Source organism: Poecilia mexicana, unplaced genomic scaffold (assembly GCF_051168715.1).
Source record: "Poecilia mexicana isolate PSO_F unplaced genomic scaffold, ASM5116871v1 scaffold_22, whole genome shotgun sequence".
Taxonomy (NCBI): domain Eukaryota; kingdom Metazoa; phylum Chordata; class Actinopteri; order Cyprinodontiformes; family Poeciliidae; genus Poecilia; species Poecilia mexicana.
In genome coordinates this window covers 18,582,668-18,650,757 of record NW_028263391.1, presented here as the reverse complement: position 1 = coordinate 18,650,757, position 68,090 = coordinate 18,582,668, and the positions used below count along the sequence as shown (strand labels likewise).

General features: G+C 40.6%; 2 protein-coding genes across 3 annotated transcripts in view; both read left to right on the top strand.

The window, feature by feature from the left end:
- The window catches only part of peli2 (pellino E3 ubiquitin protein ligase family member 2), a 19,187-nt gene extending 18,739 nt beyond the window's left edge, over window positions 1-448 (top strand). For both annotated transcript variants that reach the window (XM_088002370.1, XM_014987072.2), the window contains exon 6: window positions 1-448. This exon is cut by the window's left edge and continues 3,380 nt beyond it. The gene's annotated coding sequence lies outside the window, so the exon portion shown is untranslated.
- Window positions 449-7,531: 7,083 nt separating this feature from the next.
- Window positions 7,532-36,900, top strand: tmem260 (transmembrane protein 260). The gene is made up of 16 exons (XM_014987070.2): window positions 7,532-7,926; window positions 12,763-12,794; window positions 14,184-14,335; window positions 24,619-24,796; window positions 24,889-25,002; window positions 25,087-25,266; window positions 25,389-25,429; window positions 27,061-27,147; window positions 29,111-29,219; window positions 29,369-29,541; window positions 31,006-31,177; window positions 32,509-32,648; window positions 33,195-33,371; window positions 35,424-35,477; window positions 35,729-35,813; window positions 36,519-36,900. Exons 1-16 carry the CDS (start codon window positions 7,818-7,820, stop codon window positions 36,777-36,779), a joined length of 2,064 nt encoding a protein of 687 aa, XP_014842556.2. The 5' UTR covers window positions 7,532-7,817; the 3' UTR covers window positions 36,780-36,900.
- The last annotated feature ends 31,190 nt before the right edge of the window (window positions 36,901-68,090 follow it).

Sequence of the window (68,090 nt, the reverse complement as noted above, 5' to 3'; positions counted from 1 at the left end):
CAATGTTTTTTTTTTTTTTATCATTTGGGATTTTTCCACAGAGAAACCATGTAAACATTCTTGTAATTCTTCACAAATACCAGCAGCATTACTTCTACTTCATACCACTAAGAAACCTCTTGGTTTCGGCTTATTTCATGTAACTGCCACGCAGGGTGATGCACTAAGCCTGGAACTGTACAGTAGCATTCCCCTCTAACAGTTTTAAGCTCAAACACTGTGCCCATTGCTTGAGACCGTATTCTGTAACAGCTGCAGCGTAGCCGCCTCAAACATTCCTCCTCGGTAAACATGGGTGGGGCTTGCAGTTTCTCCCAAGGGCTCGTTCTATGAAATTTGTATTTTTTTTTTTTTTTCCCCTGCAGGAATTCTGTACACAAGCCATAGAACACACCGAAACTCCTGATGCCTCCTTTGCAAAGAATAAAAATATTTTTTAAATAACAAACAGGAGCTTCTTTCTCTGACTGTCAGTTTGTATTTTATACTTGTGGTTAATGGCGGGGGGCTGCAGGGCATTTGATCCTCTGATTTCAAGGGCCGTGTGCATTTGAAGAAGATTTGTTGGTTTTCTTATTCAGCCCTCGCCTTTGAACTCCAGATGTCTGTGCCGTGTTCACTCAGCCAACACAGCAGTAATGTTTAATCATACTTACACATGTGTTTCATCATGCGTCTGTGTGAGCATTGTACCTACTATCTTGCTTGCGAGTGCTGGCTCTACATGTTGATAACTCTATCAGGATATTTTTACTACAGATAAGCCAAAAAAAAAAAGAAAGTTCTTGAAGTTTGTTTTCTGCACATTTCTTCGTTTTATGAGAATCCGTTTTCCTTGCTGCGCATTTCCTACAGAGGCCTCAGGAGGGCACTGTTTCCTCAACAATAGAGCTGTTGGCACTGCGCCCTGAGGCATCCAACAGCCGCAGCAAAGAGATGAAAGTTTTTATGTGCGCATAAATTCATCACATAAATACATTAGAAACAAGAAAAAGAGAATTATCTGCACATGACTAAAAATCCTGCAAATATGCAACTAAAGGAGATGCATGTCAGCTGTATATTTAAAGGTATTACAGTTGAATCTTTTGCATTTTCAAGGCTTTTACAGCTAATTTAATTACGGAGAGCTTTTATTCCCCGTTTAACTGCTGTCATGTTCCCAAGAAATGCCAGATGTATACATATAGAGGTTTGCCACGTTTCGCCTTTTATGTTTACATTCCCTTAAAAAAGAAAAAGCAACACAAGATGCTGACAATGACATTTCCAATCATTCTTATTTGACTCCATCTCCCTCTATAATAAGGGGACATGAAAGCGATTTAAATACACTGCATGTCGGTTCGGCGCTGGGAGAGGACTGGAGCTGTGCGGTGGCATGCGTCCTGATTAACATTTCTCCAGCAGATGGGAAATGGGTTCACATGTCTGCACACTTGCCTGTTTTGCTGAATGACAGAAGAGACGGCGAAGGTGACAGCATGCTAATTTTGGGATCACTCAGTGACTCCTCTGCCTTAAGCAGGGCAGGGTTATGCAAATATAGTGGAATAGTGGTGGTTTTCTTTTTTTATTGAGAAAGTTTGCATGGAGGACTGATGCTGCTGTTTATAAATGCACACGAGCTAGAGCTGTTTAGTAATTTAGCATCATTATTTTTCTTACTTTTTCTACTTGGTTTGGTTATATTCTCACAGAAAACTGATATAAATCTTGATTAAGCATTCTTTCTTTTTGAAAACAGAAAAAAAAATATTATTTTAGATATTGCACTAAATCCAGTCACTAGGGGTGTACTGTCATTTCTTTCCAGCACATCTAATTCAAATGACAGGAACGTCTCCTCTGCAGGCCAATCAGTGCTGAAGAATCAAAACTTCCATTCACTGAATCCATAGCAGCTGGGAAACAGGTAAAACCAGAAAGACAGTAGGACCAGGACTGAGAGCTGCTGGTTTAGAGTATGACAAAAGATATGGAGTGGATTTAGAAAACAGATGAGACAAGGTCTTAACTTATAACTTGTAACAGAAAACCTGTTAGAAGCTGTAAAATAAAAATAAAAATTAAACTGGACAGCAAAGAAAGACATCAGTTCTAAACATCATGCATATTCATGCTAGATTGGTTCAGTCAAAGTCCAGTCCTAAATCTGATAGAAACGTAACATTTACAAGACACAATGGACCATGAAAGAAACAGAACATTATGTAATTCTATAAAAAAACAGACTAGTATGCAGTCTTAAAAACACTTATTTATCAATAATTCAGATAAAACACTCTGGATCTGAGAAGGAGCTCTGATCCTGCAGGAGGTAGGAACTATATCCAGGATAAAATGTTTAAGACTGTTTCAGCTCCCCTCACAATCCTCTGCAGGGCAGATACATACAACCCAAGCCTAGGTTGCTACTGATTTCTCACAGTTTCAGGCTTGCAACGTATTCGCTGTTTGTAAACGAACCGGGTTTCCTGTTGTTTTTGTCTTAATGTTGGACAAGGAAAGTGTTCATGTTTTGTTTCAGAATCCATATATTTCTTTCTAGCTATAGAATAAGACAATCAGAAGCTGTATGCGGTGCCGTTTGAAGAGGATTATGATTACATCACGCTTATTTACTATTTCATGTGGTTCTTGATGATGCTTTGTACTCTCGCCACTCAGCTTATTACATCTCAATGAATAACAAATGAGTTTCTGAATAAAAGACAAATAACCAGAAACGAGTACATCACCAGAACATATGGTGGGCAGCAGAGGTTTGGAAAATCAAGCATTAAATTCAAACATTAAAGCGGTTCCTCTTTGAGCACCTCATGTCATGTTTTTGGTCTTCTGCTCTTACAGAGGTGCATGTGGCGTCTTGCCTACTCATCCAAACAAGGGGCCAAATGACTTTAATTATGGAGTAATTGCAGAGTCTGGTGTTAATTAAATCTTTATCAGTTAATGTAAGTGGATTTCTCCCACATGGAAACCACGCAGCGACGTGCTGTCTTGCTCTGTCCCCCTCCCCTCCTCTTTTCTGCTCAGGCTAAATTTCCTGTTTGAGGCCGCCGTTGAGTCGCTGCGTACTCGGACTCTGACGTTTTTCCACCACCGGGTCTCCCAGAAATGATTGGGATTAGCAGGAAACGGCGAAAGGGGGTGATTTCACCAGCTCTGTGGCCAGCTGTGTCTTAAAAAACACCGTAACAAACATGATAGCGCCGATGTGAGGGAGTATCCCGCGCTGGAAAATGAGATACACGATTTATCTGAGGTTCCTGGTGTTTGACAAAATTGAATCCTCTCATTTTAATTGCTCTCGACGAGGTGTGCTGCCCTGGGCCATGGAAACGTGAGCTCTGTGTGTTGTCCCTTGTTCTCTACAGACTATTATACTCCATTGTGCAAAACACAGATTATGAATTGCCGTATCCCTGTCATCTATCTTATTTAGGATCATTTAGGTAGCCACATGTTACAAAGGAACAGCAGTCAGCCCTGTTATTATGTGTGTTTGAGTCCCCAGCTTCCTGTAATGAGAACAGGATCACAAAGGAGAATTAATCTGTCTGAAGTCTCATTCGCTGGTTCAAGGCCTCACTATGTGGACCTTTTTATCCACAATAATAGAATGATTGGGTGTGTGTGCGTGTGTGTGTGTGTGTGTTTTTTAACTCTTTCAAAAGCACACATTTGAAAAGTCCTCCGCAGATGACGGAGCCATTTTGTCCTTTGCACTGACACAAATCGAACCTTGCAAAAGTTTTCACGTTTAATCTTTATTACTAAGGAAACAGTAACACCCTTCACAAGTCAGTGAATGTAACCACTAAGCAGACACACATATAATAATGTTTGCCACCTGTTCTACGGAAAAGTATTCACACCCTTCAGGAACAACACGACTTAATGTATAATTGCTTTGGGCACCCGCGTATTTACAGTTTTGACAATTCTTTGTCAAAAATCAGATTGGATGAAAAGTGTTCACAATATTAAGTCTTGTCACATATCCTCAGATGGATTTATGTCTGTAATTTGACTAGGCCATTCTAACACAAGCTTATCCTTTGATCAGCACCATTAAATTGTAACTCTGACTGTATGTTTATGGTTATTATCTTGCTGGAAGATGTACTTTCTCTCCAGTCTAAAGAGTTTTGCAGCCTGTTCCAGATTTCGCTCCAGGGATCACCGTGTATTTATTTCTTACCCGGCCTGTAAGCTTAGGCGGATGACCATGTCTCGGTAGGTTTGCAGTTGTGGCAAATACTTTAAATTTTCAGATACCAGACTGAACACTGCTCTGTAAGACGTTCAAACATCTTCCAAACTCAGTTTTTCGAAAATGTATTACTACTTTGCTTTTTAATGAAGGCAGGCGCATCAATTAGCCCTCAAAAAGCTTACATGGTTGAAATTTAGAAATTGGAAACACAAATATTTGGGATTTACATAATTTCTTTGTACCCACCAATCATATCCATTATAGAATACCCTTCTATACTGTAGGTGATGAGTAATTGTTGTGCTTATTCACCGTCACCTTCTAATGAGACAAATCTCAGCTGCATGGTTTAAAGTGCTTGGTTGGCTTTTTGCACTCACAAATAGTGCAGCGTTTTAATCTTTTGGTGTCTCCAGTACGAACATTTTGGCTCGTGGACCCAGAGCATGTGTTTAGCTGAGAATGTTTGCGGGGTGATGAATGGGTGTAAAATGGCTCTGAAGCAGATTCAAAAGGGCTTAACTGGATTACACCTCATTTCAAGGATGCTTAAGGTAAGATTAAAACAGATATGGGATAAGTAGGGGAAAATACAGAACCAAATAGATGGAATTTCACTCGGTTGCCTCGTAAGCCACTTGCTCATGCATCCCTCTGCTGTTTCTGTTTGTTATGAAACATTAGCAAAAATAAATAAATAAATAAATAAATAAATCACAAAACGACATGTTGGTTGATAGTGCAGACAGGTCTCGACAAAGGCGGCATTTCCTCTCCGACAGTTTTGCTCCACTGGACCATCACGATTTACTATTAATGCCCTTTCTTATCTTATGCAATAAATCCCCAGAGCTGGAACATTACAACTCTCTAATCACACACACTGCCATGCAAACACACACATACATTATCATACACCTCGCACACAATCTGAGAAGATAATGAATTTAGCACAGTTGCTATTAATGGTTATAGTGTGGTGCCATATGGAATGAGAGTTTCAACTGTTTGGGTAATTCCTCTCTTTGGACAAGCTGTCAATAAAAAAGGCCTTGCATGTTGTGGATGCAAGGGGTGTGTGTGGATTTAATCCAGCAGACTCTAATGATTCCTCTGCGCCTTGAACTGGAGCTACAGGCCTCGATGAATGTGTTTTATCTCTGCTATCAGAACTCCACATTTGTGTCTATATTAGCCCTCTATTGAGCATTAATGCATATGATGTAGAAAATGAAAATAGAAGTCTTTATGACGTGCTTTATTAACCTCCCCACCCATCTCTGCCTGACGTGCCTCTGCCGCCGCCGCTGCAGCCCAGCGGATAACCGAGCGTGGATTAGCAGTGACATCACACTGAAGAGAGGGCTGAGCCACCACCGAACCCCCCGTCTGAGGAAGGGTGAGTGCTTTGGTTTCTGCGTGTCAGATGGATGTGAGCATTGCCTGTGTGTGTGTGTGTGTGTGTGTGTGTGTGTGTGTGTGTGTATGTGTGCGTGTCGGAGGCTGATTAGACAGTGAGGGTGGCGGCGAGAGGAAGAGGAGGATTAGAGAACCATCGGAGAGTTAGTTAGGTGCTGACACCACTCCACCTCATCGAGAGCTCAACGTACTGGGGGATCAGACTCATTTATGGTGAGCCGGGATTATTATCAGTTCAATAGGCCAATTTCTTACGTACAGTCACCTCTTGACCTCTGAAATATGGGCGCTTGTGAGACACTTATGAGACTGAGTATCTCATTTCAGGTGTAGCGTCAAAGCAAATGAGTAACTGTAATAAGATGCAGCTTTAATCAAGTAAAAAAAAAAAGTGAGATTTTAAAACGCTGCAATAAAAGTTTGGAGTTAAATTTAAATATATGTGATGTTTGTTTCTTAAGCAGTTTGTGGGTCAAGAAATGCTGTTGAATACGTAAAACTAACCAAAATGTTTCAGTGATACTGTGTTGGTCAGATGTTTGAATATATTCCTCATGTGCGCGCATATATTGCATTTATTTTGGTTTATTAATGAGAAATCTGAATTTTTGGTTTTTAGGCTGGATTTATATTTCAGAAACAACTTCAATGAATTTTTAAATACAAGAATTTTGTGAAAATGTTTGAATTTTTTTTAGAGAAATTCCCCAAAACCACACAGCATCTAAATTACCGGCGCAGGCTCAAATATATACACACATCAACTCTAATAAATGGGCAAATGATCCTTTGCAAGTTATAGAGAAACTTGGCAAGATGCTACCACTATCATACTTCACAGTTAATATGATGTTCTTTTGTTTTAAAGCCTCACAATAACTCCTTGAAAACATTCTTTTTGCTATTGTGGCCAATTACATCAAATCTTTGCTTCATCAAATTAATCCTCATTAAATATTTGACTTGCCCTGCAAATAGTTATGCTTAAAGTTGTTAATTTTGGAACAGCCATTCATCTCTAACTCTGTATGCAACTTCTCAGTCCATACTTTTGTTAAGCTCACTTTACAGCCCTGCTGAAGAAACCTTTTAGTTATAGGCCTGTTTTACTGTCAGAGATACAAGTGCATTGCTCAGACTTGACTGAACAATGACAATAGAGGACTACCTTCTAAAATTTGACCTAGAATCAACAGCTTGCTGGTTGAAAATTGGACACTTGGATAGTCTGACAAACATGCCCAAACAATATAAAAACTTGAAAAAGCACACTAACAATGCCAACAATCAACTTGCTATAGGACTTGGAGCTTAATGTATGTATGCATAACATAGGCTCTGCGTGCATCAGACATCGCACAATGAACACAAACATGGGTACCAAATTCTGGTAGTTGTGTGTTGCATGCATAATTACTCTAAGATACTGATGAGGAGTCCAAATGGAAACTGAATATACATAAATGCCCCTATGATAAACCTAAAGAGCACATGTGTGGAAATTAACCTTTTTTGAAAAATAAATAGGTAATTTTTGGCTCAGACTAAGCAACAATGTTTTGTAAAGATGCCTTTAAGTGTGGATTTAAAAATGCCAGATGTGTTTCTGAAACAAATAAAACGATAAATGTAACTTTAACATTGCAGATGAGGCATCTTTCAATTATCTATGCACTGCATTAAACACATGAAGAATTATTTTGCTTCTGGAGTCTCTAAAGACCGTCGAATAAGTAAACATAAATAAACACAGATCATTTTCTCCATGTGAGTGGAAGTAAAGTCAGTAACAGCAGCTATTTCTGTCTCTTGAGCCACACGAACACTGATAGGATTATATCTCCAGATTTTCTGATAACTTTTCCTTTCACTACTTCCCGTTCGGTAATATCGCGAGGTTTTCTAGACGGCGTGTGTAGCCCCCGGATGCTATATCCAAGGCAACTAAAACGCCTCAACTTAGCTAATTATCATGCATTTAAGACGAAAGCCATGTATGTAGACAAAATATAAACTTAGGTACACGTTGTCCGTGTGTGGTTGTGTAGTTAACAACAGGAAATAGCTCAGAGTTCAGTCTAAAATGCTTGGCTCTAAATGTGGAGGCATGCTAAGTGTTACTTGCTAGCTAAGCAACACACGGCTGACATCTTCCTGGATTTTACAGCGCATAAAAATGTTTGCGGAACAGAAGGGTGGCTGGATACTGACCGGGACTACGGTCGCCTTCGTAGTGGCAGTGTATGTACCCTGTGTGCAGAGGACTGTACCCGGAGGAGACTCAGGTTGGTGCTACCAGGCTAACTCGTGCTGCTGAGGTCACGTGGCTTTGTTGTTGTTCTCCAAGGGCAGCCAATAGAGCTGCGCCTTGTTGAGATGGTGCTGTCCATGGTGCTGCAGGTACATTCATTCAAATAATAGGTCTATCATAAAGCTCTCTAAACTAAACTTGTTAATCTACAGTTATACAGAAATGGCCAGTTTCCCAGTATGCTACTGATACAATTTTTTTTATAGATAAAAACTTAAATAAAGTGTTAAAATCGTTTTATTTATGTTTGATAACTACATTTGAAAAATTAAAGTGCTGTTAGGTTAAAATACAATAAAATTCTCTTTCAGATTTTACAGCATTATGTTATATTAAAAGGGTTTTATGTGAAATGTTTAAGAGTTGTATATCAAAACAAATAGTTTAATGGTTCAAAATATAAGGCAGCTGCACTGTTTAAATGTACTGTTTAGAAAAGTACATTTTGTTTACAGTGAAACAAAATTTACTTTTTCAAGTGACCTTTTGGTCATTTGAAAATTGTGACCAAAAGGTCAAAACAATTGCTGATTGTAAAACAATGTTAAGAAGTTATAAAATGTTCATTCAACAGAAAATATTTAGTCAATATGTTGATATTTAGTGGTAAACAAAATAAAAGCCAAGTAAACAAAGTAAGCCATGTAATAGTCCTTTTATTCATCCAATAGATCAGGTACATTATTATAGAATATATTTTTGAACTTAAAAAGAGATACAGAAATTTTTACTTATCTCTAGGTAAATTAAGCATTGTATTGTTGAACCTAATCTAGAACAGTAAGCATCTGCTGTATTACAAATACAATAAAAAAGTAGACCAGTGACATTCTTTTTTATATATACTTTACATTAGCTACATAAATTATTGAAGCTGCAACCCATAACAGCAAATTAAATTATTTTTTGTGGGTATGGCGATTCCCGGCCCGGGGTCTTTCTGCATGGAGTTTACATGTTCTCTCTGTGCATGGTAGGTTCTCTGGCTTCCCCCCACAGTCCAAGAACATGACTGTCTGGTTAATTGGCCTCTCCAAATTCTCCCTAGGTGTGAATGTGTGTATGCATGGTTGTTTGTCCTGTCTGTCTCTGTGTTGCCCTGTGACAGACTGGCGACCTGTCCAGGGTGAACCCCGCCTCTCACCCAGAACGTTAGCTGGAGAAGGCACCAGCCCAACCCTCCTGACCCCTCTAGGGACAAGGGTGTATAGAAAATGGATGGATGGATGGATGGATGGATGGAGTTTTGATCAGATGCAGACCAGACATCATGCTGCCATATTGTTTTTAGAGGGAAGTGGCTTCATCCCATGATCTTTAATAAAAATCTTTTTTTGTTTTTTTTGTTTTTTGTTTTTTGCATGAACTTCAGCATTTTACATGCTAACTGTGTAACACCAGTTACATGCTAACTGTGCAGCCTGACACAGAGTACTTGAGTTTTCTGTGATTTCTCTCTGGTTGGTGCAGAAATTTCTCTTGGGTCATTGCAAGTGTCATTCCTCATTTGCATTGTGTTGCTGCAGAAAATGACTAAGTGTCAAATCTCCTGCTTTCCTACAGGTGGTAAGTGAAATTAAGATGAGTGTAATTGAGTGTATCTGAATAATTGCTAGTTTATGGTTTCCAACAAAAGTAGCAAGGATGTAGTTAGTTTTTTTCATACACAGCTTGTCTTGTCTTGTTAATTGTTGTTTCATACAATTTAGAAATTGCTGTGTATTTTATACATTTGCGGTTAGATTTAAACCTTAAGGTGAGATCAGTTTTACTATGTCCTGATGTGTAAAATCCTAAAATTGAAAAATTATGTAGTTTCTATTTACCGTGACTATACCTAAATATTTCAGCTAAAACATGACACCTGTGATATCAACAGAGACATTCGGTAATGGTAATATATTTATTTAATTTGCAGCTCTGTTACATCTCACTCAGGATGTTGTAAAGGTAAAGTCCAGGTTTTTTTGTCTACCATTCCTAAAATGCATTTTATTAGAGGTAATGCCTCATACGATTAATTTATTTAGGAGTGATGGCAAGGTTACAAACTTATAAATGTGGACTTGGAGGCGTGAAGGCTCTACTTGTTAGGTGTGCACTGCTCAGCTGCAGAAGGGAAAGCGTTTCTCGAGAATGAAAGGATAAGGAAAGCTCGACCACATAAAAAAGAGCTGAGGAGAGGAGCGGGCAATTGGAGCGCTGAGTAGCCCTGCTGGTTGTGCTGCTGTCTAGCAGGGTCTTTGAAAAAACGGCCAGCCCCTTCTCCACAGTGTTTAGGGACGGTGCAGGATGCCCGCTCTGATAGTGCCAGCTGAACACCCTTCCGAATTCTCCAGGTCTCCGTCTCTGTGTCCTAATCTCTTTAGGTGTGATGTGCCCTGGAGAGGCTTGAGCGCAGCCCCGTGGGTACGCTGTTGTCTAGGAATGTGAAGTGTGGAAATGATGGGGATTATGGGAAGACTGATGTGGGTGCCCATGCTCCACAATCACAAAGACTTTTGGCACCCGTGCTGCATCCCTGTAGAGTCAATATTTTCCCTTTTTAGTACTGGGGCTGCAGAACCGCATCTCTGTGGCACTGAGATGAATGTTTTGGCTTAGTGCTAGTTTCTGTGCTGAATGGGGTAAAAGTGTGCCACTACTGCGGGAAAATGAGTGAAATTGAGAAACTGATGAAGGATGAGAAAGTGTGATGTGGAATGATGGCTGGTAGCTGGCGGCTGATGCCAGGTGAAACTGAGCTGTAAAAACATTTAAGCCGTGCAGGTGGAGGAGTTCTGACTTCATGGTCCATTAGACTGATAAGTGTTTGGGCTCCTCGTGTGGCAGAATTTTAGGCATCGTAATTCGCTGTATCGACAGGGTTGCAAAATATGTGAAGCAGCCAGTGCCATCTGAAATTCAGCCATTCTGCTCTAAAATGGAGGTCTGTTGTGGACGATGTTGTTGCTCTGCACATGTTTATTTGTGATATGTAAACACTCTTACAGCTGCTTGCATTTGAAATAACCATTTACGTTTTTATGGCGCCTTTCAAAAAGTATTTCTACCCCCTTGAACTTTTTCTCATTGTGTGACGTTACAACCACAAACTCCAATGTGGTTTGGTGTGATTTTAAATAATTGCAAAGTGAAAGGAAGATTCTGGATGGTTTGGAATATTTTTCATAAATAAAAATCAGAAGAGGTGTTGATGGACATCTAGACACTGACATTTTTGCACATTCTTCATGGCAAATAGCTGGAGACGAGTCTAAATCACCGATTTAGAGATTATACACAACTACTATCTTTCTTGTGAGGAAAATAACTGTTTTTGATTCTTGTAATTAAAAAGGAAGAACTCAAATTGATATTTTTTTCCAAATTTAAAAAACTGACTTTTTTTTTACTTTTTTCCCACTAATGTTTAATAAAAACAACAATAAATTCTGTGTTTACTTTTCAAAATATGAATGAATGCAAATATTTTACTGTTAAGCTGTAAAATTGTGCAGCTTGTTCTTAGAAAGCCTTCCCTGGTGATGCATAATTTTCCTTTCTTAGAGCAGTATTTATTTTATGAGGTTCAGTTTGCAATGTTAGTTCCCTTCAGTTCTTAACATCTTCCCTTTCTGCTAAAGAAAATCATTCCTACAGCATGACACTGCCACCACCATGTTTTGTTAGTGGGTGGTTGATTCATGATCTGCCAAAACAGCCTTTGTGCTAAACATTACTCACAGGCAGACTTTATTTTCTAACTAGGTGACTTCTGTCTGCTTATACATGCTGAACACATATGCACGCCACACTTTTCAAATTTTTATTTAACCCCTCCAAAAAAAAAACATGTATAATTGTCCTTCCACCTCACTTATGGACTACTTAGTGCTGGTCTGTCACATAAAATTCCAATAATAATACATTGACGTTTGTGGTTTTACATTTCTCTGTTCTGGTAAGTTTGAGAACTAGTTTGACTCCTAAATCTTGAGTAAACATCATCTGCATGCTTTCACTGGATAAATGTGATGAGAAGAGGACTTCCCCCGGAGCACCAGTAGAGGGAGCCATCTTGATCCCCCCAGCATTTATCAATGTCATTTAATCTGAACCAAATTTCAATTTCCATGAGTGGGAGATGCAAACATTGGGTGAAAAATCAGTATAATTTGAAACGCTCTGGGTGTATTCTGGCACAAATGGGTTTGCGCCCAGATACATTAAAGCTGCCTCAAATAGCTTTTAGGGGTTTTCTTTTCACTTTGTGCGGTGCCTCACACAGATCTTGTCAGAAAACTGCGCAGCTGGCTCTTATTTTTTTTTTTAAAGCTTACCTCATTCTGTGACTGTCACCGACGTAGCCTTTTCTGTTTGTGCCCAACGGACTAAAGGAGACACTAAGACACTGGGAGTGTGGGAGCGGCAGAGAGGCACATTGAACGGTGAAAGAAAGGAAGAAGGGAAGGGACCCTGATGCACGGGGAGGATGGAAGTGGAAGCATTATTCTCAGATATGCATATGTGTGTCTTTGTGTGACAGGGCATTGGAGAGGGAGTCTCATGGTTTGTGCGTGTGTTTATATCTGCGTGTGTGTGTGTGCAGAAGAAGGGAGGGTGGCATCAGGGGAGACGCGGAAGATGAAGAGAATGAGCGTGCCGCTTAGGAAATGTCACACTGGGAAGATTTGCAGGTTTTGATCCTGGCAAATTAATGCAAAACCCCAGTGCAAGTATTTGATTTGGGAAAACTTTGGGAGCAGACTTGTCTCTTAATAATAATTATTGGGTTTACATTAATTTCCTTCCCTTCTCCCTTCCACAGGAGAGCTGATCACCACCGCATGTGAGCTGGGGGTAAGTATTAGCCGTATTGTTTAATCAATTCACTCATTAACTCTTATAAGCATTAGGGAAGTTTAATTAAGCATGGGCAGAAAGCAGATTAATTTACTTTCAGTCCACAGGTTTTTCCCCCTGCTTTTCTATACACTTATTTTACTAAGTTGCAAGTAGAGAATGCTATAATTTGCAACCCGTTTTTCAAATCCAATTAAAGTCAATGGTAAGGCGATGGCTTTTGTAGGCTTTGCCTTATGTACGGTATAAGGCTTATTATATCCACCCCTCTTTTTTGTGTGTGTGTGTAAGCCGCAAAGAATGAACTAAATCGGGTTAACAGTTATAATAAGTTTTATTATTTAATAAAGTTTATTACGCCGCTGTGATCCTTTTAGGGAGGCTGTGTCGGTGTCACTATGCCAGTAATCCTGCGGTTAGTGCTGCAGTCCGTGTGGCCTGCCTGTCTGCCGTTCAGGCCTCCCCAGGGCCTCGCAGGCTGTCCCTTTGCCCCAAGCTGCCAGAGCCCCCCTCTCATGGTCCCCAGAGCTGCAGAGATCTGCTTCCATTTGCTCCAACAGTGGCCTTCAGCTGCACGTCTCTGCACTAAGATCAGTTGTTTAGCTCTTCCTGCATCTTTCAAACAACCCCTCATTAGACCTTCTTTTATTTCTTTAGATGCATCTTCAAGTCTGTGCCGTCTTTTCATGTTCACTCAGATTTATTCCCTTTTTCACAGCTGAAATTACCCACCAAGACTTCTCCTTGTTTGAGGTGACTGTGGCAGCAGTCACTTTTTCACCTTTCAGCTCTGTGCTCATTTGTGAGGAGCTGTCCCTTCTCCCTGCCTGCACGGCTCGTGTTATCAGTGCCAGGGAATGAGCCTGTGTTTAATGACTGAGCCTTTATCTGGGTGGAGGAGACTTAGCGGCTAATTGCTGTGATTGCCGAGATCCCCCAGGCGAGAGCGACTGCGGCTCTTAGGTGGCTCGGGGGCTGAGGCTGTTGAGCACCACGTGCTTCATCACGGGCCCAGGGGAGATGTGTTGTCCTTGGGAAGAGGCCAGAAGAAGCAGGAGGAGATGTGCGCTGTAGTAGCAAAGTCAGCAGCCGTCATACCAAGCTAGTTTTTCTTTATTTCTGTTGTATATGACTACATTGTCTATAAAGGTTTGCTAGTGCAACATACGGTGCCTTATAACCTATTCATACCCCTTGAACTTCTTGACATTTTGTCACATTAAACCACAATAGATGTGATAGACCACATATGCCAAACTCAAGGTCTGTGGGCCACATCTGGCCCGCTATCACTGGAATTGTTCTTTCTGGAAACTCATCTTCTTTTCTAATAATCTGACTGAGCTTGAGCTGTTTTGATGAAAGATTTTGTCATCTTGTTCTCAGGTGGCTCATCCTCCAGGATATCCAGTCTTCACGCTCTTGGCCCGTTTGTCTATGTATCTGCTGCCCTGGTTGTCTCCAGCTCACAGTGTCAACCTTATGTGCAGCCTTCTAGGAGCTGCAGCTTGTGGATGCTTCACTTTGACAGTCTGCAGGTATGAAAATACATACTTAACTGCTCTACGGTTTTGTCATTACTGTATATTGATTTTAGTTTATTTTTTTTTACCTCAAAGTAAATGTATTCCTTATCCTTTTGAGTAAATTTTACAATTTCTGAAGATTTTTGGAGTTCTTCCTTTAAAGAGAAGGCATCTCACATTCTACATATTTACAAATCTAATTTTTACTTCATTTCACAATATCTCTTCTTTCTAATGTACATCTGTACTATTAACTTATTTTTATGGATATTTTTGTCGAACACATGCAAAAAAGCCTCTCCACAGCATGATGCTGCCACCACCCTGTTTTCTGTTGGGAACGGTGTGTGTGGAGCGACGTGCATTATTGCTTTTCAAAAAGTCTAACTTAGATCTCATTTGATCAGAGCACCTTCTTCCACATTTGGCTTAAATGCAGCTTTTTATGGTTTTCTTTAAACAATGGCATTTGATCACTAATGTTTGTTGTCCTGATCGTTTTTTTTTCCTGAGTGGTCAATTGCATTTCAGTTTATAATAATTTTTTACTTAAGTGAGAAACAAATTTTGTATTTGATTTTGTTGACTAATGCGGTGATTTTTGAGGCTGATTTTTCACATTTTTATTTGAGAAGATACAAAAAAGTTTCCTGAATCTTTTTTTTTCAAAGCATTGTAAAGTATACTTTAGCCAGTTCTGAATGGAAGCATCATCTCAACGTTTCTCTGCTTACATTTGGTGCCATCTGTAACATGGAGCAGTATTTTTAGGTCCTGACTGACATGCAGTGGCGTCCCTGATCCTCTGTTCAGTATTCAGCAGCAGAACCCAGCCGCCCTCCTTCCTCCCACCGCCCTTCCCTGCCTGTTTACCCATCAACCACCCGCCGCGATGGTGCGTGTGTGTGTATGTATATCACAATTATGGTGCCCTGCAGCCCCGCCCTCCCCTGACGTCCCATGTTCTCCTGCCCCAGCGCTGCCCAGCATGCTCCCAATCCTGACATGGCACGATTTCTAATCTCCCCCTTCTTGCCTCCGGTGTCTGAGGGGAGCAGGATCGCTAACCGTGCTCCTCCCTCTCGCCTCTGTTCAGCCACCTCTCCCCTCACTCAACCGTGAACACAGGTTACAGTCTCTGCATTGTCATCTACCCACCATGCAGCTTCGCCTGCATGCTGACTCCATCATGTGAGGAGTATCTGATGCATTCGTTTGTTGTGCATCTTCTTTTTCCTCCTTGTGGTTGGCCTTACATCACCCTTATGCTGATCACGGTCATTTTCCACGTTGCATTGTTGGTGGTGGCTCAGTGTGACCATTTGACTTTTTTGTCCCAGTTGATGCAAACCGAAACATTTCCACTCTTCCACGTCGAATTTGCTTCTTTCGTGATGGGAGCATGATGTAACTTCTGTGAGCGTGCAGCAGGAGAGCAAACGTAGATGAAATTGTGACGGTGCCAGATGTGTGGTGCTTTGCCTGTGTGTGTGTTTGTCAGCAAAAGCAAGGCTATGACATAAATTAGGGAGCTTTTCAGTTCAGACTGCACCAGCAATCTCCTATTTACTGTAAGAGAAGAAGGATGCATTTTGACCACTTTCAATGCAGTTTTATTCTGGACTGAAACAATTCATTAATTATTGAAACAATCATGTGCTAATTTAGTACTTGATTAATTTTTAACTGTAGTATACAGACTCAAAAAAGGTCATTTTCTGAAAATGGAACATATTTAGAACAGTAAATAGGCCAAAATTGTAGTAAAGCAATATATTTTGCATATATTTACAATAAATATATTATAACTATAGTTACGATGTATAGACCTTTCTTTGTAAATATGTTTTATACAAAACTTCACAAGTAGCATAGCTTAACTTGGTTATTGCATTTTAGGTAATAAAACATATTTTTTCTTATTTAAAAGGGAATTTAACTGGTTTATTTGCATCTTTTAATGTCTTTTTGAAAAATCTGTGGAATGTGGCAATTTTTTATTTGATTAATCGTCAGTATAATCAATAGAATAATCGATTCCAAATAAATAATTTTTCAGTTTTGTCACATTTATTGCAATATTGCAGCGAGTTAGAGAACTGGCTTCTTTTTTTATTCCATTGGCAGAAAACATGCCAGGGTGATGCTTAGATTTCTGCGTGTAGCCTTATTGTAATCTCTGAGGATTTAGATTCAGTTATGGATTATACTCCAATAAATGGTCATTATGAGAAGCTAAAACCATACCCTCCACTCAACCCGGTTCAGTGGAATAGAGAAGACTTGGGCCAGAGCACAATCTCATCACATAAGCTGAAGTGAGAATGTATAATCTATGCTTTCAATTTGGAAAAATAAGCATAAAAAGCTTTAGTTATTATCTGTCCAGGACCTACTTTAGGTTGGACTATGAATCTGTGGAACATTTTGTGTAGCGAGGGAGTTACTGACGGGTCCACAAGAATGGTCAAATGCACTTTAGAGTTCCTATGCTGTCTAGAAAACTACAGGCTTTATTTATAAGTATTAAGAAGGAGCTACAGCCTAACAACCAGCTGTAATGAATTCTTGCATTTATACTTTCAAAATGGACTGATGGGACTGAAAACTCTGGAAATATGAGTCTGGAAAACTACGTAGTTTTGACATGATGGACACCTGTATTCTTGGTGAATCCAGAATTTTAAAATCGATTCAGTTCCTGTCAGTAAACTCTGCTCTGACCTTTTCTTCGTTAGAGAAATGACCAGCTGATTATTCGTTGCAAATTCTCTGAGTCTTTTCCTTCAGTAATTAGATTCAGAAACATTATTTTTGTCTCTTTCTATTACATTTGTGTGCAGTTTTTCTTCAGCTCAGAAATATACCCAACCCCAATCAAACGATTGTGTCGTGTGATTATATTCAGATGGGAAGAAATATTGAAATTAATGTGGGTACTTGTTGGCAGTTTCCATCAAATGATAAATTTGTAAGACCTTGAAATTTGTCTGGAATACACCCAACATGGCAAGCCTTTGATGTATCAGTTTAAATTAGTTGGCCAGATTGCCGTGGTTAATGTGGAGGGAATGTAAGTTGATAGGCTCGGAAGCCAATTCTCTCTCTTGCATAAGTTTAAATGCAGCATTTTAGCCTTCCTTTGATTTGTCAATTACAGCCCTCTTGGCTCGATCATGCGGTTTGATTGCCAAATTGCATGTCTTTTTATGTTTTCACACCACGGCCTGACAAGCCTTTGAGGATGCTGGACGTAACGATAATCACCATTGATTGCACTCAGAGGTTTCACGGAGGAAATGTTGGGTGAAGTGCCACAGGTCTCAGCCGTGAGTTTGTGGAGGAATGCACCCTTCGTAGCGGGATAATCCAGACAGCTCCATATTACGTGCTCTCTCTCATTTCACAGTTTATCTGCTAAAGCTGCTCTGAATCTCTGCTACCTGAGAGGAATCTGTTTCCGTTCCTGAGCTTATCCTGAGAAACCCGGAGCGGGCGCGTTAAGAGCTGACAGCCGTCATATCGGGGAAATAAAAAAAGCAAAAAAGAAAAACACTCAGTCATCAGCACATTTGGTTTGATCACTTGATTACATAACAGACCTGCGGAAGCAAACACATCTGACCTCTCTTTCCCTCCAGAGAGGGCCCATGTGGCACAGCTGATGCCTCAGTGGACAGGAGAATGGGCTCTCAGCCATCTCCTGCTCCTTATAAGGACCTTCACCATATGGTCATGATGGCACGTTTTCTCCTCGCTCAGGTGGGCTGTTTTTCCACAGGAGTAAGGTGTATCGTGTTGGTGAGAACAGCTGAATAGGTTTGTTTTGTTAGATGCCTTTCTCACCTCTCCCTGCAGGTGACCAGGCTGCCCCTCCTTCTCACATCTGCTGCGCTCGGATGAAATCTTTATCCCGAGCAGACACAAGAAAATGAGTTTTTCTAAAGATGCACTGAGAGATAAAGGCCAATTTCCAGTCACTGATTTTGTAAAGGTCTGAACATTCAACGTGGATTTTAGCAAGTTCCTTTTTAAAAACTATTAAAGGTGATCTATGTTGCTTCCCTGAACAGGTTAGGAGAGGTCAATGGGCTAAACTGAACAGCTTAATGACATTTTATATACATTATCATTCTTGATAATGAGACTTTAGTGTTATTTTAAGCTCCTCTTAGAATGAGCTATTTTAGGGCCTTTTGTCACTTTAAATCCAAATAAGTTGCTTCTGGCCTCAAGTCAACATTTACACTCGCATGTGAAAATGGGTGCAAACAGATGCGCAATCATACAACCGTACATCTTTGAAAAGCAGAAGTAGAGCCTACTGCACGACCAACAAGAATGCAGCAATTTGTTTCTGAATAGTAATTCAATAACAAAACACTTGTCTTTTTCAGCAGCCATTCTACAACATATACAGCGATAAAACCAACTGACCAAATGTGCTGGAGCTCGGCTCGGGTTGCTAGGTAACTGCTCAGTGACCATTGAATGTGACAAAAATTTTTTTACAATCATTTATTCTATATTAATTACATTAATTTTTCACACCACACCACACCATATATTGGAACCTCAACAACATATATTTATTGCAAACATAATTTTTGTTAAACTTTGTGTATAAATTGAAGTGTTGGTTTATAGTAAAAATAAAAAGTATTTTCCAAAAATGGCTCAGGAGTGAAAATCTACAAATACAGAACAGTTTCCTTTCTAGAAGCTTCTTGCAGCTTTTGTGCTTCCTTACTGCACTGGACAAAGCTAAACGTTTGTGTTTTAGAGGTAACAACTTTTTAGTATAAAAGTTGTTCCCTCAGTAACAACTTCTACACAAAAGAGCGCTGTGGAACCTGTTCATATGGTACATTCACTGTCTGGAGAAAAGCCTGGATCTTTAGCTTTCAACCAGGTGATTGCTGATCTGGGTCGGCGGAGCACAACTCCAGCTGATTCCAGTCACCGTGCATTTCCAGAATCCCCCCCCGTTCCCCAAACCTCCTGGACTCTTTTGTTCCCTTCTGTTTTTTTTTCTGCTGTATCTCATGTGTCATATTGTAGTCCAACAGACCTCCTCTGCTCTCCCCATCCTCAGCATGACCAATGGTTCCCCCAGGACTTATCCTCTAATACAGTTAAACAGATGTCTAATGAAGATGTTATTTCCTCATTACTGGCTACGGCGTGAGGATAGAGCTGAGGGGTGGCGGAGAGGAGGGCTAGATAGGCAGCAGAATACAGTAGCGGTTTAATATTCCTTTCGCCCGTGGGCCTGAGATTGTGTCTGTCTCGGACGTCAATATTACATTCCTCGCCCACCACAGGCTGCCTTAATAAGGCACCAGGCACAGAGACAGATCAGACTCGGCAATTACAATTCACCCAGAATTAGTTAATGGAATCTATACAGCAACATTTATATATTGCTGGGGTGTGCCTAATGACTTTGTTGGAAAAAGCAGCAATAGAAATGGTATTCAGGGAATTGCATAAACAGGAGGGTTTCTCTAAATTGTTTTTTTTTTTATTTCCATAATTTTTGTGTGTGGGGTGGAGATTAAGATGGCATTCTGGGAGAAATTGTCATGTCAGTGGCTGTATTGTTTGTGGAGAATTGTGGTGATTAATTTTACACGCACTTGTAGCTCATGAGCGCTCTCCTGGAAGGAACCCGGGACCCTCGTTTATCCTGCAGCCTTACATCCACACACAGGATGGGAGAAGGAATGCAGGGATTGCCTCCAGGATCTGTGATTGGTGAAAAATGTGTTAAAAAAAAAAAACAGATTCTAGGAAAAAATGTTCTGAATGGGCAAAAACATTCACATTGTTAGGTGATTTTTATGTATTTATAAATTAATTTTCAATATATTGATTAACTCCAGATACAGCATCTACAAAGAGAACAAAAGCTGGCCTAAAATTTAAATTTTACATTTCTAAAACCAAATAGTAAATGTAATAAAATTTAAAAAATGTGTGGACAATGTTCTTGATTATACGTTCTAGTTTGTTTATCTGTTTCTTCTGACAATAACTCAAATTGTTCAAAAGAAATAAATGAATTAAGAACTCACTATAGTTCTCCTAAAAAGAACTATGATGAGTTATTTTTGGAAGACTCACTATAGATGATGCTACTCATTGTTAATAAGAGTGTATAATGGTGTTATATTCATTTACCAGTTCATCATTCAATAATGTCAAACTGACACTTTGCAGTATTTGATTTAGCCCAGCCTTTGATTTCCTGACATACATTATCATTTAAATGTTTGTCTATCTTGCTTGGCTTTGAAACTTCAAAGCAGTACATCAGACACTTACCCTTCATATAATAGCTGCTAAGTACCCTGGCTGGGGTCCTGGCCAGAGGGGAGCCCCTGGGGTGTGTGAGCGAGGGCCAGCTGGAAACCTCGGCCTCAGCCTGAGCTGGCCACCTCCTCTCCGGGGCTTTCTACCCTCTTCAGGAATGTGTGATTCCTTTCCAGCGCTGCCACCACTCAGTTAGAGAGCAGCGCAGCTCTGATCCACAGTAGCACAGCTGTGGTATTGTCTGCTCCCCTGGGTGGTGTGTGACAGCGGCTTGCTTGGCCAGCTCCATTGTAAATCCTCATTCACTACAGAGTGCTGGTGTAGGCTTTTTGTGTGCTGTTATTTAGCAGACGGTTGATGCTGGCGCCCGTCCGGCCCATGTTGTAGAACAGAGTGAGCAACCTCTTCAAGGTGATTATTCAGAGATGTTCTTGCATCCTTGAGGGGAATAAAAAAGTATTTTATTTTGCAATCCTTAGTTTTAAGTGTAATTTACAACACTTAATTTTTTTATAAATTGAATCCTTTCATATATTTTTTTTAAACTTAGCAAAATATCTAATTCTTTTTTTGATGACAGTCAAATTTATCACTGAAAAATGTATGTATTTCAGTTTGGGGAGCCAGTTTTGTGATTTATAGATTCATTACACATAGTAATGAGTCTCCAAGTGTTTCTGTTATTTTTGATGATATATTGCTAATGAGAAAAAAAATCTCTTAAAATTAGAATATTACAATAAAAAATATCTATAATTCAAAAATATGTTCTGGTCTCCACAATCATGGAAAATACTGCTGGCTTGACAGAGGGAAAGCTACAAGAGGTCTCTGCTGTTCTTACATTTCTAGAACCAAGTATGTTGATGGAAAGTTTAGTGGAAGGAAACCCCTGGTAGAAAAAAATTGCGCCAGCAACAGAGATTGAGGCTCCCTCAGACCGACTGCTTAGAACCTTGCTAACTAGGCAAGGTTAGCAAAAAAATCTTGCATTCTGTGCAAAAAAAAAGTAAAATATGCAATTTTCTCTTGTACATTTCAGTCATAATACAGGTCTTAAATGTTATTCATATTAGTCTTTAAAAGGTCTTAAAAAGCCTTAAATATGAGTTGATCAAACCTGCAGAAACCCTGATTTTTTGCAATATTCACATCAAAATAACAGAATTCAAATATAGCTCACATTAGGCTTTGAATTTATTTGCGGCAAGAGTTTCTCTCTTGAATTAAATTACTTACATAAAATAATGTTTTGGTGACATTTGGTTTTACTAAGATTTTCCTGTATCTGGTGTTCAGTTAATTACCAAAATGATGATGTAGACATTTTATGGTGGGTTGGCCCAGCTGATGGAATAGTCTCATTGTTGACTGTTGTCACTTTCCTGCTAAGTCTCAACCAGCCCATTGTCACTGAGCTTTAGCCTGCTGTGCACCGACTGCTGATAACAGGGAACACGGCCATGCCCATTTCAGGATGTGTCCTGTTCATACCCAGAAGCCCCGGGAGGACCCAGCCTGCGGGAGTGAGCTGTGGAAACGCCCAGGAGGCTGACTGGGACCCAGGTGGTCCTGCTCACACAGACGGGTCATTTACAAGCTGCTCTGTACTCGCATCACTGCACTCCTAATGACTGACAAGCTCCACCAGAGATTTGTTGGGTATTTGAGAGTAGAAAGAAGGTGAAAACAAGACTGTGTGTGATGGAAAATGTGGCCATCAGACGACCTTCAGAAGCAGGAGCAGACTTTGTTTAATAACGACATTGCTGGACCCCCCCATGACTACTCTGCACCCTGTGCTATACCCCTAAACCAGCCCCCCCGCTAAGTCCATGAGCTGTGGGTTAATTGTCATGCAGTGATGTAAAATTATGGGTGCGGGAGGTCTCTGCACCTCAACAAAAGTCCCCGTCTGTTCCCCTCCCTCGCGCTACCACCCTTCTTCATCCTTCCTGCAAGTTACAACTAATTCCTGGAGCGGTGCAGCGAGAAAGACGCTGCTATCTCTTATTAAGACCCACGACTCGACGCCCCACCCCCCACCCCTTTTAAGTGCACACACTCTCACATATACTGTACAGTCTCATTCAGAGAACACAGAGGGAAAATAGTAGAGGGTGGGTGAGAAAATGGGAAGTAGTCAGCAAGCTGGAGTTTTTTTCCCTACCCTTCTCTCGCTCTCCCTTTCCTTTTTTCCCTGATTTGCCGTGCTTTCCTCAGAAAGCTCCATTGTTCCCCTAGCCTAAGTCTCATCAGGCCTTTTGTGGCTGACTATCACAGCGGCAGGCAGAGAGCTGGAAATGTATAAATGGTATCATGCCTTGTGATTAATGGCGGTGCTTATGAGTCAGGTCTGATAACGGGCCTGCTCTCTACTCAATTTCAGATACCGTTAATGGAATCTGTCTTCTGCGATTGTAATGTGAGAGCGCCTAATTTGCTATGGAGCTTGAAGCTGTCACCGGCAAGGGATTGTGGGGTCATAAGGGACCTGGCAGCCGTTTGGCCTGCAGCTTGTATCTGCGGTGCTGAATAGAGCAGCTCTCTGCCTGTCAGTTAGCTGATAGGCTGATGAGGACTCTAAGCCACTCCACACAATAGTGGAAAGGGCCATACTGCCTGACTTCCCTAATTGTCGAGCCTGTTCATATTTCAGAGCCAGCATGCTGGGGACTGGGCTGCTTTTTTTTCCTTTTCTTTCTTCCCCTTCTCTCGTCATGAACTTTTTTTTCTTTCCTTTTCCTGTATTTCATCCTACATCCCGCACGCTGTCTCCCCCCTTTAATGCACACTTTTCTGCACTATTTTGTCCCCTTAATTTCTCCCCCCTCTCTCTGTCTCTCATAGTAGTAAGTGGTGGGTCTTAGCATATGACAGATTATCCCAAGTTTGCTTCAATTACTGCAGAGGAGATGGGAACGGCACAGGAGAGGAGGAAAGGGAAAACTTTTGTGCGTACATTATATTTAAGAAGCGTAGGATAAAGTGCTATCTCCACCACGGTGGTTTCTCTGTTTGAGATGAACCGGCTGCTGGGAACGAAGTTCTGATGAATTACCTCATTTCACAGCGAGTGTGTTTTTTTTGAAGGTCTGGTCCGAGAAGCAAAAATTGGGCAGAAGGAAGATTATCGCTGGTTCCTAAATTAGTCTGAAAGAAGTAGGAAGCTTATTTCACCGGAAAATTTGTATGCAGTTTGAAGTTGCTGACTTTGTTGTTTTTATTTTACTTTTTTACACAGTGGTTCAGCATAACTTAAATCTGTAGGAAATTTAACTAAAGTAGGGCTACACGGCCAATATTTCCCGGTTAAATACTGTAAAATCAGATTTTTTTAAAACTTTCTGTTAAAGCATCAAACCCCAAAACTAATTTTCAGCCTATAAATGCATCAAACCAACAACATGTACTTAAGTGTGCTTTTTTGACTTTAAAATTACAGATTTATATTTTGATGCATAAATCTAGATAACCTTATAATGTCTTCATTTTCTGTTGTATTGTATTGAGATGACACCCAGTAGAATGGTAATTAGTCACACAAAAAAAACAATGGCTGCTACACTGTATTGAAGATGTGTAGCTTGTAGAATTGTCTAATAATGATATATTTAATAGATATTTTAGTTTGTGAGGATAAAATATTATTTTTCACAATGGTATGATGAAATATATTTATATTATTATAGTATTAGTTACTGAGGGAAGAAAACTCAAATTTAAGTGTTCTCAGTTTGAGGTGTTCAAAATAATGTCAGAGGAATCAACAAGACGTGAGATCCTCCTAATATAGATAATGACCGTTTACTTCAGAAAGCATCGACAAAAAAAAAAGCCCAAAAAATTTTTTAATCCTGTTAATCACAGTTCTGCCTAAAATTGGACAAAACCTTACAAAATCCAAGATCAAAAATTAGCCAAGAAACTCTCATCTGTGCATGTCTAAAAATTAATTAAAGGCCCTTCTTCATTGTTAGGTTGACAGGTCCTGGACCCGGTGCGGTCCTGGCTGGAGGCCTGTTTGCTGTGTCCAGGCTCAGCTGGCAGTGGTCGATGGTGGCAGAAGTCTTCACCCTCAGCAACCTTTTCATTGGCGTTCTCTTCTTCTTGACGGCCAGCTTCCACTGTGCTGAGAACTCCTGGCAGAGGAGGAAGGTGGTCCTATCAAACCCATCCTTACAAATCTGTCATCTTCCTTGTTAGACGTTAAACTGATATTGGTGAAATGTTGCGATTGTTTCTTTCAGATTGCGCATTGGGGCGCATTTTGCTGCGGCCTGGGACTGTGCAACCAACACACTCTGGTCCTGTATGTGCTGATCATCATTCCCTGGGTCCTTTACCGACTCTTTGCTCTAAAGGTAAAACTACTCTTACATACATACAGTAAACAAACAATATTTGTGAATACTTCAAAAATCGTATTCATTTTCAAATTTAAACAGGAGCTGTCTTTTTTGGGCCTTGTAACTCTGGGACTTTGTTTCATCGCTGGTTTTTTCCCGTACATCTACCTACCCATCTCGTCCTACCTCAACAGCGCCCGCTGGAGCTGGGGGGACCAAACTACCCTTTCCGGTTTGCTGACCCACCTGCTGAGGGCAGAGTATGGGACATTCAGCCTTGTACGTACTGGTTTATGGATCTGCACATCATGTTTTAAAAAAGAAACTTCTTGTTCTTGTTGTAGTATCTGGATTATTTTGCCCTTTATAGTTTTTAATCTATACTTTTCTGTGTTTTATAGGCAAAGACAGAGACCTCTGTGAGTCTGAGCTCAATGCTGCAGTGAGTTTATCAACGTTACCCTAATTATCAAGTATCTTAGTATATAATTGATGTGATTTTTTATTTTTATTTCCAGCATGTTAATGTTCCTACTACATAGTACTTACTACAAAACAGGAACCCTGTCTTCTCCTTGAGTTTTCAGTGTTCAAATTGACACTCATATGTTGCAACAGAAAAATGATCCAGATGTGTTCCACTGATTTTGGAACAAATAAACTCTTAGAATACAGCCAGAGTCAAGTGGTTTGGTTCAAACTCTGACCTTATTCCAGTAGAGAATATGTTTACTTTGTGTTGGTTTATCACGTAAAATCCCAATAATATGTCACTTGTAATAGTAAAGTGTCAAAAAGTTTTTACAAGTTATTTCAAGTCCATGTGTAGATATTTTATAATCACATTCATGTCATTGTAGAAAATTGTTATGCTTAAAATTCACATTTTGCATCTCTCTCTCTCTCTCTCTCTCTCTCTCTCTCTCTCTCTCTCTCTATATATATATATATATATATATATATATATATATATATATATGGCTAAATGTTTATTAACATTTTTCTGGTTCATGTGCAGAGTCTGTGTGAATTTGACTTGTGTTTGTAAGATGGAGCAAAAGAGAAACTGTAAAAAGTGCGGGCTTTGATCTCAGACACACTGAGAGCACATTTAGTTTCTGAAGATGGAGGACGCAGCCACTCAATGCTTTATGGTTATGGTGGTTTACTCAGGTTTAACTGCAGACACGCCAATCTTCTGAGAGAGAGCCAAGAGTCCCTTCTTCCTTCGCCGCTCAGTCTGGCAGCTTTTGTTCTTCCTGTTCCACTCTCTCCCATCAAAGAGCTGAACCTGCTTACGGGGCCAAAAACGCTGTGTTCTGTTTCTCTTGCAGTTTGAACTGATCACTCAGCTCTGGTGGTGAACCGTGACAAGCTGTGATGACAAACACTGCAGCAGAGCTGGAGAAATTGTATTTTTTTCCCCCCTACCAATAAATATCCTCCTTTTGCTCTCCGCCACCGCTACAGTCTTCCCTGCTATCTTTCTCCAACTGATGGGACATGAGAGGGTGTGTGGGTGTGTGTGTGTGGGGGGGTTGCATGTTCATCTTAGGACCCCCCACCACCAGACCCCCCTCTGCCTGCCACCCACCCTTTCCCATCACCCCTGCTGCTTGACGGACACGCACACCTTCAATATGGGGGAAAGAGACGAACATGACAGGCATGTCGCTGCGGAGACGTAAACCCGCCGGAGACGTTGACACACACTCACGCAGACACACTCACCAGCACATCACACACAGCATTCATTGGGAGATATAGAGACTCAATAAGCTGTCAAATAGAGATGGGTATTAAGGAAGAGGCAGGGAACTATCTCTCTGCACTGAGCAAGCGCTTTGTGAATGACAGGCGCTGTGAGGAGAGGACAGGGTTGCCGGGGATGGATGACACAGTCATTCGTATCTGTCAATCCGATTGAAAGAGGAAGCACACAGTCCAGGGAGTTTGTTTTCATACGGTTTGATAATTGCTGTCCTTGACTTCAGTATCATGAAGGGTAATTGAGCTTGTCTTTGGTGTCCATCATGTGCTACATATCCGTATGTGTGTGTTCTGTGTGTGCAGGGCCCAGCTGGACCACTGCCTGGCGGATCTCTCTCCTCCTGTTTTGGTTCTGGCAGGAATAGGCCTTCTCTTCTCCCTGTGGGACAGGTAGAATGAGCAAGATGGCAGCACACAACACACAATACTCAGCAGCCACTTCTCAATGAAAAAAAAAAATAATCCCCTGCAGTGAAAGATGGCTAACAAAACCACTGACAAAACGCTGATCCTGAAAAAGGAGAACACAAAACGAGGCTGAGGCACCTCGCTGTCAGGCTGTCACGACGCTCCTCATTCAGATCGAGTGGGGTTGATATTTATTTAGGATTTTCAAATGTGTCTGTGTGTGCCAGTAAGTCACTGTGTGTGTGCGTGTGGCGTTGGGATCCAGTAATTTATTACATTGGTGGCTTTGCTGGGGTCTGTGGGGTGGTGCTGATAAAAGCCCAGTGCTGCCCTGGAGCTCTGCAGGGTACCAGCCATTCTCAGCTTCCCCCTGAGGTGCACTTTAATAAACCACACAAACACATGAAGAAGACCAAGGTCAACCTTCGGAGTGCTAAAGGGGAAGCAATGCAAATTTTAGTTTGTACTGTGTTACGCATCAAGAGTCGTTTTGCAAATAATTGTTTTTCTGAACTCTGTAGAGATATAAGGAAATCATGATTAAAGAGGCAGTATTGTGTTTTCTCCAGGCTTATAGTACCATTTTATAGCACAGTCAAGTAACTATGTTTACTTCAGATGTTATAAAATCCTATATAAATCAAATATGACTTAAAAGAAATTAGATTTTCTAACTTAACGCCTTAAAAACCCCTGCTCTTTCAGGAGCATTACACTGAGAAGTAGCTCATGTAATGTGCAGATGCACAGTTCTTGCCAGGTGTTTGCTAATTGCTGCTGGCTAGTCTGAAGGATCTGAGTAGGGATGTGGTGGGAGAGGACTGCTCTGAGGTGAAAGCTTCGAAACTGCACCTCTGAGGAGGAGCTGTGTCTCGAAGGCGGTGCGAGGTCTGCTCAGGCGTTTTGCACAGCTGAATTAGGAGATTAAAGGATTTCTCAAACAGGCATGAAAGAATCAAGGCAACTCTCCAAGTATGTTTTTGATGAAGGAATAGCATTATAACACGGTGTAAAGCTCACAAAAGTAAATTTTGCATAATACTGCCCCTTTAAAAGCAGTTTCATGTATAAAACGCCATCAACATCTCGTTGCTGGTGAGCGTGGTCTGACTGAGAAGAGTCCTTTCAGGTTCAGATGATGACGTGTGTGTGTGTGTTTTTTTTAGTAATCTAAGTATATTTTACAGATTTACTGTAATGAGTTTGTGATTCAGAGGCTGGCAGCTGCTCTTTATGACTCATTAGGAAATCAATCATGCACCTCTCAGCTTGCTAACACATGCAAGCAGCTTGTTAGTGCTAATAATCATTCAACACATTTTCAAAAATATTTTTGAAGAAATATTATGGTAGATAAACATGATATTGAATAGTATATTCAGTAGGTCAGTGTATTTCACTAAGATGAGCAACAAGTTGTGGATAACTGTGAAGTGGAAGTAAAAAAATATGCATTATTTTTACCTATTATTATTATTATTATTATTATTGGGGGTTTTTTTTACAAACAAACCTCGGCTCCATTCGCAAGAGTTTTTCTGCCTTTAAGAGGTTTTATTTTTTTCATCTTTTTTAATTGATGTGTCTGTTGTGTTCTTTGGTTTTTAAAATGCCGTTTGTTCACCATTGTTTTTAACAAAACTTAGAGGCCAAACTCTGTTTACTTATGAAATCAATTGGAGTTTATTCAGAAATGTAACAAAAAAAACATCTTTTCAGATTTTCATTTTTAAATACTTTTAAACCATTAGTCATTGTCATTTTATGTCAAAATTATGCATGTTCTGTGTTGGCTTGTCTCATAAAATCAGAGTAGAATACATTCAGGCTGCTGGTCATATTAAGACAGAATGAGGGGAAATAGGACTAGTTTTGCATTATAGCTGAATACTGATGGACTGGAAATAAAAGCAGATGACTATGATCGGTGTCGTTTCCTGTTTAGGACCTGCTGCTCAGTTTCCTGGCTGTTGACTGCAATGCTGCTTGTCTACTCTCTGTTTTTTGCATGGAGAGCTAACCTGGACATTAGCAGACCGTTACTGCTTGGAGTGGTATGCAACAACACGTCTCTCTTCAACATCCAGTTTGAAAGATATCAGCTGCCTAAAGTGTTTTGCTGCAGCTCTTTAAGTAAATGCACTGTTATTGTTGTGAGTACATTCGGTGCATATTTTACATGTGTGTGTTTGACCACCTGCAGGTGGAGCGTTTTTGGCTCCAGAGTGATGCTGCAGTTTGTGTTCTGGCCGGCCTCGGTTTGAGCCACGCTCACAGTAAGATGGAGAGGTGGCTGGGACACGGGGGGCTGTGGAAGACCATCGGCTGGGTCTTCACCTTAGCTCTGCTGGGACAAATGGGACGCACCAACCACAGGTGAACATTTATCATTGACTTATGAGACAAACAAACATGTACCAGTGCCATCTTCTAATGATAAAGAAGGGTAATATTTATTTTATTGGATGTGAAATAACAAACTTTAATCCTGATAAAACAGTAAGCGATTAAATTTGTTGCCTTTTAGTTAAAGAGGAGAAGAATAAAAGTAAAGTCAGCATTCGAAGCTTCCTTTCAGAGTTTGCTGTTCGGGCATCATTTCTGTCCTGTAGATTCGTCGTTAAACTCTCCTATTTTGTTGGGGCTCAAACTCCAGTTCAGCTTTGTGACATTCAAGTTTGCAGACAATTACAGAACCAATTTTACAACAGCAAAGATTCTGATCACAGTGGACATAATTATTATAGCTGCATTGTATTGCACTTCCACAGGCTATTAGTAATTCCAAGCTGTAATTGTGTTTTAGCGGCAGGCTTTTTTAATTCTGCACAATCTTTGAGCATTTATCTGTCAGTTAAACAGTACTCCTGCTGCAGAAGTTACTCTGGAGCCAAACAAATACATCGCCTTGAAAAAAGGTTTATTTCCCCAGAACTTTTTCAGTTTTAATCAAGTTGCAACAACTAACTTTCTAAATAAATATATTCTACTGAGATTTCATGTGCTAGATCTACAGAAAGTAGAGCATCATTGAGAAGTGGAAGTAAAGTCACATGAATTGAACTCAGCCTGCTTCAATCAAATATACCTAAGTAAAATCTAATAGAAGCTGAAATTAAAAAGAAAATGAAAACTATGATATTTATCAATGTGCTCCATCATTCCTGACTGAGGCTGATCATAAAAAAGAATAATCTAAATGTGCAGAGCTGATAGAAACTTACCCTGAAAGACTTGCAGCTCTAATTGCAGCTAAACTGGTTGTTGAAGACAAATCTGTAAAATGTGAAAAACTTCAAAGTTTAAGCCTTCTGCTTTTATAAAGTTCGGGCAGAATAAAAACTCCCTTTTTACTTCTGTCTGAAATCCCTTACCCAGGTGCATGTTTTTCCTGAGTCAACCTGATTTGTTTCTCCTGCACTTCATCCCACAGGTCTGAACTCCACATGTCAGGTTTTCCCTCTGTGCTTGTTGGTAAAGGCTAAAGAGAGGCTTGGTTAGCATGCAGATTCCACTCGCAGGGCTCAGGCTGAGATGTTAGCTGTCCGAGAAGGCAGATTACACCAGCGCAGCGCCGCGGCGTGCCAGACAGCCATCACTGAGCAGCTTTGATCAAGCAGGAGAGCATGGCCTGTGCTGTCAGACCGATCACACCTGTCTCCCTACGATTAGATAGGCAGTCAGAGAGCTGTTTGAAGGAAAAGGGTGAAGGGGAAAACCAACGACTTCCCCTTAGAGCACCCAGAAAGCATACATGCAAGCATGTACACATCTGTATATATAACACAGATCTCCGAGGCTGCACTTATTTGTGAGTTGAATGGATAATAATTATTTCAGGGAGTGTGACCAGAGCAGGAACGATGTGGTGGAGCGGTTCGGCAGGGAGCTGCTGGCCTCCTTCCCAAAAGACTCACTCATCCTGACCAGAGGAGACCTGCCAGGAAACTCTCTGCGCTACCTGCACTTCTGCCAGGACATCCGGCCTGATATCCGCCTGGTCGACCAGGAGGTCAGGACCTCCATGTCTGCTGCCTCTATTAACTATCCAACTGTTCTCCTTACGGTTCTGATAACAGTATAAATCAAAGAACCAGTGCAGATTATTTTTTATTATTTATACATTCATTTCAGTTACACAGACCAAATAGATTTTAGGTTTTCTCTGAAGTATGTAGATAAGGAGTGTTTCTTATAGTATATATGCAAGAGAGGATTTTATGAAATCCTGTATGATGAATGTATATAGCAACAAAAATATGGCTTTATTTAATTTTAGAGTTTGAAGTCAAAATTATTTTTGGTTGCTAAAATGTTTTCTTAGACATGAGCATAGATTTAAATGTGCCTGTGTTTAGACATCCATATAGATTTTACTAAAATTTTTTATAACCATACAGAAATTAAGATGCATCTATTAACTAGCTATTAATTCATATATGTGTGTGTATATATATATATATATATATATATATATATATATATATATATTTATATATATATATATATATATATATTTATATATATATATATATAGTGACCAACTCTGATGTTTGAATTGGTGGTCAGTCAATAAATATCCAATCTTTGTCCCGATCAGTGAACCCACCATACAACCAGGTCGCACTGAGGAAAAACACTTTTCACTGCAATTATTGAACAAAGCAGATTAAATGAAGTCATAGGAAGCACAACAGATCTAAGAAGCCTCTAAAGGAATAGATGTGTCGATTGGTTATTCAGGCTACTACAGCTGAAAACAGGAAGCTAATCATATTTCAGCCAAGTTACTCTGTTTCATCTTTTTAAAGAGCCAAAGTGTGTCTGTGGTGGATCATGCTGAATTAGGAAATGCTGGCAGCCTTTTGGAAACCTCTCTGTTGAGTTAAGGGTTCACTAAATATAAGGAATATAAGCAGGGATTGCTAATAGTATCCGCTCAACAGAAAGCCCTTATCATGTTGTCTCTGTTTTGAAAAATACCTAAAATCCTTATTAATTTGGTTTTATTTATATTGAGAGATCTCTTCAATCGTCACCTGGAGGATTTTTCTGAATTTGCAGACTTTCAGTGGTGGAGAGAGACAGACAGACATGCTATGTTGGGAAACTTTGATTGAGAAATCATTACATTAAAATTTATTGTTTTGATAATTCAATTTTCTAATTATCCAGAAAGTATCGAACAAGTATTTTTGATCTTATTTATAGTGGAAATCATCCACAAAATTTCTGATTGGTGCATCTCTAAAAATAACACTTTGGTAATCTTTTTTGTTGTTGTTGTTGTTGCTACTTATTCAAAGGTTTTCACAAAGATTTGTTGATCTTTCTTGTTGCTAGATGATGACATATTCTTGGTATGTGACCAAGCTGGGGCAGCATCTTCCTGGGGTTCATTTTCCTGGCCGAAGGTGGGACCCGGTCCAATCCGAAGAAAAGGACACCTTCAGTCTCGAGCGGTTCCTGTCCCACAACCCACGGTGAGTCTCTGACGGAATAGGGAAGAGATGAACAGCTAAATAGCGAGATGTTAAATTGAGCGACTGGAGTGGGAGGGTAACAATGGTCCGAATGAACAAGTGGGTGATCTAATAAGGCAGAGATCAGTGGGGACGGTCCACTCAGCCGTGAGTGCAGGGAGAAGATAAGCCCACAGAACTGTTAAGGCTGGAAAAGAGTTTGATGAATTACAAAAGTCAACTAATCAACTGGCTTTGGTTGCAGGATCTCTGCTGGACTCAACGCTGCTCCCTGTTCTCACGTCTCCTCCCCCAGGAGGATCTAAAACCCTAAAACTGTTTGTGCCTGGTTAATACCAAGCCCACCAGGGGGCAGTGTTTGCCAGGCCAACAATATTCTCCCTCTGTGGGGTAATACTGACCTCTGGGATTAACCCCCAGGGTTGGTGAGCAGCACAGGGATAAAGTGAGGCCACAAGGTGTTGGGATGTGAAGAAATGCTTGTATGTATATTATTTCTCAACATAAATCACCTGTTTTTTCCTCAAACCCTCCTCACCATTATAGGAGGGACGTGTTTGCCTGCATCGGTCTGACTGATGGAGATCCCAGCTGGGAACGTAGCTTCTCCCGTTGGCCTTTGGGTGTGTGTGACTACCTGGTTCCGCTTCAGAGGCAGTTTCACCCAGAACGCTGGGCTGAGCGCACCCGCAGCCTCTATAACTGGAGTGAGCCACACAACAGGTGACCACTAAAAACAGGAAACCATGTTTATGACCACAGAGTTTGTTCTAAAGGTGCCACAGTTTCACTGCTTCACTGTATTTACACAAAAAAGTCAGACATATTTGGATGGGATGATCTGATTGCTTTTATTTGAAACAAAAAGCAATAACTGTCTCCACTGCTGCTAAATTAATTTAACATGTTGAATATTAGTTACAGCAATTTTGTCTGTTACTCTTATTCTCAGACTAAAGCAAAAATACTTGCCTGATTCCATCTCTATAAATTTGATCATCAAGAAATAATATTACTTATTATTTATTCAGTAAATAATAAAAAAAAGTGAAACCCATGTATAGAAACATTACACAGAGTGATATATTTTAAGCATTTATTTCCATAAAATTTGATGGCTTACATCTTTTGAAAACTCCAAATTCTCAGTAAACATTTCTCAATAAATATAAAGCTAATAAAAAACATTTGTTTTATGACATAAGTGTCATAGCACGTCTTACACCATAATTGGAAATACTGCTGGCCACCGCCCTCCAGTAAGAGGGTTAAGTGTCTTAAAGTCATTGCTAAGGAAAGGATCCAAGCAATTAATGGAAAGTTGAGTGGAAGGAAAAAGTGTGCTTTAAGAAAAGGGTATCTGCCTCCTTGAGAGGATCATGAAATAAACCCAATATCGTAGGTCAGCTGAGCAGAGCCACAGGCTGACTGCCTTCATGTCACTCAGCACAGACGCAGTAATTCATGTAAAAGAAGCTCCAACCACATTCTGAACATATTGACTGTATAGTTTTCAATGATCCAACATTTCTGTATTCAAATATTTTTCATTGGTTATTTTCTGAGACATTTAATTTTAGGTTTCCCATAGCTGGAATATTATAAATGAACAGAAATGACTGCTTAAAATATGTCAGTCTGTATAATGAATCCATGTAACATGTTGAATTTGGTAAAAATAATGAAACCCTCTTTCAGCCATATGATCAGTAGTGCACAGCAACAGGTGGGGGAGGGGTAACACTGAATTCCTCGTTTCCACTAAGCGGTACGGCACGGGTCGGTGTGGCTTGATTCTTTCTTTATTTAGGAGAGCGATTCCACCGCCACCGAGTCTAGGCAGGCAGTGTTCAACCCAAACGCCTCCACCCGAACCGTACCAGACCATTGTCCCACAGACCCAGGAATGCTGCATTACGGGTCGGTTTTACAATGTAAACGGACAAAATATGTACTGATCAGCACCGACCTGAGCCGTACCACTCAGTGGAAACGAGGCATGCGTTTGAAAACTCTGGCAGGAATGGTAAAACGAAATGTTTTTTCAGGTTTGAAACCTTTTTATGCCATAAAAGCCAGTCAGTACCTGTGTCATAAATTCTTAGGGGCTTAAATATTAGCAAAGTGTAGTTTTTGCAGGGCTGCTGCTGACAAAAAACAGACAAATCTTTAGAAATAAATCCGCTTGCTACTTTTTCTCTCTGTGGTCTCCCTTCCTCAGACTCATGCAGGGTTTCCTCACATTGACTTCGTTCGGCGCTCTCCATGCTGCGATCCTCCTCTTTGTGAATGCAACCAGTGCAAGACATTAGGCCCTCAGCCATTTGAAATGAGACTGAAGATGAAAAATAATGAGTTTCTTATTGCATTTTGTCAATAACTGTGTCAAAACTGGAATTAGTCAAAGCTCCATATTCTGTTGCTGTTGCCAGCAGCCCTTCTTTCACTCACATATCCACGGCTGAATACTGTGACATTATTTCCCGCGCCCTCACGACAAGCGTGTCCGCAGATGCCCACAAGCCAAATATTAGCCGAGAGGCCTTACTGCTAAAATATTCTTTTGAAGAAGAGGTCAAGCGTCTGCACTCGGGAAAGCGAAGAAAGACGTGGTTTAACCGCATGTCTAATGTGTTAGCTGGTATTGTTGCTCAGTCATTTCATGTTGATGCATTCTTAAAACCTGCAACGTTATCATTGATCGCTACAGGAATTGTGCTTAAACTCCTGCCTGAAGCTGTTTTAAATAAACTACATCTGCTTGACTTTGAACAGTTTTCCTCCTGCGTCCTGGGAGCGCGTTGCTAACGAGGAGATGTGGCAAGCGAGGTATGTTTAAACATTTCACACAATATATGGACGTCTCTGTATAGTGCAAATAAAAAGCTGCGTCACGATGCATGCTGGGCCCCGACGACATCTCCATAAACCAGTCTTGTGCGGTAGAGCATCTACATGTACATTCTGTTGGGTGGCTGCATCTACATAAATCACTCCATCGTAGTGGTGCGTTTGAGAGCGTGGATCTGCATGACTCATCCATCCAGCACTTAGCCCTGAGCTGGCGTGCTTTGTTTCAGGATGAAGACGGCTTTCTTTCTGTTTGACCTGGCAGAGAGGACACAGGGAGAGGGGAAAGCGCGTCTCTTTGAGCTGTCTTACACTGTGAGTCTGACCTTGTTCAGGGTCCCTGAGATCCTTAAAAATGCTTGAATTTCATTTAGGTGCTTTCAAGGTTAGGACAATTTTGTAATGAAATGCAGCCTAATGTTTTATTAAAACCCTAAATTTAGAAAACATTACTTACAATTGAAACCAAATACTTTCATACACCTAATAAAAATATTTTTTTTTCTCACTGTTTGAAGTTAGAGCAGACTAAAGTTTTCTTATTTTAGCTTATTTAGAGTTACCAAAATTATTTCTGTTTACCAAACAACAACAAAACCTTTATTTTTGAATATTTAATAGTGAGTTATAGATCTGTGTAATTGAAATAAAGGTTAACTTATATTTTATACCTTAAAGTCAATTATTGAAATTTGTGTTTTGTTCTTGGACCAGTCAGGTGTATAGGTGTATACATCAAGTTTTGGTAAATTTTAATTTACCTTATTCTTGCTGCAGAATACCATCACAAAGCATTATTTGTCACAGTAATAAATGAAATATAATAGTCTTTCTTTTAGTTCATTTGTGTTATTTTAATCTTCAAAGCGTGGTGCTGGAAATGTTTGAGGACTTGCCTTGAAAGTGCTTGAATTTTACAGTGTAAGACTGTACAAACCCTGCTTATTAAACATGCATCAGACAGAAGACCAACACACGTAGTGTTTGCATTAGTTTCACACACCTCTCTGTTGTTTGCAGCTGTATAAAGAAATTGTTGAGGCCCAATCTGAATACCCTCCAAACTGGGACAAGAACCTGGCTCTGGCATGCGAGAGGCTGCTCCGCTCTGCCCAACGGGGCTACAGTCCAGACCACCTGCTGACCTGCAGCGTTCAACACTTTAGTCTCTACCTGGAGAAAGAGCCCACCGATCCCCAGGCGGCGGCCATACGCTCAGCCGTTTCCCACCTGCTCAAGGAGAGAGACAGACTGCGCCAGAGCCGGAAGCAAACTCCATGATGGAGTCCTGGAAAACCCTCATGGAGCCGAGACGCCAAGAGCTTGCTCCAAATTTGACGAAAGTGCACTGCTGTGGGAATTATCATGTATTTTTTACATTAAATGTTTAATTTTGACTGTATTTTGAGTTTTTCAAATTTGTTCTTTTGCAAAAAAAAAAAAAGTAGAAAGAAAAAGCTTTAGTGTTATTTACATAATTTTCAAAGTTGATCCAAGCCTTCCAAAAACATTCATATATCATGTAGTTTTCACATTGCAACCAAAAACTAGATATTTTATCAGATAAACAAAGTGTTGCAAAATTGTGAATTAGAAGATAAATGATAAAATATGGTTTTCAAAATCTCTTAGAAATGATCTTAAAATGTGTTGTGCATTTGTGCTCAGTTACCCCCATCTACTCTGACAACAAGTATCCCCATAGCATGACACTGCCACTACCTTGTTTCACCACAGATATAGAAGGTTCAGGGTCACATGCATTGTTAGTTTAATGTGAATGAGAGTTATTTATATTGCAACCACATTTCACATACATTCATACACATATACACAGATCAATAGGTATCTAAAAATTGGAACAGATAAATTTTAAACAGGAGTTTATAGGTGGCAAAATTCCCCAGAAATTCTAAAAAACTGGATCAAGAACAGGCAACCTTTTGAAGCAAATTATGAAGAAGAGCAGGGTGCCTCAAGACTTTCGTAAGGTGTGTTAAATCTGAGTCAATGTGATGCAGATCAAGTGGCTAAATTTCTCCTTCATGCTACCATTTGAGTCAGAAATGCACTCCAGAGAAATCCTGATAATTTCTTGCCTTTTTAAACAGAACTCTTGCATAACAACTCACAGCCACATTTCCTACAATATATCATCTGTCCAAAGGAGGAAAGGAGCTGGACTTGCAGAAGCCTTTCTGACCTCAATCAAAGCCTGAACCCATTCTGTTGTCTTTCTTTTTTTTCCCCCATCTCTGCTGTTCTGCTCTCAGAGCTTTTAACGTGCAGATTATATTGCCTCGGCTTCTGCTCTAGTTTTCTTTTTCTCACATTAGGATGCCAAGGTCGAGATTGAGGGAAACCCAATTTAAGGGGCAGAAATGGGGGATTAAAACGGTTGTTTAATCTAGGGCAGACTTACACCGTGCCATGCCATGCAGTGTTCAGTACACATTACAAGCCGTACACACAACCCTCTCTATCCCTCCATCAGTTTGTCTTCGATGGTCCTTTAAATGTTTAAAACTAATGGATTCAATAAGTGTTTTTTTTTTTCCTCTTTTCCTACCTAACAGGGGGGCTTTAATCCCTTCTGGATTTAAATGAAATATGAAATGTCACAATGCCAAAGACCCTTTTAGAGGTGTGTTTCTGTGTGCATGTGTGTTGATTTTTGCGTGTACACACGCTTAAATCTGCACTCAAGCTGTTTTAGCTGCCAGGGAGGCACGTAAACAAATTTGATAAACAGATTGGTACAATGAAAAGCAGTATGTTTTGATCGTTAGAGAGGTGCACTCATGCTAACTCCACGGACATGCATAAACAGTGTGATAGGCTGCTCTCCACTTTTATTAAAGCCAACACACACAGAGAGAGAGAGAGAGGATTGCAAACAAACTAAATTTGTCAATTTTTGAAGACCCTTTTTTAGAGATGTGCTGAATTTCGAGTCTGTTTTCAAAGTCTAGTTCTTGTAAAGCTTTGACCCGACTCTGATCTCTGTATAAGAACTGCAATGTAAGAAGTACAACATTTGCTTTCCTGCCATGAGTCACTAATTGTTCATGTTGGGACCAGAGACAACGTCACGTCATAGCGTGAAAGCAGTTGCTGTACAGCAGGGGTTTTGCTATTATTTAAAAATTAAGACAAACAATTACAGGTTTCACATTTTAAAACAAAATATTTTAGAAATATTCTGTGAAGACGCCGCAGAATATTAGGAGTGGCAGTACACGTATGGTTGAAAACTGTTTTTTCTCATAGAAATAAAATTAACAATCAGCTAGTTTTGATGACTTACTTTTGTACACATTAATGTAGTCCGCTGTCCTTCATGTTGCATATGCATCTCTGCTTGAGCACATTGATTCATATGATAGCGTTACATCCTCGGCATGCCAACTGCTGCAGAAGCCAGTTAGCCACTCATTCATTTACGTCAGGGCAATTTCAAGTGGTATTTAACAAGACTTGCATATTTTTTTGACTGGGAGGAGGCAGGGGAACTAACAAAGGGAATTACAAAAAGATTCCTGGATGGGATGAGAACCCACAACCATCTTGCTGCAAGGCAGCAGCTACAGCACAGTGCAGGCCAACTGCATTTAGTTAATCTATTTTTGTTTAAAACAGTAATACGGTGTGGAAACTCTCTAATCATCATTGACTTCGGATGTGATCTACAGATCCATCTCCTCAGTTTACTTGTGTTCTTGGTCAGGGCTGCTGCATTTTGTTTCTCCAGCTGTTGGAGATTCAACTGGAAAGCGACGGACAGCGAGTACCAGAGTAGTTTTCTCAAGATGAAATCTGCTGTTTCTGCTTGCAGGTCAGTTTAGTGTCTGTCAATGATTGGATGATGACATTTGACATGCAGTTGCACGTATAGCTTCGCTCCTCAAAAAGCTGCAAAGATGAAACTATTTGAATAAAGATTCACTTTTTATGTAGTCTTTATTGTCTTTAAAAAGGAGCAGATTTGAGACTAGAAGAAAATGAAAGTGTGAAATTATAATTTTCTGCTTTGCTCTGTTCCTGTCCACCTTCCCTGCCCCTCTTCTCCTCTCACCCGTCCGTTCCTCCCTTCTCCCGTTTCCGAGAGTCAGTTGCCCACCCTAAATCAGCAAGCTGCCGAGGATTGTGGGAACCCGTGGAATCGCCGTGACCAGGGATGCAGGCAGGGAGCCACAGCAATGCTGGAATGTGGGGCGTCTGAAGAGATAAGAGCTGTGAGCCCGAGCCAAGGAGTGAACAGGGATGCAGCAGGCAGGGTGGAGGGAGGTGGTGGTGGTGGTGTTGGGGGGGGGTTGGCATGGCAGAGTGAGGAGGGTGAGACGGAAACAGGGGCGGCTGCATGTCTGTGAATGGGGAGGCAGAAACACAACACCGTAAACAACCAGAGTGCAAGACAGAGTGAAACGAAGAAAGAGGGGAGTGAGAGGGGGGTGGGGGGGGCACACTGGAGATGGGAAGCCAGCCTTATTCCTCTTTGCATTTCATTTACATCCTTGGCCGTATCGACCAATCGGATTGGGAGCAAAGCCCAGGGCTTAGGAGGGGAATAAAAAGACAAAATGCCTTTGCTGCTCTCATCCCTCCCTGATAATACCCCTTCTGTTTTTCTTTTCTCCTTTTCTCTCGTCTATAAGTAGATACTGTCCGAAATGCCAGCAGAAAAGCGACACCTCCGCTTGCTGTGTATCTCAGATAGACCGAGCGGGAGCAGGGGCTGAAAAGACAGCTTTAGCGACTGGGCCTATCTCCACTCCTCTCCCTGGCTGGGCTGGATGGAAGCTCGGAGTGGAGAGAGGCGGAGGGCCGGGTGTGTTGGTTAGTGTTTGGGAAAAGAATAGAGGGTGTGAGAGGCATGATATACTAAGCTGGCAACAGATTTCACCGAATCTTACACTCTGAAAAACTTTGCCTCAAGATCCCTTTTCTAAGCATGAGAAACCTGTTTCAAGGATGTTTACCAGGTTCCACCCATCTTTGTGAAGGTTGCAAATTACTTCTGCTGAACTTTACATATTTTTAGCTAAAGGTTGCTCGCTGGTATTCTACTCTTTCTCACAAAATTGCAGGACTTTCCAAAAGCTCAGTGTCATATTGGTTCTTTGGTTGAATGGAATGTTTTCTTTCTCAACTTATCAACGTGTATTGGCTAGAAATAGGCTCATTAACACCAGCCTGTGTTGTCCTGATTGACTTGTCTCAAGTTTCAGTTTGCTGTCGCTCTCCAGTTACATGTTCTTGTTTGTGTTGTGGAGGGTCTTTGTGTACCAGGCCCGGTATGTGTTCAGGTTTATTTGAACAGGTGTTTGCACATCTCTCCATTGTGTATCTGCTTGCGTTTGGGTTACTTTGGGCCTGTCAAGTCTTCTTTCTGTATTTATGTGGCTATGCTAATGTTCAACAGCTCACATCTTTGCATAGCTCCTTGTAGAGGTAGTTAAAGGGAATCAAGGACCCACAGTCTACATGCTTTGCATTCTCTTTCCTAAAGTATCTCTTGCTCCATAAGATTGGATGAAGAGCCTCTGTTTATACCATTTTTTTTTTCGGTTTGGTTTTACCACAAATTCCCAATTGAATTTAGATCTGGAGCATTCTGAACACATACTGGGCTTTACAGCATTGACTGTGAGTGAATCTTTGGTTCAGACTCTTTTGCAGCTTTTAGCATGTCTTCTCCCAGAATCATTCTGCCTTTTGCTCCATCTATCCCCACATATTTCTAGTTCTTCACTCTACTCCCATCTGGTTACCAATACAGAACTTTAGTCTGGGAAAAAAATCATCTTAAGAAAAGTTTGGTCCCCCTATCATCCCACTAAACAAACTCCAGTGACAATCGTCCATTTCCTTGTGTTTTCCCTTCGCTCTGACTTGTCTGCTGTATCCTTTCATTCCTCTTTACAACTGTGTCCTGCTTTATGTTGTTTTATTATATAAAATTACATAAAATATGCTAAATAGGGAAATTAACGGCACTATTGGTGTATCTTTCTGTGGAGGAGATGTCGCATCCAAATTCTGCTCTGTGGAAAACCTTTCAGACATGGGCGCAGTCTGTCGCTTACCTGCACCAGACGCTTGTAAGTGATAAGGTCACCTTAGGACCCCCTCTACCTTCACAGCCTCCTCATCCTCCTCAGCCCACACAACCTCTCCCCTACAGTAAATCAAACCAAACAACAGAGGCTGATGTCTGAAGGATTAGAGGTCAGGGGTTTGGGGAATGCCACAACCAGTTTTTGTTTTTTCCAGGATGAATCTTCAAGCGCTTGCTAATCTCTGGCCGCCGGCCTCGCATACCTCCAGTGGTCTTCCTCACTGGGAGATGGCGTTGCCAAGTGGGTTCTCCTGCTAGGTAAGAGGAGCTGATTTGAAGGAGAGGTGTGAGGCGCTAAGAGAGGAGTACAATGTATCCTTTATCCTCAACCAGATGTGTGCAAATGCATGTCAGCCACAACATTTTAGTCTGGAGTTCCTCCCCGCATGTGTACTCTGTTGTGTACTTTCAGCGCGCATGCATAAAGTTTGTTTAATCTGCCAATTTTTTTTGAAATGTGGAATAACTTTGACTTCTCCATGGCAAACCGAATATTATCCGCAAGTTCCCGCTGTTATCTTGTGTACACACATTTGTTTATTTGATACAGCCCCTCTCCGCTACAGCACTTTTGTATATCAAAGACAGCGGTGCGGAGCGTAATTGAAAATGGCTACCGTGGAGAAAGGTCTCTCTCTGCTTTGACTGAGGAGAGGTGGAAAAAAACTCATTCTCCGCTCCCTTCTTAGATCTATTTAAATAATTGAGGAGTAAACTGACAAATTAGACACCTTTATGGAAACCCTTGGGGTCTCTCCGGGGTCTTCCACTTTTCCCAGTACAAGAGAGTGCCACTAGGCACGGGATAATATCTTGTGTGCTTCGAGAAGGGAGGGGTGATGTACTCCACTGGGCCAGGAGGGGTTTCGCCAATCAAGCGGGCCACACTTCCTCCCCCAGGTTCTAATTTTGTGCCACATTAAAGAGCTCGGCCTCCATTTAGGACACAGAGAGACATTTTCATAATTTGCCGGGTGTCTCGGCTAGCTCGAGGTGCCTCTTCCCTCCTTTTCTCACTCTGTATCTGAATGGAGGGCCTGGGGAGCAAGAACGGGAAATTCATTCGTCTCCTTTCAACCAACCAGCATCAGTTCTGCATAATGTTGCTGCTAGGTGTGTGCACAAGCAAATATTTATCTCTTTATTAGCTCCCCATTAGACCTGAAAATTATATGCTATGTGAAACCAACACTGCGTATTGTCGTCTGCGGAGCTACTAGAAATCAAGTGTTGTTGAACCATCAGGGTTAATTCGATTATCAATAATTAGCAGTTAGTTGTGTTTTTGCAGAGGGAGAAAATATTTAACACAGCAACTTTAGCAGCTAAATTGATCCATATAAATGAATGAATCCAAACAAATGAATCAATTTATTTAAAATGTAGCACAATAGTGTGGGAATATTTGAACATACCTACTGAAATTTATTACACACTTTTAATGAAAACTACAAGATCTCTTCCATGTGGAGAAGCTAGTAGCATGGTGCTAAGTTTAAGTAGATTATGTTCCCTTGAATATAACATGAAAACACATTTTTATTTAGATACAATGCAAATTGAATACAACAAAAAAAAAAAAATTCTCAGTTACAGTATTTTATCTCTGAACTTGATAACATACATTTGTGTAAACTTCATTCTGGTCCATCATCACCATATTTCTTATAACTGTAAAATCATAGCTTGTATGACCTTCGCATTCTGAAGGTCGTACATGGTGCCAAAGTGCTTCTCATATGTGTGGATTATGCATCATAAGGCAACTTGGCTGAATTAGAGTGAAAGCAGTTTGAGATGATTTGGCATCTAAAAGTTCTTTAAACAACATTTACCCTGCTTTTCCTTCACTGGTGGAGGCTTACGCAGTGACTGTGAGAGGAGATAACTGTGACTCAGCGCATTATTTTGAAATAGGTGTTCTTTCCACTTTGGGTTTATAGTTGCAACATCTGAAAGATCAAGAAAAATATCAGTAACCAAACCATCCAGGTGTTTTGCAGCAGGAAGATATTCAGAGAGCTTTTTTGCTTCCCTAAATTTGGATCCAATAGTACAATAGTTAAATAATGAGAAACTGGCTTATATTAACAGGAGGCAATTTTTTTCTGAATAGTGTCAGATTTCTTGGCTTTCTGTGCATTTTTCCTCCTAATTTTCTTCTTCCTTTCAATACTTATTCCTCATGTCATTCTACTTTATAACGCTTAACTTTATTAATGTATTTGCATGGGTTGATTACTTTGGTTTTAAATTCCACTCCAATTGCCCCCCTAGAAATGTATTTACTTATATATATATATATATATATATTTTTTTTTTTTACATGGTTTTAATAGTTACGTTCAATGCTGTAACATTGTTCCACCGGATTAGGATAAGTTTTTTAGGTTGTGTGGAATACCTATGTCTGGGCAGAGTTGTTGCATGACACTGTCCATTCATGCTCTGCTTGCTTCTGCGTCGATTCATTCGTGATGATTGGTCACATAATTCAGTCTCAGGGGGCATTCCTTCGCTGACAGACAAGCTAATCTAAAATCCCCCCAATTTACAAATGAAAATCCCACCATCCAATTGAGCTAATAGAGGGACTTGAATGGGATAATAAGATGTGGTGTAATACTGTGTAAAAAGCCTGTAATGTTGTGTTGGTGTAAGAGCCTGTGCGACTGGATGTCTGACTGTTTGCAGCGATTATGGAGGCCTGCAGGCCTGGCGGCGACTCCGTGGCTGGGACAGGGAGCTTCCTCCCTGGGCATGGAGATATGCCCGTCTGCCCCTTCTGCGGCTGGAGCTACAGGGGAGCAGGATGTCAGGAGGGAGAGCGCTCCCTGCGAGCTCCTGTCGCCGCCGCCGTGGTTGGGTCTTCGCCGCTGCAGCACTTGCAGATGTGCACAAACAAGGGAGGATTAAAGCAAAACAAATCTAAACAGACAAATGGAATTAGAGTGATGGGTGTCGGTGGGCTGGTTCACAGTGATAAACATAATGATGCTCTGTGTATGTGAGTGTGTGTGTATGTGAGTGTGTGTGTGTGTGTGTGTGTGTGCGTGTGGGTGTGTGTGTGTGTGTGTGTGTGTCTGGGGGATTATCAGTGATTAGGTGTGTGGTGTGTATGGCTGGATGACTGCTTCTGGGTGTCTTTGTGTGTTTGCCTATCTGTCTATGTTTTTGTAATTATGTGTGTATATATTTACCCTATTTCTAGTTTATGTGTGTGATAAATGAGTTATTTCATATGGCTTTGCATGTGTGTGGTTATGTATTTTCGCTTTGGTTTCAGGGTCACAGCCCTCTCCTGGCTTTCTCTCCGGTTTTGCGTCTCCTATTCAGACACACGTTTTGAACCGAAACTCTTCACCTGATATTGCTTTAGCAATTAGGAAGAAACTCATCTTGAAGAGTGCTGCTGCATTTATCTGCAGATGTTTTGTTTTCTCGCACCAGGGATCCTACGAAGAGGTCAGGCGTGTGGAGGAAGCAGCAGGAGGGCCGGTGATCAACAGTCTGGGCTTCCCTGCTAGGAGTCTGGGATTAGGACTAAACCCAGCCCTGCCATATGGGCACAACACATCCCCAACATCAGCACCTTTAGGACCCCTCGTAGTTTCCCTCTTTCTTCTTTGAAACGCATGGAAAGGTGAAGCATTCTCACATCAATCAATCAATAATCAAACAACCAATAAATCAGTTTATATTAATACAACTCCATGTGTGCAGCTGATGTTCATCGTATTGAAACCAAGATCACAAAAATAGATAGAATAAATAAATACGTTTAAAAATATAAATTAACTTCACTTTTTTGTGACCGCAAATCTTATTTATAGAGCACTTTACATAGTGACTCTAAAATTAAAGACGGATTAAATAAATCATAAAGAAATAAGAATGCATATATATCAAAAATAATAAGAAAAGTAGATGAATAAACAAATTAATTTAATTTATTAGGGAATTAATGTCCTATTTCCAGTGGGAGGAGATTTTTTATTATAAATTTTAATAAATTGTTGCTGTAAAAGCAATAAAATTTGTAAATAGAATGGGTAAATCAGTATGTCAAAGTAAGATTTAATTTAAGAATAAAATAAACATCAGCTAAAATCCAAACTAAAAGAACATCTCAGGTTTGTTATCTGTTCTCTCGGTTGCTTTCAGGTTTCTATTAAGCTCCACAGATCCGGACTGTGATAATAAAAAGGTTCCTCACTGTTGCTTTTCCTTCTTACTTTTGGTTTTATCAGAAGACCCAAGTGATCTGCATGGTTGTACAATGAAATCAAATCTGACAAATGTCTGAAAATATGACTGTAAAACGTTTTAAAAGTCCAATGAAGACACTTGAACTCTCTCTCTGCTCTTTGTCTCTGTGTGCGCAGCTGATGTTGATCAGGATTTAGCATTCTGAAGTGTTTTAATCATTCAGACCTGTCAATTAATCCACAGGTAACAGCTGAGAGCAGATTGCATAAAGGTTTGATTAATTCAGTCATTTCATGGGTGGATCCGTCGTGTTTTCGGAGGAGCTCACGGAAAGGTGGTTGCCTCTTCAAAGTGTGGGGCTGTGGACAGTTGTGGACAGTCAGCAGCTTCAGCAGGGATATCAGAAATGAAACTTCCAGGTTGTTTTGATGTGCTGTAGTTCAGAGCCACAGGCAACACTGAAATGATAAAGTGCATGTGTGCAGGAACGGCTCAGGCATCAGCAGTGGGTAGATTGCTTCCTGCTTGACTTTTATCACACATAATTTGCACTAATCAGTAGTTTTGATGCTGACATAATTCATATATTTTTGCTCATTTATTGTATCGATCCAAATTTCAAACCCTGGTTTAATAGGTTAAAGAAATACATACGTGAGTTAAATCTGCATTTCTGTTGTCATGGCCTCGCAGTCAGGTTAGCAGGCTTCAATAAATATGTATGACAAACGCAGACGTTAAAATTCAGCGCAGCGCCGACCTGACCCAGTGGGATGGCAGCCCACCTGGCTCCATCATCCACTGGTTCACCATCAAAACCCAGAAAATCATCTCTGTGTTACTAGAAAGCAGATTACACGAGACAAGTGTACAGACAAATAAAAGATTACAGGCTGTGAACATGTTTCAGTCTAATGCCCTTTCAACATGCAGTGCTCAGCACAATGCTTCCCTCTCCCCGAGCTAAATTTGGATTCCCCTCGTATTTTTCGAAGGATCTGCTGGCCAGCCGTGTCTTCGCCACGAGCAGAACCTCAGTAATGATGGCGTTCCACGCGAACGGCCCGTCTCCTCAGCTGTATTAGTTAGGCTTTGGGGTTCAAGTGACTACAGGGTTTAAAGACTGAATTTTTTTAAGGAGGGGGGAAAGAAAGACTCTCTGTTGTTCTTGAAAAGCTGTGTTTATCCTGGATTAGAGACACCAACATGTTAATAATTGTTTCTCACAGAACTGCAAAGAAGCACTTTCCTGTAATCCCCTAATCAGGCATTACACCTCTGAGCGAAGCCACAACGCAGGCGCGTGGCGTCTGTGACGCAGCACGCCCACAGTGTGTAATACGCTCACATCTCCAGCACCACACCCACCATGTGCAAAAAAAAAATGCAGCTCCATTCTGGCTTTTCATGCAGCTTCATCATCCATTTACCTCTTCTGTTGAGATTTTACTGTCTTTTCATGATATCAGTAAAATTTTATTTTGCAGCTTTAATGCATATGGTTGCTTGCATACCTATTTACTCCAACTGGGGTTTATTTTTAAAGTAGCTTGTAGCTTAATCCTTCATCAACAATATATTTTCCTATTCAGACATTTTTACTGCAGTAAAATATCTAACAGGCCTAAAACTGAACTTACTTGGTCAGATATTATGCACACAGCCTCTTCTAACATGTTTGCCCATACATCTGGCTGAAACCCGGCCCACTCAGCAGTTTGTTTCAGTTTTAATTTCTCATCAAGCCATGTCTGTTTAGTTGGGATTTTTTTGTTTTCACAAATATTTTTCCCATTTGTTTACTTTTTGTGATCATATTTAGCCCTGAATGTTTGCTTGTTGCTTCTGCAGCCTGTCTCCTTGGAGGGCCCCGGCTGGGGAGTGCGGTGTGGCGATCCGTGGGGATTAACCTGGAGAATTTAATTAGAGGAGCTGTCGTCTCTGACATTTCAATCACCCCGAGCTGGTCAGCCTTCTAGCAGTGCTGGAGCTGGACCTGTGGAAGCTGTCTGCATGGGAGGCAAGAAAGAAGTCGAGGTAGTAGAGTTCAGAGGCAAGACTAGTGTCTGATTTGTCCAGAATCCTGGTTGAGGAAAGATGGAGGGAAGCCTACTTGAAAAACATGCATTATATGTTACACTGATACTAACACGCTACTGAAACTGATGCATTTCAAGCATTTATTTCTCCTTATTTTGACGATTATTACCTACGGTTGATAAGAAAACACAGTGTTCAGTAAAAATCCAAATTTTGAAGGCATAAGTATTTTTAATAAAGAATAGTGTGTCTTCTAAAAAATATGTCCAAGTACTATTCAGTATATTTGGTCAGGACTCTTTTTGCATGAATCACTGCATCAGCTACAGACTGTGACTCTTTTGAGGCTCTGTGGGTGAAGTGAAGAACTTCATAATGGTCCTTTCTATAATAAAAAAAAATTATCTGTTTTCTTTATTAAGATCATTTTTATTAGTCTTGTGTAATTTTCTCTTTTTTGAGGGACTGAATCTTTGAATTTTCCTGTCTGCAATCATTCAAATTCAAAGATGAGTTACTGAAATAAATGCACTTTTAGTTAAATTTACTGAGGTGCACCTGTTGATTTTCTTGATTTTAACCAGAAAAGAACAGAATAATGATGTAGATTTCCATTATTCAATCAATGATGATCTTGAGGAACGACATTGTTAGGTAACCAGAAATAGCGTGGGGTAATCACTATTCCATCCATGGCCACACTATTGCTTTGTAATCCTGATGCTAAACTCCCCATTACTCCATCTGGGACCCAACAACAGCCCACCCCCTCCACCACACACACACGCACACACACACACACACACACACACACACACACACACACACACACACACACACACACACGCACACACACACACACACACACACACACACACACAGTCAAAGCAACTGTGGCTGTCAGGGTTTTCCGTCCTGTTTGCGCTTGCCTGGAGGAAGGGAGGGAGGGAGGAATCATGTCCTGCAAATTAAAAACGCTGCTGTAGGAATGTGGCCAAATCCCACCGGAGCAACCAGCAACCGTCTCTCTTCCAGCGCTGACCCAGTGGTCAGTGATGAATCCCCCTGTTTGTATTCTGCACGCACGCCGGGCCCCGGGGAGCGCTTCTGCACGCCTCCTGTGGGACTGCTGGTAATTTAAGTCAAACATGATGTCCCTGCTTGTTTGACACCCTTTTAAAGCGTTTCAATCACACGTGTGTTTGCTACACGCCGTCCTTGTCACACTCGTTCAAAGACCCAATCAATTTTATTTGATCGAGTTTTCCATGTCCAGACAATTATTTCTTTTTTTTTGAATGAAGTGGTTGAACTGATAATTCGTGAGGGGTTAAAGGTCCTAATTGATGTTATAAAGGTGGATTTTTGTAAAAGTAGGACCTCGCTCCCCTCCCCCAGTACGCCTCCCCCTTTCTCCCAGCAGGCCCCTTCAAGTTGTGGGCGGACTAGTGTCATGTGCCACTAATTAAGGACTCTTAAAGGGCTATGGAGCATACTCATTAATGAACTGTAGCTTCCTTACTGTCCATTGACTGATTAAAAAGGGGAGGGCTGATTCAGTTTGGGTGTCTGCCAGTTCAGTTAAACCGAAACATAGCATCCACATCATCTTTTTATTGAAATAAAACTAAAGAGGACATGAGTGTTTAACTTATATTTTACTTAAAACCAAGTAATATTTTATTAGGAGTATTTTAACTTAAAAAAAAAAAATCAGTGCCTCATATTTTGCCTGTGTTCATGTATTTATTCATTCCCATTAAGACAATAACACCACCACCAACAAGGAAGTGCCAGGTGCCCCCTCCCTGCCACTTGTTTATTCCATTTTCATGGAAATGCAAAATAACAAAACAAAGCAAATGGCCGTATTTGTCTTTATGAAAGTAGGCCAAACAACCGCTGACAAACAAGAGGGGGAGTTGTAGGTCAGGGTGCCACAAGCCATGTGTAACCGTGCCTGTTGAGAGAGCATGTCACGCTGTAGTAAGCCACAATACACACAATAACATGCAGACACTCCTGCCAGCATGATGTAACGCTGTCTAGACTAAACAAAAACACACATGGACATTTCTCAAAGCGAAAAGGTCTTTAATCAAAGACCGATACAGTTTTGACCGGAAAATTAAGTAGGTCAGATACAGCGCATCACTAATGTGGTAAAAACTTTGAAATTTTTCACATTTTGTTATCTTGCGACAACAAATATCAATGTATTTTTATTTAAATTTAAGGTGAAAAACCAACAAAAAGCAGTGCATAACTTTAAAGTGAAAGGAAAAGAAAACAAGCTTGCAAATATTGATATTGTTGCCCCTAAATAAAGTCCAGTGTAGCCAACTGCCTTCAGACGTCACCTTGTTTATAAATCCAAAGTCCATCTCTGTAATTAAATTTAAGAATAAATAGAGCTTTTCTCTGAAGGCCTTACCAATGGCGACTCTGGAGGTGACCATTCAAAGTTCGGCTCAAGCCTAATTGAACATGTGGTTTATGGTGGTGTCTTGTCGACCTACATGCAAAAACTCTAAGTGTTGAGGAAAACTCACAGTGAGTGTAACAAGTTTAGAAAATGTGCTTTTATTTATTTTTATAATGTTTGAAATTTCACCAAATCCTGATTAATACTGAAGAATCCTATTTTTGTGTTATATTTTAAGGATTGTATTATTTTATTTATTTTGGTAAACACTACTACCTGTACTGTTGCTTTAAGAGAGTGTTCTATGACATTACTGTACTACCCTCAGTTGGCGCTAGGCTGCCTGAGGAGAGGTAGGAAAGTTTCTTTGCTCTTGGTTAAGTTCATGTTTTTTTTGATATTTGTAAAATAATTGAAAGCACATGCAGCTGTGAATGTTTATGTTTTAATACATACATTTCTTTTGACAAGTTAAGAAAATTTTGTTGTAAATATTAGAGCTTATATTGTTATTAGTTAGTCACAGGGTTTCTCCATGTGCTTATCTGCTAGGGGAATTCCGACTTCTGTGTGTGGAAGAGCTGCATGCTAAAGGGCTTTCTGTATTTCTATTTGTGCAGGTATGTGTATTTGGTTCTTTTGTTCTACAATGTTTAAGCTGGTTGTATTAAGTACACAAAACATCTGGGTTATGTAATTATCTCAGTTTCCTTTATTTTTATTTTTGTATTTTTGTATTATTGTGAATTTATTTCTGGGAACAATACTGTGGTACCCTGAGTTGGCGCTAGGCTGCCTGAGGAGAGGGGAATTCCGACTTCTGTGTGTGGAAGAGCTGCATGCTAAAGGGCTTTCTGTATTTCTATTTGTGCAGGCCTCTGCCAGCAACCTGCATTAAACAACAACCAGCAACTCCAGTGGTCTGAGTCCCTTCTTGGTCTGAACACAACGCAGAATACATCGAGGTTAACCGTCTGTATAAGACTAAATTAGTGGTAAAAGAACACTAGTAATATACACCGGTTACAATGGTGCCGTGACCTTTGTTTTGGATCTTTTTTGAGGACGACCATCAGCTCGTCCGCCGTGGGAAGCTGTTTGAGCTTTGTTTTTATTTCCTTTTCGCACTGTTGAGGTTTTTCTGTGGAACTCACTTTATTATTGCACGAAATTTGATTTTGTTATTGGAAACCTGTTTTTTTTCCCTCACCTGAGATTATTTTGTGTATTTGTTACTATTTGGTAGCCATCCTGTGTTTGGCTTGTTACCATTTTCATTTGCTTTTGTTGAGCATTTCAACACTGTGTGTACAGTTTGAGAGTCATGGCTGAGTCTAGAACCTATGTTGATGAGGGTGGGGACCCAGATCTTGTGGCTTGCCCATACAAATTTGGTGTGGGGAGGGGGTTTCTTAACCAGACATTAGAACCCAGATCACCAGGGCAGAGAGAAACAACGTTTGATACCCCGCAACTTACTTCAACCCGGTTTTTGGGCCGGCCTGTGTCTAATCAGGTAGAACAGAATACAGATCTAGGCTCTCTTATTACTCAGTTGGCTGAGAAACTGGGTGATTCTATTAGAGCTCAGCTCCTTTCTGGTGAGAGCCCATGTAGTACAGGGGCTTCCAATCTGTCGAGTGAGGCGACTCCACCCAATGTGAGTTTTGTTATGCACTCTGACGCAAAGGAGCCACCTATATTTAGAGGTGATGGCTCTGACAAATTCACAGTACATGAATGGGAGAGTCTCATGTCTTTGTACTTAAAGAAAAGAGCTGTTCCAGTTCATGAACATTCCCAAGAAATATTAGCAAGGCTAATGGGCAAGGCTGGGGATGTGGTCAGAATCAAACTACGCAATGATAAGTCTATTGACCATGTCAGAAATCCTCGTTTAGTCTTTGATATCTTGAAACGGCACTTCAGTGAACTGACTTACTCCAGTATGCCGTTGGCAGATTTCTACAACACATTGCCAATGCCTGGTGAGGACGCCTTGGAATACTGGATACGGCTGAACAAGATGATGGATGTGGCAGATGAATGCTTAAAGAGACAGGGTCGTGGGATCGATGACCCACAACATGAAGTGAGCATGATGTTCATTAAACACTGCCCTGACCAACCTCTTGCCAGTGTCTTCAAATTTAAGTCTGCAGAGAAGTGGTCGGCGAATGAGATTCAAGAAAGACTGGACGAACACATGATGGGGAAGAAATCTCAGAATGCTCCACACACTCAGCAGCCGAGAGAAAGCTCCACAGTGCACAAGGTACATTCCCAATGTCATGTGCACAAGACTGACAGTCCTGTTTCAGACATTGCTGGTCCAGCTGGACAGTCTAGGATCCCTCCACCAGCTACGCCGTTGGCTGCCGGCACTGAGAGTGACTGCCTGAGAAGCCTGGTGAGCCTATTGGACAGGTTAGTGCTACAACATGACCAGGTGTCTAGAACCCAGAGTGGCAGGGGTGCTATGTCTCAGCCTTTGCAGAGGGCTTGCAGGGCTTGTGGTTCTCAAGACCATTCTACGTTGAGTCACTGCAGACGGGAAAACCGCTGCTTAAAGTGTCTGTCCCCAGGCCACTGGAAGAGGGATTGCCCACAGCAGACTGCACAGCGCAGACTTCAACCTGAAAGCAGCTCTGCTGAGCCGAACCAACAGTTAAACTAGAAAACCCATGCCTGGGGAGAGGCGGTGTGGGTTTTGCACATGAATCCCTCTCCAACCCCTGTGATTTGGCTGACCTTTATGAGACTAGCTGTGCGGCTGCACCTAAGGGATCCAAAGTAATCATTCAAGCAGCACATAAGATTCAGGCGTTCAGTGAGCTGTTTTACACCCCTGTCATCATCAGTCACTCTGTGCAGCTTAATGGCATGCTGGACACTGGCTCAATGGCCTGCAGTATTAGTGAGCGTGCAGTGGAGAAGCTGAGTGTTGCTGGGGTTTTGCCTGACAAGCAGCATCCCCAAGAAAGCATCATTCTTGTGGGCTGTGGAGGTATGCAGACTGAGCCTGAAGGATTTTATCACTTAGACATGCAGCTCTATGGGGTCTCCTGCAGTGTACCCACTTTGGTCATACCTGGTCAGCAGGATGATCTCATTTTGGGCTCCAATGTTATTAAACACATCATCCATGTTTTGAAAGGGGGTGAGGACTATTGGGACATTGCATCTCGACATGAATTTGCCTCCAACACTGAGATTGGGCAGTTTTTGTCAGTGTTCACAAATGTTGAAGGCTGGAGGGGTACTGAGGTTCCAGACAAAATTGGCACTGTGAAGTTGACTCAATCAGTGACCCTGCTTCCCAGACATGAACATCTAGTTTGGGGCAAGCTTCCTGCCAACATCCCCATGTCAGCCGGAAGTACTGTCATTGTCGAGCCCACCTGCTCCAAAGCTATACCAAGAGGTGTTCTAGTGGGTCGACTCATCACACCACTTTGGGGTGATAGATGGGTGCCGATGACAATAGTGAACCCATCTGACAAAGCTTTAACTCTGAAACGGAACTGCAAGTTGGCTGATGTATCACCATGCTTAGCAGTTGAGGACTTTAATGTCTTTCAGGGATTGCACATGGCTGCAGAGAAACAGACAGGAAACTCAGAGAAGCTACGAGATGATGGTTTGGTTGCTACATGCAATGACGATGGCTCTTTCAAGAGCTTATGTGATATGGGCTTGGAGACTATTGATTTGGACCCGTGTCAAGTCAGTGAGACTTGCAAGTCCCGTCTCATTGGGCTGTTGGTGGAGTATCAAGATATCTTTTCCAGAGATTCTCTAGACTGTGGCAGGGTGCATGGATACTCTCATCGTATTCGGCTAATGGACGATCGGCCATTCCGGTTGCCATACCGGAGAGTTCCCCCTGCTCATTATCAGAAGTTGAGGCTTGCTCTGAATGACATGGAGGAAAAAGGGATCATTAGGAAGTCTTCAAGTGAATATGCCTCACCACTGGTGATGGTATGGAAGAAAGATGGTGGGCTTCGCATTTGCAATGACTTCAGGTGGCTGAATGCCCGCACCATAAAGGATGCCCACCCTTTGCCTCACCAGTCTGACTGTCTGGCTGCACTTGGAGGGAACAGCTTCTTTAGCACAATGGACCTCACCTCAGGCTTTTTCAACATCCCTATGCATGAGGATGACAAGAAGTATACAGCTTTCACGACTCCCCTTGGACTGTATGAATACAATCGCATGCCGCAAGGTTTATGCAACAGTCCAGCATCATTCATGCGTATGATGATTGGAATATTTGGGGATATGAACTTCACAAAGCTCTTGTGCTATCTTGATGACTTGCTTGTATTTGCACCATCAGAGGATGAGGCTTTGTCCAGATTGCGGATGGTTTTCCAGAGGTTGCGAGAGAACAACCTTAAACTGGCTCCCAAAAAGTGCCATTTGATGCGGAAGCAGGTCAGTTTCCTGGGGCATGTCATTGATGGGTACGGCGTGTCAGTTGACCCAGGCAAAGTGGAGGTGATCACCAAGATGTCGACTTCAGACCTCATGGAAGCGGATGGTTGTACACCATCTGTTAAAAGAATCAAGTCTTTCCTCGGCATGGTGTTCTACTATCAACATTTTATTCCTAACTGCTCCTCCATAGCAAAACCTTTGTTTGCACTTACTGCAGGACAAAAAAGGAGAGGGCGGGCAGCGAAGGACAGGAGATTCCAAGGCACCTATCGTAAATTAACACCTGGTGACTGGACAGAGGGATGTGGAGATGCTTTTCAGAAGTTGAAGACTATGCTCTTGGAATGTGTCGTGCTTGCCCATCCAGACTTTGATGAACCATTTATCTTGTCTGTTGATGCATCTTTGGATGGTCTCGGAGCAGTTCTATCACAAGTGGCCCAAGGAGAATCCAAAGCTCGACCTGTTGCCTTTGCGAGCAAGACTCTCAGTGCATCCCAACAAAAATACCCAGCCCACAGGTTGGAGTTCATGGCTCTTAAATGGAGCGTCTGCGAAAAATTTAGTCACTGGCTAAAGGGGCGTAGTTTTACCATCTGGACAGATAATAACCCTCTTACCTACCTCCTGACAAAGCCGAAGCTTGACGCATGTGAGATCCGATGGGTGTCAAAACTCGCTTCATACTCCTTTGACTTAAAACACCTGCCTGGAAGGAGTAATGTGGTTGCCGATGCCTTGAGTCGAGACCCCTTTGCTAAACCAATCAGTCATAGATTGTTGGAGGAGTCATACCTGTCCCTGACACAAGAAGCCGACAAGGTCACTGAAGGTTTTGTGCAGGACATCTTCAGATTCAGCTGTCAGCCCCAGTTTGATAGACCAGTGGCTCAGCCATCACTGAAGGGTCACTATGACACAGCTGAAGTCAGAGCTCTTTGTCAAGCCCACTGTGACTGGATTGAGGGCGCAGAATCCAGAGCTCTGTGTTTGACGCAACATACTCACCAGCTTCAAGGTGGACAGGATACACTACCTGTGTTTTCCGTTCAGGAACTGCAGTGCAGCCAACTACAGGACCCAATCATCTCTAAGGTGTTACCCTTTGTTGCTGCCAGAAAACGACCATCTAGGCGAGAAAGACTTGGCGGGGACTTGATAGCCAACAGACTGCTGAAACAGTGGGATAAGCTGGAAGTCCACGATGGTGTGATGTATAGGGTGACAAAGGACCCTGCAACCAAGCAGAAAAGATTCCAGTTTGTACTTCCCCATTGTTTACGAGATAAAGCTCTGTCTGGCATTCATGACCTAGCAGGTCATCAAGGACAAGACCGTACTCTGTCTCTTGCGAGGCAGCGTTTCTATTGGCCGGACATGGAGAAAGATGTCCGTACCTATGTCAAATGTTGCCAGAGATGTGTATTTGGGAAGACACCAGAACCAGCAGCTCGTGCACCCTTGGAAAGTATTAAGAGCTCTGCGCCAATGGAGTTGGTTTGCCTGGATTTCTGGTCAGCCGAGGATAGCAAGCAACGGTCAGTGGATGTCTTGGTGATCACTGACCATTTCACCAAACTGGCTCATGCTTTCCCTTGTGCTAACCAGACGGCAAAACAGGTGGCCAAAAAGCTCTGGGATCATGTGTTTTGTGTTTATGGCTTCCCAGAACGCATACATTCTGACCAAGGCACCAACTTCGAAAGCAACTTGGTCGCAGAACTTCTTCGGCTGGCGGGCGTTGCAAAATCCCATACAACAGCTTACCATCCTATGGGAAATGGTGTAACTGAGCGATTTAACCGCACATTGGGCTCAATGCTCCGTACACTTCCTCTTAAGGAGAAGCAGAGATGGCCAGAACAAATCCAGACACTCACATTTGCTTACAATGCAACCATTCATGAAACGACTGGTTACGCGCCCTTTTATCTCATGTTTGGGCGGGTCCCAAGACTGCCAGTCGACATAATGTTCAACCATGTCCTGAATGATTCAGCAGTTGTGGATTACGACTCCTATGTCAAGTCTCTCTTTTCCTCTCTGAAAAGTGCTGTGGAAATTGCCCAGAAACATTCCTTGGCTGAGCAGCAACACCAGTCCCACCAGTACAACAAGCGTGCCAAAGGCACTCATCTGTCAGTTGGAGACCGGGTTCTTGTGGCAAACAAAGGAGAACGGGGAAAGAGAAAGCTGGCTGACAAGTGGGAGGATGTCGTGTACACGGTTGTTGAGGTGCATCCAGAGATCCATGTCTATAAAATACAAGATACCGAAGGACGTACAAAAGTTGTGCACAGAAACCTCCTGTTGGATGTGAGTTTCCTACCAGTTCCCAGGTCGGATGGTGAGGTCACAACAAATGTCTCCATGGATATCGATGGATTTGATGACGAGACCAGCAGCAGTGGAGAGGAAAGCTCCTCATTGCCTGATATGAGGGATTCATTGCACTCTCCGGGTCCTGTAGTGCCAGCCGTGCCAGAGCTTAAGGCTCCATTGGAGCCTGGATCAACAACATCACAAGAACCAGTGGCTTCAGTTGATGCGGATTCTGATTCTTCGGCCAACAGAATTAGGCCTCACTCTGCCATTTCTACTCCAAGCACTTCACAGTCAAACACTGAGAGTGATGGCCAGATTAGAACCCGTGCTGGCCGATTAGTTAAATCAGTGAACAGACTGATAGAATCTATGGTCCAGAGGCCTTTTTCAAAGAGTTCTAACATTTTGCATGTTGGCCCATTCCACACAGTTCAGCGCTGATTCCAGTTGTGTGGGGAATGTGTTATCTATGATTTCTGCTACTTAGTACTTACTATACAGATTTTGATTTGGAAGTGTTCAGTTTTGGTTTGATGAGGATTATTTACATTGCAGGAGTCTTATGGGCCAGATGCTGTGTTGCGTAACAGGCGTGACATTGAGCTAGGGAATTGAAGGGACCTGATCAATCTCTTTCTTTCCTGAACCTTCTATAGAGGGTAACTTTTATGTTGAACGTGTGGACTAGGTCTCACTCTTCATTTGTGCCAGAATATATAATATAATACATTTCTTTAGATCACGCTCAGGATTTTGGTGAATTTCACGGGGGGTGAATGTAACAAGTTTAGAAAATGTGCTTTTATTTATTTTTATAATGTTTGAAATTTCACCAAATCCTGATTAATACTGAAGAATCCTATTTTTGTGTTATATTTTAAGGATTGTATTATTTTATTTATTTTGGTAAACACTACTACCTGTACTGTTGCTTTAAGAGAGTGTTCTATGACATTACTGTACTACCCTCAGTTGGCGCTAGGCTGCCTGAGGAGAGGTAGGAAAGTTTCTTTGCTCTTGGTTAAGTTCATGTTTTTTTTGATATTTGTAAAATAATTGAAAGCACATGCAGCTGTGAATGTTTATGTTTTAATACATACATTTCTTTTGACAAGTTAAGAAAATTTTGTTGTAAATATTAGAGCTTATATTGTTATTAGTTAGTCACAGGGTTTCTCCATGTGCTTATCTGCTAGGGGAATTCCGACTTCTGTGTGTGGAAGAGCTGCATGCTAAAGGGCTTTCTGTATTTCTATTTGTGCAGGTATGTGTATTTGGTTCTTTTGTTCTACAATGTTTAAGCTGGTTGTATTAAGTACACAAAACATCTGGGTTATGTAATTATCTCAGTTTCCTTTATTTTTATTTTTGTATTTTTGTATTATTGTGAATTTATTTCTGGGAACAATACTGTGGTACCCTGAGTTGGCGCTAGGCTGCCTGAGGAGAGGGGAATTCCGACTTCTGTGTGTGGAAGAGCTGCATGCTAAAGGGCTTTCTGTATTTCTATTTGTGCAGGCCTCTGCCAGCAACCTGCATTAAACAACAACCAGCAACTCCAGTGGTCTGAGTCCCTTCTTGGTCTGAACACAACGCAGAATACATCGAGGTTAACCGTCTGTATAAGACTAAATTAGTGGTAAAAGAACACTAGTAATATACACCGGTTACATGAGCATCACCCTGAACGCATCATCTCCAGTGAAGCATGATGCTGTGACAATGACTTCATTCAGTAAGGACAGAAAAGCTGATCAGAATTGGAGGAAGGGTGATGTTTATGCATTAGAATAAGAAAGCTCAAATCTCCTCTGTCTGAGGAAGAGGTCATCCTGAAGACTCAAATTACTCATTTTGGAAACTATTGAATCATTAGCTCCAATATGAGATGTTTGTATTTGCTTAATTTAATGATTTACTGTATGCGTACAACGTATTCCCCCTGTCAGACAAAACCTTTAGCTGTAAAACACATTTTTTACTTTATTAAATCACTGTTTTTGTTCTTACCTATTGAATATGTTCAGTAAAATCTTTGTTGTTTGTAATACATTTAGGACCATGGCATAAAAAAACTACCACAGTTATGTGGCTGTTATAAGTTTTAACTGAGAGTAAAGGTGACTAGATTCAATCTAGTAGATTGGTCAGGGTCATCAGACGCCATCTCTGTCCCGTCACAGATTGAATCATGTCTTATGTTACTTTATTTTTCACTGTTGACCTGGAGGTCATGATCCTCGGGACCTGGACAGGCATGTCTTGACCCTGGTGACCTGAGCTCAGTATCCCTGCTGTGTGAGTGTGTTTCTTTTCCACTGGAGTTCATTAAATCACTGCAGACCAGTCAAGGGGAGCTTTTGGCCTGTTTAGGGCAACAAACCGTTTGTTTGTGAAGTTCAGGTTTCATTGACGTATGAAGCCATTAAATAAATCTAAGTTTATCTAAGTTTAATAAATCTGTTGAGTGACTCTTGATTTGGATGGGACATATGTGAAAAGGCTGCAGAATTCTACATGTGATTTGCTTGAGAATTGACCTTGACAACCTTGTCAATATCTAAAAGTATGTATATCCTTTGAGCCAAGTTTTAAAATAAAGTTGATTTTTAAAACTTGCCACAGATCCTCAGATGGCCTAGACCTGGACTGTAACACATGAATATGGCTTGATCTAAACTGTTGCTCTGGTTGTAAGTTTAGGGTCATTGTTGTGAATGTGAATGATTTAGCTTAATGGATCAACTCCTCGACTCTAATCAGGATCTGTGTGAAAGAAAAGCATCCCCATAACATGATGCTGCCACCACCATGCTTCACTATTAGAATTGTGTGCTCAGGGTGATGATTGTCACAGCTCCATAAAGACCAGATTACTACGACTGGCACCCTGTTGACGGATTATCCCACCTGGGCTAACGATGGTAATAGTAAATGGACTGAACTTATATAGCGACGTAGATCTCTGCAGCTCCTCCAGAGATGCTGTGGACCTACTGACTGCATCCCTGAATGATGCTCTTCTTGTTCTGTCTTTCATGTTTAATTGGGAAGTCATGACTTGGTAGATTTGTTGTTGAGTTTTAGTTTTTCAGCTGACAAATTGCAAATTGTACAGAGATGAAAGTTCAAAGCTTGGGACTTTGTTTTACACTTTAACCTTATCCTAAACTTCTCCACAACTTTATCCCAGACCTTTCTGCTGTGTTCTTTGGTCTTTGTGATGCTGTTTATTCACTAATGTTCTCTAACCAATTATTGAGGCCTTCACAGAACAGCTGCACAGATTGAATTATGGGTTAGTAGACTCTATAAACTAGGTGACTTCTGAGAGTCTTTGGTTTTTGCTGAATTTTATTTTGGGGCATCAGAGGCAAGTGACTTGAGTGAAAATAAACACTGCACTTTTAAAGTTTGATTTGAAAACATTTGAAAACCAATGATTATTTTCCTTGTGTGTTTGTTAATTGTTCATTTGAATGGGGACAAGTGTTTAGTATACATAATACCAAGCACTACAACGTTTATAACCTTGACTTATATGCAATACCCATCCCCAGATGAACTTTTAACCGCAGACATATGACAATATCAACACAGCAGAATAAGAAGTCATACATTACATCATCCTAAAACTACACAATAAAATAAGCACAATTGCTATCCAGTTATGCCATATTTTCTGTTGGCCAGTAACACAAATCTTAAGTTGAGGGTTGTGGACATAACATGACAACATTTTAAAAGATTCGGGGTGTATGAATACTTTCATAAGGCAATATTTATGCTACGTTTTTTACATTTAGCTGAAATTTAACTTTTAGATGTGAATGAAAATTAAATGGTTCACAATTGTGTGCACAGAGGACAGTTGTGATCTATTAACCAAATCATTTGCCTATCTAAGCAATAAATAATCAGCAACAAGGAAGCTGTTGAAGGTTAATATTTTAAAGAGGATTTCTATTATAATTTATATTGAGCAAATGCATGTCGTCTGGATGACTACCTCAGGTTTACTGTTTATTTCTCAAATGCTAGCTCAGTTAAGAGCATGCATAAATAAAATATCTGCATAAGTAGCTTCATATGAATCTCATTAGCAGCAGAAGTTGAACTGTTATTCTAACAAAGGCTACAATGAATTTAAGTGTGGACCTCATTTAATTACAAAAGAGGCAATTGTTTTTAAGTAACCACCCTCCACCTCATGCACAATCCAAACTCTTTGTGTGCTGCCCTCTCCTCTGGCATAATACCTAAGTTTTGAAACACACACACACACATGCACACAACAGATGCCCCCTGACGCTTACTCGCATAAAGCGGGCACGTGATGGACGGCCCTGGGTCCGGAGGCCTGCCAGCATCGTGGCATTGTGTTCCCCCCAGGCAGGCAGCAGGCCTCCCTGAGCACCCTTTTGTCTTGGGTTGGATAACAAAGCGGTGGCCAAGCCGCTGGTGTGGCACGCGCACAGCCACTCATCCCCCTGGTCTGTGACCTAAACAGGTGGGTTGGAGGGAAGGGCTGGTCATGGTGGGTGGGTGAGGGAGGGGGTGGACAGGCGAGGAGAGGCTGCATCTGTCCCTACACTCAACGACTCCCTGGGTCAGCCATATGCTCCCAGGAGAGAGGGAGACAAGCATGCAGACCCAGACTAACAGGTGGAGGCTGGGGAGGGGCGTGAGGAGGATTAAAAGAGGTAAAACTCCTCAGAGGAGGGTAGTCAAACTGTCAAATTGGCTGTATGAGAATAAGACTTGATTATTGGTTCTTAATGTGTTACCAGCATTAGGAGTTTGAGTGACAATATGAGAAGAAGTTCACTGTGTGGATCTAAAGCAAATGTTACTATGTAATATTCTAGAGCATATGGACAGTTCAGCATCTGATCTCTTGCACACTGTACATGTGAAACAGTAGAGTGTCCACAGTAGTCAAGATAACTTAAGGATGACTTACTTAGATATTTAAGTAAATATGTCAAACTACAGAAGAAATAAGGACGCAGTTCTGCTGGCAAAAAAGCATCTCAGTCACATGGGTGCAAAAGCTTCGACTTTGGAACTTTTGTGCAACAAAGATTTCTTCTTTCATCGATTCAATGCATACAGGATAAAAGCAAACGACACAAACCATTGCTTTTTGTGCAATATCACCCCTGAGACAGTTCAATGATGTACAACAGCCAATGAAATGTTGAAATAAGCAAAAATAATACTTCTTTGTCATCTCTTGACACTACCTGAAGTCTAATTGGTAGTAGGGAGGTGAAGGTGTTAACCTGACCGAATTAAAATCAATTTAAATTGATAAACCAAGAAAAAGCAATTTGATGGAATTGATCATTTATTACTTCTTTTGAAACCACTAGTCAGAGTGAAACTCTGCTGTGAGAATCTTCATACTATAGGGTTTGTTTGTTTGTTTTTTCACAACAATGCTTGATATGAGGGAATGTCCAAAGTCAATGACTCAATCCAATCAATTGTGACATGTTGCCACATGCTTGTTCAGGAAAATGGATTGCTGCAAAGTCAGAAACATGATGCAATCAGATGATTTTTCTGAGATGACAAAATGCTGAACGTGACTGGATCTCGTCATAACTGGGATGGAATTTGAACTCACAAGCTGTGAATATGTCTGTGTGATAAAACTGAATTTGTTCCGTATTTCTGTATTCAAATTTGATCTGTTTGTTTTGTAAAATACCTTGAGATGACATTTGACTAAACTGACTGAAAGTGTCTTTGAGTCTGTCAACATGCTAGTCTCATTATTACAGCCATCTTGTGGTGCCAAATGTCTTTTGTTCATGCCATTTCTTTGCAGAAGATAAAATTAAAAACTAAAATATTTCCTTTGCTGTGTAAAATTCTCAACCTATGAATGTTGATACACAATCGTCCCTCATCTGCTAAAATAGTTCAGCAGACTGAAGCTGCAGTTACTTGAGCAAACTCACCAGATCTCCACTCTACATATACATCTTCATCTTCATCTTCATCGACCGAAGGAGGCTGTGAGAATGAATTTAAATGAAAATAATTTTGCAAACTGACTGCCTGCTTCCAATCTGAGGCTTCAAATGTTGTTAAATACATAAGTGAAAACAACAGGCTGAAGCTAAATGTGGACTATTTAATGTCTGTGTGACATTTTGGACTTTACAGGCATTAGCGACTATTAATCTTCACTTAGTGGTGATTACACCTTAAATGTTTTAGCACATGGGTATTTTCTATATGTTGCACAGTGTAGGACAACACCATTAGGTCAATGTGTTATCCATTATCCAAAATATTTTACACCTGGGTTTTACACTTCGAAGAGAAATGTTTACAACGGCATGCTTAAAATTATCCAAATGACATCGTCATTTGGATAATTTTAAGCATGCAAATGACGATAGTTTTAAAAGAAAGCAAATGTTCTGTAAATGTGTATGTTTAATTTCTATGTCACTTTGTTTTGGAGAAAAATCAATGGATGTATGTAGGAGCTTTTACTAACTCGGTCATGACTCTACACATCATGTTTTGTTTCGTTTTTTAAACATATGCTAAGGTCCACTAATCTTCTTATTGGTTGGAGTTTTTTTTTTTTTTTTTGCCTCTCCAACTCTGAATAGCTTAACAAAAATGTGCCTCAGTAATGGACGGTCATATCCTCATCCATCGGCCTCCTCCCACCAGCTATGACTTGAAATAGGCCATCAAGTGGCTAATGAACTGATGAGCCCTCTGTGTCCTGTAGGGCTTATGAACATCATAAGCCAAATGTTTGGGCATATTTGGAGAGACTGATTTTTTATTTTTTATTTTCTAAGTGTAGGAGTGTTTCCAAAGGATCTTGCCTCCTCTTGCATACATATCCCCATAAATAACTGCATGTTGTAAAAGGGAAACCCTGAAACATTCAGAGTTTTTTGTCTTTCAGGACATGTTGTTACTTCTGTGACTGTGTGGCCCCTGTGCGTCGTCAGACCTCCAGCTAGTCAAGCTGCTGGTATCATTATCAGTTCTGGATCTGTGTAAATCCGTGGATTTGTGTGAGCAGTCTGAGAAATTAAAATAACATGCTTTTTACAGCGCTTACTTCAAATCTCTTTAGACTTCATTTTTTTAAACATCTAAATCTGTTATTATGTAGGCTGCACAAAACCCTTTTAATGTAATCTTTGACAAGATTATCAAATTCATTGATGATGTCACAAACTTAAATAATTTAAATAAAATTTTTTGACTAAGCCTGGATAAGCACATTCAAGAGGATACTGCAGGATTAGAATATTATTTATTTATATTATTTCCTATGAGTTATTGGCACATATTACATATCATCATGCTGTTTCTCTTGTTGATATTTTATCAGATTGTTTATTCCTTAAAGCACATTAAAGTAGGCTAGTGGAGCAGCTTTGAGATTGATGAATTCATTTTGATCTAACTGAGCTTGTTTTAATTGATAGCATTTAAATTAATTTCTCTCATTTCAACAAGCTATCCCGGATTACTTCAAATGTTTAATCAAATAGTTCCAAATTGTGTTTTAGCAGAAAATTATTTTTCTCCTTCTTAAATGTTTTTATTACATCTCAGAAGGAAAAAAAAATGCACCTGCAAGATTTTGCTAAGAATCCCCATGTAAACATTACATTCCAGCTTGTGCTTCTGCTTTCCTTCACCTTTTGCTCTTGATTAAAACTCATTGTGTAATTGAAGCATGTTTGAAGGCTGGATTATCGATCATTTTAACTTATAAACTCTGAAAACATTAGACCTTCTTATAACCAGCATGGTGATTTCTAACTGTGAGTCCAGTCTTATTTTAAAATGGTGAGGATGTATTTTGCAAAGATGGCCTAATGGGTCCACTTCCAGATTAGCCCAACATCCACTTTCATATTTTCCGTGCATTACCTTTTTTTAATAGCATGCAAATAGAAAATTAAAGTAAAGCATAATCATTTGGGACAGTATTGGTGCAGACTATCACCAATTTAGCTTATTAGGTTAGACTGGAATTATGACTGTTAGCATAACTGTCAAGCTTTTAAGTTTTTTCTTTGAATTTTCATTACTAGTGCATATGTTATACCCTATCTTGTCTTGAGCACTTGCAATGTTTGCTTATCATTCTGGCCGGCTCTGAGACTCTTCAACATTAAATGTTTATGGATAAAAGTTGGTTATATTATTTTAATTAATATTTTTAGTTGGAATTTTTGGATCTTGTATATTCAAAAATGATTGAAAAGGAGAGCTAAATCCAGATAGAGTTAATCACACTTTGTATCTTCAGATTTTTTTGTGTGCTGAAGTGTTGTCCTGTTTTTCCACGTTTTTAGTCTGAAGGGTGACATTTAAAAGCGACCCTACAGTCTATTATTTAACACTTTTCTTCTTCCTGGAATTTGTATAAAGGGGTTGTTGACACTGCACAGACGTGATCTCATGAATATGCAGACCTCTCTCAGTCTAACCTATTGTTGTCAAATTCAATAGTTTGATTGTTTAGCGCCATAGCGGTGCATATCTGTGCGCTTTAAAACATAGGCTTGAGTTGTTACAATTTATTGCGCATTAAGTGAGAAAAAAAATCAGTATAAATTAGTGGGGCAACACCTGAAAATAATCTACTTTACCCTTTGGTATAGGTCAAACCGGCTGTTGCATATTTAGCCTTTTTTTTGTGGCACACACAACTACACACACCTTTTTCTTCCTGACCACGCAGGAGTGGAATCAGAGTGCATTCCTTTTTAAACTATGATTATTTCAAGAAACGCTTTTAATTAGCGGAGACTCCAATGAAAGAGAGATTACTGGCAAAGTCAAGGATGCTAATTGAATGCTGGACTTCTGACAATTAGCGCACTGCAGTGTTGTGCAGACTCATTACGGATTCCAAACCCAGACGGACTTTATAGTCTGAAGTATATGGACTCGAGAGCAACAGAGAAAAGAACAAACTCAGCTGGAGTAGCAAATGTTTCTCACCAATGCAACTCAGCAAATATCATCCAGGTACCTTTGTGTGTCTGAATAAAGTGGCGTAACGTATAAAAGTCAAGAGAGACCCATTCAATATAGGAACTGAATTACTCTTGTTCGGAAAGCAATGAAGATCGTCAGGTAGCACATTAAAAACCGAAAGCCGTAACGGAATTTAGCTGTTTTATTACGGGGTGGCTTTGAAATTAAAGATATATACATTAGCATATATAGTAAAATATATGAATTTTTAGCTCATTCAAAGAATGCAGTGTCCAGTAGTTTCAAATACAGCCCATCTTTTAATTTTTGCTCCAAGTATTTCATTTTGTATCATTTGAAAGTTTAATTTTTGCTCTTTCAAGAGACGTAGCTTATTTTGATGTCATCTAGTTTTAAAAAAAATATGGTTAATTATCCAACTTTATTATCATATTGTTCATATGTAATAAAATGGGACTGGGATGATTAAGGCGGGGAAATAAGCGTCGGACATTTAAAAGTGGTGAACGCTGAAAAAATCAAAATCAAAAGCCATGAGCATATTTGATGACAATTAATTAATGAATAAATACAGCATTTCTTGTTTGAGAAGTGAACGTCTCCTTTTGTGATGAGCCATCCTTTTTTATATTATGGATGCTCTTGGATATTTCTGTAAATTCTCATTGTTTAGCCTATGATAACCATTATTTTGTTCTTCGTAAGTTCAAAGTACACTTTTTCAATAAGAACATTATGTTCCGCACGATACTCCTGAAAATATATCTAATGCTACCCGGTAAAAATTTCCAGATAAAAATGTCAGCATTTCAACAAGTTGCCATAGTACAAAAGATCCCTGGAAATTTACGTTAAAAAGATTACACTGCAGTTTGGATGAAATATATAAAAGAATAAGAAAAGACTAAAGGATTATCCACAGGACTGTGTGTGCAGATGAAAGCTTGTTATTTTAATTAAAAAGTTAAATGGAAGTTAATCAAACTTAGAATCTACAATGTAGCTAAAAAAATGTCCACTCTAATTTGCAATATATTACAAATAAATCATGTAAAGCCGTGTTTTGTTTTTTTTTTTTTTTGTTGTTTTTTTTTTGCATGAAAAACCTTTTTGTTTTCTTCATTTTTATGTAGTTTATATGTAGAAAATAAAATTGTAGATTAGATTGTGGACTTTATGTTTGCCAGCGGCCCTGGTTTAACTGTACTCTGCCTCCCGGGGTGATCCATTCGACTTCCAATCATAATTTTAAAAAGAGACTAATATAACTAATATGTTGCGTTTTGTTGGTTAAATTGATAAATGCCTTTTTAGTCTACGCATCCTAGCAGTGAAGGTGATGAGCAAATTAAACTACAAATCAGCTTTGAAATAAACGCCTGCTGGCCCCATGCTGTAACATGTAATTATTTCAGATGTGTTGGATCAAGAGGTTATAAAATATGCATGAGAAAACAGAGCTCGGTTGAAACTGACAAGTGTAATTATTACTCACTTGGATGGCAATTACTGGCCCAATTAAAGCGAAACTGTGCATTTAAACCAACAAAACGGTGACCTACTTCCGTTCCCCCCAGAAAATATATCAAATATCTCAACAGCATAATAAAAGCTAAACAGTCCTTGTGACTCAAACCTGCTTGGAAAAGCAATCACAGCTGTTTCTTTTTTTTTTTTTTTTCTTCACACTGAGATACACACACACGCATTCACGCACACACATATGTATTTTTGGTAGAAGAGTAAGCCCACAGGATCTTTATTCATGTCTTTTCAGCGGTGAGGTCACACTCTCTTTGGGGGACCGAGAGAAGGATCCACAATCAGATCAGTAGAGGGGTGGGGGGTTGGGGGGGGGGAGCAAGCAGCTGAGAGTCTTTTCCAGTATGGCCTAACCCTCCATAATGTGCCTGCAGAAAAAAAAAGAAAAAAAAAATCTCGTCTCTGTCTCACTTTGAATTTTACTTTTAGCTCAATTTTTGTCCCAAAAAAGTTAAAAATCTATTAAAATCACAGCAGAGAGTCT

Coding starts and splice junctions, on each gene's coding strand:
- tmem260 (XM_014987070.2), top strand. CDS start 7,818: ATGTTTGCGGAACAGAAGGGTGGCTGGATACTGACCGGGACTACGGTC. Junction 12,795..14,183: donor CCACCGCATGTGAGCTGGGG/GTAAGTATTAGC, acceptor TCTTGTTCTCAG/GTGGCTCATCCTCCAGGATA. Junction 33,372..35,423: donor TGGAGTGAGCCACACAACAG/GTGACCACTAAA, acceptor GACTTTGAACAG/TTTTCCTCCTGCGTCCTGGG.